At 37.1% G+C, this 69484-nt stretch overlaps 9 protein-coding genes across 11 annotated transcripts in view; 6 read left to right on the forward strand and 3 right to left on the reverse strand.

Annotated features, from left to right (window-relative positions):
- Positions 1-16153: 16153 nt before the first annotated feature.
- LOC110707668 (acidic mammalian chitinase-like) lies at positions 16154-17827 on the forward strand. The gene is made up of 2 exons (XM_021885689.1): positions 16154-17268; positions 17467-17827. The coding sequence occupies exons 1-2, from the start codon at positions 16248-16250 to the stop codon at positions 17487-17489; spliced, it is 1044 nt and encodes a 347-aa protein (XP_021741381.1). The 5' UTR covers positions 16154-16247; the 3' UTR covers positions 17490-17827.
- Positions 17828-21336: 3509 nt separating this feature from the next.
- LOC110708097 lies at positions 21337-22434 on the forward strand. Its single transcript, XM_021886207.1, has 2 exons — positions 21337-21663; positions 21754-22434. Exons 1-2 carry the CDS (start codon positions 21337-21339, stop codon positions 22432-22434), a joined length of 1008 nt encoding a protein of 335 aa, XP_021741899.1.
- A 4379-nt stretch (positions 22435-26813) lies between these two features.
- On the forward strand, positions 26814-28584 carry LOC110707669 (profilin-1-like). The gene is made up of 3 exons (XM_021885690.1): positions 26814-27145; positions 27651-27788; positions 28088-28584. The coding sequence occupies exons 1-3, from the start codon at positions 27017-27019 to the stop codon at positions 28220-28222; spliced, it is 402 nt and encodes a 133-aa protein (XP_021741382.1). The 5' UTR covers positions 26814-27016; the 3' UTR covers positions 28223-28584.
- A 7324-nt stretch (positions 28585-35908) lies between these two features.
- On the reverse strand, positions 35909-40598 carry LOC110707670 (delta-latroinsectotoxin-Lt1a-like). The gene is made up of 2 exons (XM_021885691.1): positions 39041-40598; positions 35909-37541 (listed from the first exon to the last, which is right to left on the reverse strand). Exons 1-2 carry the CDS (start codon positions 39755-39757, stop codon positions 36222-36224), a joined length of 2037 nt encoding a protein of 678 aa, XP_021741383.1. The 5' UTR covers positions 39758-40598; the 3' UTR covers positions 35909-36221.
- A 3483-nt stretch (positions 40599-44081) lies between these two features.
- On the forward strand, positions 44082-46409 carry LOC110707673 (profilin). Its single transcript, XM_021885695.1, has 4 exons — positions 44082-44356; positions 45421-45558; positions 45771-45913; positions 46117-46409. Exons 1-3 carry the CDS (start codon positions 44234-44236, stop codon positions 45903-45905), a joined length of 396 nt encoding a protein of 131 aa, XP_021741387.1. The 5' UTR covers positions 44082-44233; the 3' UTR covers positions 45906-45913; positions 46117-46409.
- Positions 46410-46601: 192 nt separating this feature from the next.
- On the reverse strand, positions 46602-49200 carry LOC110707671 (coronatine-insensitive protein 1-like). Of its 3 annotated transcripts, none has more exons than XM_021885694.1 (4): positions 48528-49200; positions 47715-48183; positions 47436-47550; positions 46602-47327 (listed from the first exon to the last, which is right to left on the reverse strand). In XM_021885694.1, exons 1-4 carry the CDS (start codon positions 48968-48970, stop codon positions 46774-46776), a joined length of 1581 nt encoding a protein of 526 aa, XP_021741386.1. In that variant the 5' UTR covers positions 48971-49200; the 3' UTR covers positions 46602-46773. The 3 variants fall into 3 exon arrangements, with proteins under 3 accessions (XP_021741386.1, XP_021741385.1, XP_021741384.1); XM_021885693.1 differs by having other exon boundaries at positions 46602-47351; XM_021885692.1 differs by having other exon boundaries at positions 46602-47550; positions 48528-49199.
- A 345-nt stretch (positions 49201-49545) lies between these two features.
- LOC110707674 (glucan endo-1,3-beta-glucosidase 13-like) lies at positions 49546-54239 on the reverse strand. Its single transcript, XM_021885696.1, has 4 exons — positions 53565-54239; positions 50607-51881; positions 50187-50217; positions 49546-50071 (listed from the first exon to the last, which is right to left on the reverse strand). Exons 1-4 carry the CDS (start codon positions 53617-53619, stop codon positions 49942-49944), a joined length of 1491 nt encoding a protein of 496 aa, XP_021741388.1. The 5' UTR covers positions 53620-54239; the 3' UTR covers positions 49546-49941.
- A 6201-nt stretch (positions 54240-60440) lies between these two features.
- Positions 60441-64696, forward strand: LOC110707675 (mitogen-activated protein kinase kinase 6-like). Its single transcript, XM_021885697.1, has 8 exons — positions 60441-61099; positions 61297-61381; positions 62213-62347; positions 62983-63207; positions 63298-63480; positions 63611-63834; positions 64325-64370; positions 64466-64696. The coding sequence occupies exons 1-8, from the start codon at positions 61026-61028 to the stop codon at positions 64556-64558; spliced, it is 1065 nt and encodes a 354-aa protein (XP_021741389.1). The 5' UTR covers positions 60441-61025; the 3' UTR covers positions 64559-64696.
- A 3581-nt stretch (positions 64697-68277) lies between these two features.
- Positions 68278-69484, forward strand: part of LOC110707677 (uncharacterized protein DDB_G0271670-like) — a 1217-nt gene continuing 10 nt past the window's right edge. The window contains exons 1-2 of the mRNA XM_021885701.1: positions 68278-68751; positions 69084-69484. The exon at positions 69084-69484 is cut by the window's right edge and continues 10 nt beyond it. Coding sequence (XP_021741393.1) covers positions 68447-68751; positions 69084-69345 — 567 coding nt within the window. The 5' untranslated portion in view covers positions 68278-68446 and the 3' untranslated portion in view covers positions 69346-69484. The remainder of the gene's footprint in view (positions 68752-69083) is intronic.

Raw genomic sequence — 69484 nt, forward strand, 5'->3', positions numbered from 1 at the left:
TCTACAAAGCTAATTGAATCCAATGAAAGTCTAATGCATTCAATAAATCTAATTGAACCAAATGAAAGTCAAACACATTCTAACAAAGCTAATTGAATCAAATGAAAGTCAAACACATTCAAACAAAGCTTTTTGGATCAAATTTAAGTTAAACACATTCAAACAAAGCTAATTAAATCAAATGAAAGTCAAACACATTCAAACAAGCTTTATGACTAAAATGCCAGCCAAATGCATTCAATTATGCTAATTGAATCAAATGAAAGTCAAACACATTCAAACAAAGCTTTTTAAATCAAATGAAAGTCAAATGCATTCAAACAAAGCTAATTGAATCAAATGAAAGTCAAACACAATAAAACAAAGCTCATTGAATAAAATGAAAGCCAAATGCATTCAACAATGCAAATTGAATCAAATGAAAGTAAAACACATTCAAACAAAGCTAATTGAATCAAATGAAAGTCAAACACATTCAAACAAGCTTTATGACTCAAATGCAAGCCAAATGCATTCAATTATTCTAATTGAATCAAATGAAAGTCAAACACATTCAAACAAAGCTAATTGAATCAAATGAAAGTCAAACACATTCAAACAAAGCTAATTGAATCAAATGAAAGTCAAATGCATTCTACAAAGCTAATTAAATCAAATGAAAATCAAACACATTCAAACAAAGCTAATTAAATCAAATGAAAGTCAAACACATTGAAACAAAGCTTTTTTAATAAAATGAAAGTCAAATGCATTCAACAAAGCTAAATAAGTCAAGTGAAATTCAAATGCATTCTACAAAGCTAATTGAATCAAATCAACGTTAAACACATTCAAACATAGCTAATTTAATCCAATGAAAGCCAAAAACAATCAAATAAATCTTTTTGAATCAAGTTAAAGTCTAATGCATTCAACAAAGCTAATTGAACCAAATCAAAGTCAAACCCATTTAAACAAAGCTTTTGGAATAATATGAATGTCAAATGCATTCTACAAAGCTAATTGAATCCAATGAAAGTCTAATGCATTCAATAAAGCTAATTGAACCAAATGAAAGTCAAACACATTCAAACAAAGTGATGCAAATCATGAAGAGTCCATTAGTCCAATCAAGCATGATCATCCTACAAGTCCAATTCACAAAGAAATCATTCTTGCTAAGTCATTTGAAGATCAAGTGTTAGATACTTTTTGTGCGCATGGACCGTTTCTTGCTAACCAAGGGTTTACTTGTTTACATTCTGGTTATGAATGTTAATGGGCATCCTAGGCACGTTTTGAAAAGCCTTAGGCATAGGAAAAGGCGTCCTTGAAGCAAGGAGAAACTTCATTGCAAGTCATTAACATTTAGCATGAAGAAAGGCATGAATCAAGGGGAGGTTACTCCACGTTTTTTGCTGGTTCTTTATGGCTGTTTTTAAGCTTCTTTTCAGCAGTTTTTAAGAGGTTAATTAAGGGTGATTAAAGCCTAAAATCAGTTAAGAAAATCTGCTTAGCATAGGCGTGATTCTAGGCTAGGTTTTAGCTTTCATGTTTAGTTACAATAAACACACGTTAAGCTTGTTTAATGCGTGTAGTTTAGTACTAGTTTGTTTTCTTTATTTAAGCTTATTAAATGTAAGTGTATGGCAGATTATGATATATGAATTAAGAAAGTTTTCTCCTTAAAACTATTTATTCTTGTTGTTAAGATAAATCGTTTTTTTCCAAGTTTAACTTGACGAATTTGAGTGGTTAAGTGAGTTTTCCTTCCATGCAAATTAAACAACTAGTGGGTTTTAAGTGAGTAATCCTTGCCTACATATCTTGTTTGTTTAAGTGAGTAATCCGTACAAACTAATCCTTCTTTCCTCTAAAAAACGTTCCTTAACCATTTCCAAAACAACCTACAAACCAAATGAAAGTCAAACACATTCAAACAAAGCTAATTGAATCAAATTAAAGTCAAACACATTCAAACAAATCTTTTTGGATCAAATTTAAGTTAAACACATTCAAACAAAGCTAATTAAATCAAATGAAAGTCAAACACATTCAAACAAGCTTTATGACTAAAATGCAAGCCAAATGCATTCAATTATGCTAATTGAATCAAATGAAAGTCAAACACATTCAAACAAAGCTTTTTAAATCAAATGAAAGTCAAATGCATTCAAACAAAGCTAATTGAATCAAATGAAAGTCAAACACAATAAAACAAAGCTAATTGAATAAAATGAATGCCAAATGCATTCAACAATGCAAATTGAATCAAATGAAAGTAAAACACATTCAAACAAAGCTAATTGAATCATATGAAAGTCAAACACATTCAAACAAGGTTTATGACCCAAATGCAAGCCAAATGCATTCAATTATGCTAATTGAATCAAATGAAAGTCAAACACATTCAAACAAAGCTAATTAAATTAAATGGAAGTCAAACTCATTCAAATAAAGCTTTTTGAGTTATATTGAAGTCTAATACATTCAACAAAGCTAATTGAATCAAATGAGGGTCAAATGCATTCTACAAAGCTAATTGAATCAAATGAAAATCAAACACATCAAAACAAAGCTAATTGAATCAAATGAAAGTCAAACACATTCAAACAAACCTAATTGAATCAAATGAAAGTCAAACACATTCAAACAAAGTTTCTTAGTCAAATTAAAGTCAAATGCATTCAACAAAGCTAATTGAATCAAACGAAAGTCAAATGCATTCTGATTAGGGATTTTGCTCCCACCAATCGGAATGCGCCACGTGGGCCAATCAGGTCTTGCCAAGTGTCCCCCAGTTGGAACTGTCAGGGCTTGCCACGTGGCACGCGCTTATTCGTCCACCTTGGACCTATTATGTCATGACACGTGGCATACTCCATGCCTAATGGAGAAACCGGCCACCCAGGCCCAACTTCCGAGGGAAGCCCAATCAGCCCTAGGTTAACCTAAACCTAGGATTAGCACGTTTCCCAAGGTTATAAATACCTCCCTTAATCCTCATTAAGGGAGATTACATTAATTACAGAGATAATAGGCTGATCACGCTAACAAAGCAGATTACGCTAAAAGCTCACATTAAACACTCTCACCTAGAGAGACCCAATCACTTTAATTTCCGCATTAATTACTCCTTAATCAAGTACTAACTTAACCGTTGGAGGCGGAGCTCCCACCACCAGGAGTCTCCATTGTTTTGCAGGTACAGGCGTCCGGTTCCAGTCTCGGAATTGTAACTCTCCCGCAGGACATCAGAAAACCCCGAAACATTTGGCACCGTCTGTGGGGAGAGTACTTTTGAGATTGCATCCAAGTCTGTACCGACTCCTGAAGAGAGGCGTCCCCTAGAAGACCCTCAAGTTCAGTCGGACCACGATACTGAGAGTGAATTTGAAGTTGAAGCTCACACAACTTCAGACAGGACCCTAAGGGCCCGACGTACCCGTCATACCGAAAGGAGGGAACGGGAACATCTTCAAACAGGATGCGAGCCAGCAGGCGCACCGCCTGTTCGGCAGCAGCCGACTGATGGATCTGCTCCCATTACAAGGAACGAACTCATGACCTTCATGAGGGACTTCAAGGGAGAAATTCAAGAGTTGATCAACAAGAAGCCGCCTGCTCTGGACAAGGAGCAGTCGGCTAAGAAACCTTCCACTTCACTGAAGAGGAAGCCAGTTCAAGGGCGAGAGGCGACTCCTCATCCTAAATCTAGGAAACGGGAGCCGACTGCCCTTGATTTCACAAAATACCGTTTTCCTACTCCAGGAAATAGGAAACCTGTTAGTCATATTCAGGCGGACGGGTCGAGGAAATCATACACAGACGCTCGGCTACTGCTAGAGCAGAAGAAGAGTGACCGATTGTCAGAGTCGGCCTCCACTTCAAACTTCCAAGACAGTCTGTGAAATACCTCAATGAGGCATACGCAGTCGTATCATGAGAGTCAGTCAGGAGGCACCTCTCGTCAGTCCGGCTTTCATAGCGACCAGGCGGTACCAAACTTACCGTTTGTGCCGCAACAACAGTGTTTCTTACAGCCACCTCCGTTTGGTGGACCTGTAGCAAAAAATGTCCAACCTATGGACTGGCAGCTACGGTTGCTTAGACTTGGTGAACAGCCGTCGACTTTCTCCAAGGAAATTACTGAAGCCGCTCAGCCGGCCAAAGTGAAAAATGTATTAGTAGGCGCCTATGACGGCACTACTAACCCAGAAGACCATCTTATGGCCTTCACCAACCTGATGTACCTTCAAGGGTTGGATGATCCCACTTGGTGCAAGTGTTTCCCAGCGACTCTCAAAGGAATCGCACAACAATGGTTCGGCAACCTGCCGACTGGTTGTGTAAATAGCTTCAGGACGCTTGCTTACTTATTCACCTCCAACTTCGCCATGAACATCCCTGCAAAGAAGACGACCCTTGATTTAGGAACAATTCAGCAGGGCGAGAAGGAGGGGCTTCGTTCTTACATAAGGCGTTTTAACCTGATGAGAATACAGATTCAAGGGTTACCGGATGAGGTAGCCTATACTGACTTTTTCAGAGGTCTCAAAGACGGGTCGACCTTCAAATTTGATTTGGTCCGAAAGAGGGTGGCGACTCTTCAAGAGGCCTTGATTGAAGCGGAAGCCTATATACAGGCGACTGATCTTTGTACGATAAAACAGTCGGACGGGAAAAGGTCCGACAAAAGAGAAGGACGACAGAAGCAGTCGTCCAACAAAGACGAGAAAAGAAAAGAGGTCTGGGCGGCTGATTCCTCTAAACAGCCGGCCCAGAAAAAGAAAAAAGAATTCAAACCATACTCTCCAAAGTATGCGTTTAACAAGGATAACCAGTTTATCCTAAAAGAAATCAAGGGACGGATCTCAATTGAGAAGCCGGTCCCCATGAAGGGTTATGCAAACAACCGGAACCAAGAAAAATTATGTGCTTATCATGAAGATGTTGGTCATCACACCAATGACTGCATCAGTCTCATGCGGTATCTAGACCGCCTGGCTGAGCAAGGTGATCTTGACACTTATGTCAAGAAATCTACGAGGAACACTTCCTCGAAAAAGCAGTCGGCCAAAAAGAATCAACAGGCCGACAACTCCGATACAGATGATGCAGTCGTCTACACCATTGCAGGCGGCTTCTCAGGAGGCGGCCCCACTATTAGGGGCAACAAAGACAATATCAGGCGGTTAGATGTAAATTCCGTTCACCAAGAACGACCGTCCAAATATTCATTTCCTAAGATTGCCATCACTGAAGAAGATCTAGGAGGGATAAGAGGGCCGCATGACGACCCTATCGTTATTGAATGTAAAGTTGCCAACCAGAGAGTTGGCCGAATCCTCATAGATACCGGAAGCTCCTCAGATCTCATCAGTAGCAAATGTCTGTCGAAACTAAAATATCAGACTGATTGCATACATCCGGCCTCCCACCCTTTAGTAGGGTTTGGAGGAGGAGTCGTCCACCCAGTGGGACGAGTGGATTTACCCATCCGTCTGGGCGAAAAAGGGAAGGACGACACATGGTAGTCCGGTTCCTGGTAGTAGAAGAACTCTCGGCCTACAACATGATTCTGGGACGACCAACCCTGAATAATTCCAAGGCTGTTATAATCCCATCTCTTATGTTGCTAAAGTTTGAGAGGGATAGTGGAACAGTCGGCTCCCTAAGGGGAGATCAGAGGATGGCCCGAGAGTGCTATCTCTCGGATGTCAAGCCCACTGTTATGGCCACTGGGTCGACTGGTGGAAAAACAGACCTTGACAAAGTCAAGGAGAGTGCGCCTGTTCAAAGAGCAGGCGGCAAGAAGAGAAAGGCATCCCAGACAGGGGCCGCAAGAAAAGACAAAAAATAGCAATCATTGGTAGAGGAGCGGTCGGATGAATTCCGCCCTCAGCCGGCTGGTGAGCATACGGACTTGATCTTAGACGACTCACGTCCTAAGCGAACAGTCAAAGTTGGGACGACTGCTCTGAGAGACCTTGGTGACGACTTTCACAAACTATTGAAAGAATACAAGGACATCTTTGCATTCGAAGTCCATGAAATGCCAGGCATTAGTCCTGATCTGGCGGTACATAAACTAGCCGTGGATCCGAAAAAGAAGCCGGTACGGCAGAAAAAGCGGAACCATGGCGAAGAAAGAAGTCAGGCGGCAGCCGCCGAAGTTAAAAAATTACTTGATGCAGGGTTCATTCGGCAATGTTACTTCCCAGACTGGGTTGCAAATGTGGTGCTTGTTAAAAAGCCGAATGGCACCTGACGAATGTGTGTAGACTACACAGACTTAAACAAGGCGTGCCCCAAAGACAGTTACCCTTTGCCTAAAATTGATAACCTGGTCGACTCAACAGCCGGCCATGCTTTGATGAGCTTTATGGACGCCTACTCTGGTTTCCATCAAATTCCTTTATGGAAGAAAGATCAGAAGAAGACGGCCTTCGTCACTGATCAGGGGTTATACTGTTACACGGTCATGCCGTTTGGTCTTAAGAATGCCCCGGCTACCTTCCAGCGAATGATAAACACTGTGTTCTTTGATCAGATTGGGAGAAACGTCGAGGCATACATTGATGATATGATTGTCAAGACTAAACTTCAGAAAGATCATCTGTCGGACCTCCGAGAAACTTTCGCCACACTCAGGCGGCACCATGTCATGCTCAATCCCAAGAAATGTGTCTTTGGAGTTGAGTCTGGGAAATTTCTCGGATTCCTTATCAATCAGAGAGGAATAGAGGCGAACCCTGAGAAGGTGCAGGCGGTCATTGACATGCAGTCGCCTCGTACCATCGAGAGGTTCAGAAGTTAACAGGTTGTCTGGCGGCCTTGGGAAGATTTCTAAGCCGATCAGGTGACAAATGCTTATACTTTTTCCAAGCAATTAAGAAGAAGGCAAGGTTTGAATGGGGGCCGGATGCTGAGGCCGCCTTCTAGAAATTGAAAGTTCACCTGCATTCCTTGCCGAGGCTGGTCAGCCCTTTGCCCAAAGAAGTACTCTACATGTACCTGGCCGTCTCTGATCATGCGTTAAGTGCTGTTCTCCTTGCTGAAAGAGACGGCTGTCAGCTCCCGGTCTACTTTGTCAGTCACGTACTGAAAAATGCCGAGTTGAGGTATCCCTTAGTGGAGAAATTTGGTCTTGCACTCTTCATGGCTGTTAAAAAATTGAAGCCCTACTTTTTGGCACATGTAGTCGTCGTGTATACAGACCAACCTATCAAGCGGCCACTGACCATCATGGAGTCGTCAGGCCGAATGATCAAATGGGCCATAGAAATTCAGAGCCTCGAAGTTACTTTCGAGCCTAGAAAAGCAGTGAAGGGGCAAGCCTTTGCTGACTTTATTGTTGAGATGACTCGTCCCCCTGACTCTCAAGTTCCAGACCAAGTCTGGAAGGTATATGTGGACGGAAGCTCTACTTCAAATGGTTGTGGAGCAGGCGTCATATGTCAGTCGCCGGAGGGCGACAGGTACGAGTATGCTCTACGCTTCAGTTTTCAGGCCTCAAACAATGAGGCAGAATATGAAGCTTTACTAGCCGGAATCCGCATGTGCAAGGCGGCAGGGGCAAGAAAAATAGACGCCTGTTCCGATTCACAATTGATAGTGAGTCAGTACAATGGCGAATACGAAGCAACCCATCCGCCATGATCAAGTATTTACAGGCGGTCTGACAAGCAGTCGGCTCCCTTGAGGATTTCCATCTGATCCAGGTGCCGAGATCAGAAAACAACCAGGCGGATGCACTGTCAAAATTAGCATCATCCGCCTCCTCTGATACTCCTCGAACTGTTTTTTGGGAAGTAATGGAGAAGAGAAGCATCAAGGAAGACCCTATTGGAATCCTAGACAGAAGCTCAACCTGGATGGATCCAATCAGGGCATATCTGACAAACGGTACCCTGCCGGATGATCATCAACAGGCGGCAGCACTGAAAAAACGAGCAACCTGTTTTGAAATAATAAAGGGAGAACTTCACAAAAGGGGGTACCTTCAACCCTTCTTAAAGTGTGTTACTCCAGAGAAGGGACGAGAGATACTAGACGATCTTCACTCTGGTTACTGTGCTTCTCATATAGGCGGTAGGACGCTTGCTCAACGGGCAAGGCGGCAGGGCTACTTTTGGCCTACTTTAGAAGCAGATGCAATGGAGATGGTGAAAAAATGTGACAAGTGCCAAAGGTTTGGCAAGCTAATTCACCGTCCGGCTACTGACCTCACTACCATTCATAGCCCACTACCGTTTGCTAAGTGGGGCATGGACATTCTGGGTCCATATACACCTGCTACAGGCGGAAGGAGGTACATACTTGTTGCCGTCGACTACTTCACTAAATGGGTAGAGGCGGAGGCTGTAAAGGGAATCAAGACGAAGGATGTAATTTCATTCATTTGGAAAAATGTCATCACTCGGTTCGGGGTTCCCATGTCTATGGTTTTTGATAATGGTCCCCAATTTGAGACGCCTGTTCTCAAAAGCTGGTTGGGTGACCAAGGAATTGCACACTACTTTACATCTATCGGCCGTCCACAAGCAAACGGCCAGGTAGAAGCTTTAATAAAATCATCTCAGACGGTCTCAAGAAAAAGATTGAACGAGCAGGCGGCCTATGGGCGGATGAATTACCACATGTTCTCTGGGCCATTAGGACGACTGAAAAAGGGGCGACTGGAGAAACTCCATTCCTCCTAACTTATGGTGCGGAAGCTGTTCTTCCAATAGAACACTACGAGCCGACTCTTCGAGTAATGCTATATGACGAAGAGGCAAACTGGGAAGCCATGCGCCTGGCATTAGACTCACTTCCTGAAAGGAGGGGCAATGCTGTCTTGCGCCATGAAATTTACCGCCTGAGAATGACTAGATCATACAACAAAAAAGTACACAGGCGCCCACTCAGAGTGGGGGACTTTGTACTTAGAAAAATGGAAGCAGTTGGTAGGGCTAATGAGTCTGGCAAACTAACTCCCAACTGGGAAGGACCCTACCGAATCTGTGAAGAGGTCAGGGACGGTACCTACCGGCTGGAAACACCAGACGGACGACCGTTGGCTCGAACTTGGAATGTAGATAATCTTAAGAAATATTTCTTTTGAATGATGTAAATAATCAAGAGCTACTTAATAAAAGTTTTCACTTAATATTCAATTTTGTACTAAGAGGGGCACGCCTACTAACAAACAGTCGGCTACTCTCCATAGTTTTTATTCTTACTTAAGAGGGGCATGCCGCCTGTACCTTTACAGTCGGTTACTCTCCATTGAGTATTTTACTCTATCTTCAGAGGGGCATGTCGTCTGTACCTTTACAGTCGCCTACACTCCATTGAGTATTTACTCTATCTTCAGAGGGGCATGCCGTTTGTACCTTTACAGTCGGCTACTCTCCATCGAGTATTTTACTCACCATAAGGGCATGCCGTCTGGACATATAGTCGACTACTCTCCATAGAAGAGGGCCGACGGGTTCCAAACACACAGCCACCCCCCTTATACTTAGCTAAAAAAGATTAGGGCCTGGCCGACCCTGTGCCTAACAGGCGGCTACCCTCCTTTTACTTAGCACCTACGTTCACCAAGAACTAACCAAGGCCACAGGCCGAATGATCAGACCAGGCGCCAAGCCAACTGATCAAATCTTCAAAACTAATACGACCTGTCCCAACATCGTAGCAGGCGTCCGGCGGCATCCCTCCGGATGAAATTCGTCGCAGAGAGCAGCTCCCTTTTGGGTGGAACATTGCTCTATAAACTAATTACACGGCACCTATACGACTGCCCCCAAGAGCAACCACGTAGCCGTTTTTGAGACAAGGATAACTTTATCACTAACCAAACCAGTGGTAGCAGTTGACATCTGAGTCAGATGACCGCCTGTATTACTTGGGATAAATGCAGGGGGTACCTCTTGAGTTAATAGCCAACAAACATTGGCGAATCAAGGGGTCTAGCCGGCCTCCGCCGCCTGGTACCTCTACTTCTCAAGCAAGAGTGACGGAGACTGAGTAACACCAACGTTAACTCATAGTCACTCCCTCAAACTTGGTATGGAACCTAAAAGGTTTGAGTAGACCGCCTGTTTTTTGGCACACAGGGGCACTCAAACCCCTATTCCTACTAGGTAACCACTCGGGTTAATAGCCAACAAACATTGGCGAATCAAGGGGATCAGCCGGCCTCCGCCGCCTGGTACCTCTACTACTCAATCTAGAGTGTGACGGAGACTAAGTAACTCCTATGTTAACTTATGGTCACCCCCTCAAACTTAGTATGGAGCCTAAAAGGTATGAGTCGTCCGCCTGTTTTTAGCAAACAGAGGCTCTCAACCACTACTCCTGCTAGGTTAACAACTTATGAGTTAAAAGCCAACAAACATTGGCGAATAAAGGGGAACAACCGGTACCCACCGCTTATTACCTCTACTACTCAGTTCCTTGGCAACTAGGTAACAATCATGTTTACTTGGTCAGACCACTTTCCTACTTGGTTAATTTTACAAATGACAGGACCGCCTTGGCAAATGGTCTTTAAAATGGTTCGAATACCGATTGGATAAAAGGCCGACTGATCGTCGTCCAGGGACGGGCGGCGTGACTAACTATCCGTACCTGTCTGCAACTATCGGCCATGTAAAACAGTCGGTATAGTGAACAATTGGATATCAGAATATTCAATACTTAGACAAATTCGAATCAAAACAAAAAATTCATTAAAAAGAAGCCGGTCATTGAAGACCGGCAAAATATTCAGAGCCCCGGCCCCCTGGCCGGGTAAATACAAAACCCCCGGCACGCAGGCCGTGGAAAGAATACATAAAGCTTAAGAAGGGGGCAGATCTTCAATATTAGTAGCTGCCGCCTGGTCAGCACTCTTCTTGCTGGACTCGGCTTCAGCTGCATCCTTTTTTGATGCATTACCCCCAAGCGGCACAAGCGCCACTACCGGCTCCTCCTCCTCCAACGCGTCCTCCAACGCCTCTTCCTCAGCAGCCGCCAGGATCTCCTGATTATATGTGTTAGAACACTGGCGGTACGTTTTTTCCCATGAGGCAAAGTCGGCATTGGGGAAGAGGCGGCCCCAAGTCATGCGCTGGATTTGAGCAGAGTCTTCCATCATCTCCCGGACCAGCTCTTTCTTCTCTTGCTCGGCCTTTTCCGAGAGCTCCTTAGTAAGACTCTTCTCCTAGGTCACCAGGCGTTCCTTTACGTTGGCCAAGGATTTCTCCAAGGCTTCGTATGAGTACATCTTTAGGCGAAGAGGTTTCAGCTCGGCCTTGAGATTGGTGATGGTCGCCTCCAACTCGCCATTCCTCTTCTGGGCCGCCTCTAACTCAGCCCAAATAGCGGCGGTAGCCTGCGCCTGATAATAAATAATATCAATGGTCAGAACTTCATTTTGGGCAATTTGAAACATTGCCTTATCACAGTTAGAGGCGGCCATGGCTTTTGCAGCCTTTACCTCTTTGTTCTTCCGGTCAAGCGGCTTGCAAAGGCCGTTCACTCGGAGCAGGGCCTAAGTAAAAAGGAACAGGCGTCAGTTTCCAAACAAAAAAGAAAACAGGCGTCCAGGAATTCAAATACTCAAAAATATGCTAAGTATACCTCAGCAAGGACCCCTGCAATCCTGTCTAGGTCAAGGGTGCCGACACCCCTGACCGCCTCCCTTTCAGCTGGAGGAACGGCCTTGATCATAGACTTGGCCACCTCGACCAAGTCAGGCTCCTGAGGGCCGGCTGCATCAAGCATAAACAAACGGATTAGACCTAGTAAAAAAGGGAGCAAGTCTAAAATTTACAAGGACAACTTCATAATCCTAGGCGGCCCAGCTGGAGTTTTAGAAGAAGTGGCCGGCTGTTTCTCAGCCGCCACATGTTTCCTGGCAGAACCAGGAGAGCTCGCAACAGTCGTCCTCCGGGCCTTGGGGTCCGGCTGTTGGGAAGAAGAAGCTCTTGGAGCGCCCGTCTAAAAAAGAAGAAAAAAGTCAGTATATGCATAAACACAACTCCAAAAAGAGGGTGAAAGGTTCGAAGCCAACCAAGGGTGCCCCCTTCTTGGGGGAGTCGGTTGAAGCTTGTTGCATGATGGAGGCCCACAACATGGCCGCCGCAGTCTTGGAGGCGGTAATTTTGCTCATGGCGTCCGCTGCAAAAACAAACAGCAAAGTTAATAAAAGTTATAACAAAAATGCACGGAACAGCAGAGTATTCGACAGGCCGACTACCTCTTGAGGACCGACTGCTGAGGCCACAGGCGGCCAAAAAGTACTCGTCATAGAGCCATTTGAAGCTCGGGACGCAGTGCAGGGGTACTTGCTCTCGTACCCCTGAAGTAGAGTCGACCCTCGACTCTACTTTAAAGAGTCCTTTATCTAGGATCTATTTCTTAGCCTTGGGGGGAACAGGCGGCATGTTGCGGCCACCTGCAAGAAGGGGCGGATTCCTGTTCCACCTGTTGAGGCGCTTGTTCAGCTCCGTGTCTGAACTCTCAATGATGAAGAAGGTGCACCGCCAGTCCTTCCATTTGTTTGTTTTACCTCTCGTCATGAGGTAGCCCCTGTGGCTCGTCAATTGATACCAGCCGGTACCGCCTGCCTTAGGGGTCCGGCTGAGATAGTTCATGTGGGCGAAAGCCTCGAAGCTCGGCTCCACCCCGTGCAGTTCGCACCCGGCCACATAGCCGAGTACGTTGACCCAGGAGTTTGGGGCTAACTGCCATAACCCCAACTCATACCCATCCAAGATCCGTTGAACATCCGGATGTAGTGGGAAGCGCAGCCCAGCCTTGATGGCCGCCTCGTAGCAGCCAAAGCATGCGCTATCATAACTGGTACCAGCCGGCCAGACGACTGTGTCTTCTGGATCCGGCACAAACACTAAAAAGTCGGGGCCCATTGTGTGGTTTGCGATAAAGCTCTCCACTTTCTCTTGCATGGCCGTGATCCGGCCCCGGGGTACCGTGCAGTAGTAGGGGGTATTTTGCTCTCGGTAAGAGGCGGATGGCTCCGCCCAATTGTCCCCCTTCTCAACTGCGTGAGAAAGCCTCGCCTCTTGCAGGCGACTGTTTTTCTCTTCTGTGTCCAGAGAAGCATGGCCAGAAGAGCTAGACTCGGAATCGTCCTCTGACGAGTCCGAAGAGGACGACTCCTCCCCTCTCCCGGAGGGGCCCGCCTCCTCTCCTTTAAAGGGAGCAGGAGAGAATGAAGAATTGTCAACTAAGAAATGGGAAGGGGTCACTTTGATTCCTCCCTCAGAGTAGCCGGCTTTCAAGCCGCTTTGTTTCACTTCCACATCTGGCGCCTGGTCAGATGTTTCACTAATCGGCACCCTGCGGGAGGAGCCGTCTGAATTTGAGATCCTGGCAGTCTTTTTTGTTCTGGCCATCATGCTCTGCATAGACACAGATACAGTCGGACTTTGTATAAAGGGCAAAGATGGGTCCGGAAAAGGGCAGGCGGCACTCCTATTCCTAGATTCAGCCGTCCCCGGTGACCGACTGATCACTAACCTGGGTCGTGTCGTGTGCTTCCGTGGTGCCATTTCAAAAAAAGAATAAAATAAAAAGAAAATTAAGAGTAAGAGAACCGACAGTTACCTGAACGAGTGACGATTGATGAAGTTCTGAAAATCCTTTGCAGTCGGCTTGTCAGAGCAGGCGGTAGGCAGAAAAGTCTAAAATATCAGAGCAAGTTCAGGGGTCCGAATGTTCTCTCACAAAGTTCTCAAGTGTGAAAATGACTGAAGTCAACACTCCTTTATATAGGCGAAGTGAGAAGGCGAAGGGTCACTTCCAGAATTCAAAATTTGGGCGGGAGAAACTCTCGGCCCTTCGTCGAGTGACACCTGTAGCAGGCCGTCGCCTGTTACAGTTCGACACCTGTCACAGGAAACACGTGACCAGCCACGTGCCACCTGTGAGGGGCAAATGATTAGGGGATTTTGCTCCCACCAATCGGAATGCGCCACGTGGGCCAATCAGGTCCTGCCAAGTGTCCCCCAGTTGGAACTGTCAGGGCTTGCCACGTGGCACGCGCTTATTCGTCCACCTTGGACCTATTATATCATGACACGTGGCATACTCCATGCCTAATGGAGAAACCGGCCACCCAGGCCCAACTTCCGAGGGAAGCCCAATCAGCCCTAGGTTAACCTAAACCTAGGATTGGCACGTTTCCCAAGGTTATAAATACCTCCCTTAATCCTCATTAAGGGGGGATTACGGAGATTACATTGATTACAGAGATTAATTACAGAGAGAATAGGTTGATCACGCTAACAAAGCAGATTACGCTAAAAGCTCACATTAAACACTCTCACCTAGAGAGACCCAATCACTTTAATTTCCGCATTAATTACTCCTTAATCAAGTACTAACTTGACCGTTGGAGGCGGAGCTCCCACCACCAGGAGTCTCCGTTGTTTTGCAGGTACAGGCGTCCGATTCCAGTCTCGGAATTGTAACTCTCCCGCAGGACATCAGAAAACCCCGAAACAATAAGTACAAACAATTTTTTTTTATCTTTTTAATGTTTAAGTTGCATGATTACTTTAATACTACAACCTATTAATAACCATATAAACCCATCCTAGCTTTATACTGAAAAAAGAAGAGTCCTTTTCTTGCTTTAATTTGTGGGTTTACCTCCTGCACCACGAAATCCGTATCAAATTGCTTCTATATTATTCCAAGAGTTTGTTGGATTGTCAATTGTTAATTTTCGTTCATTAATTCCCATATTGTTTTTAAATGCAAGGAGTATCATCAAACATCAAGTAGGCAAGCATGGATATATGTAATTTAATTAAAATTGTTATAAAGCTTTATTTCATGGTACATTGGTACATATAACAATGTACAACAGAGTACCTTTGTTTCTTAAAATTCTTTACACTTTTTACATATGTACATTCCTCCTCCTTTTGATTTCTACATTTTTGCTTTAGACCATTTTTTTGTTATGATATACACATTTACCCCCTTACCCTACACAAAAGGATCAATTTTTTCCAACATGTTACCCCCAATTTAATACATTTTGTTAATTTGTATGAAAAATAACCGTAACGAACATTTAAAAACTAAGGTAGTAGTATGTACTTACAGAAAAACATAAACTTACTCCATAGTATAACCTCCATAGGGAAAAAATAGAGTTATGTCAAAATTAAAAGATGTCAACTTGTTAATTACTAAGAAATAACATTTAATAGAACTACATTACAAATAGGAAATTAAGGTATGAATACAAAATACAAGGTTAAGAAAGTCTTCTCTCATGAATTTAAAAATTTGTAACAAGATTAAACCTTACTTGGCCTTTATGAAGAGAAATTAAAGAAAATAAGAAAGTTTACTACTTTGTCTTCAGTTTCTTTTGTTCTTTACATTTGGAATTTTGGAACCATTTATATAAGATGAGGGAATGATCTTCTACTAGTAAATATGTTAGCTTTTTTTTATTTGTCTCAATGTATAATTTAGTGTTCCGTAATATTTAAATATTACATAATTTTTTATACCATTAAAAATATTTATTATACGTGTCAAAATAATACATTAACAAACCTGCACACTAAAACTACTCCGTATTCCTCAAGGATTCACACTCTCTCCTCATTTCTTCATTAGTCATTAGCTTTGATACAGGAAGTGGTAAGATATTTAAGGAATGAAAAGAATGTAATTAATTGCGATCGATTGGTATACAAAATTTTAGCATACATTTGTACATCTCTCATGGGCTTAAAATTAAAATTGTTCTACAATAATTTGTTATGAGAGCTAAAATTTTCTATTTTTGGACTACTTTCGACATATTTCATTTTAGGTCTTGGGAATATATGAACTCCCCTAGGATTTAACTTAGCCACTATTCTGTGATTTAATTTGTACTTTAATTTCCTCAAGACCAATAAAAACTCTTCTATTGACTATTGCATATCTAAATAAATCTGTGTTGTTAGTTGATTTATTTAAATCTTTCTTGCATCTCTTTTCAATGGAATAGATGATGAAGTGGCTGATAGTTGAATTGGAACAATTTGGATAAATTTTATTACATCGCATATATATAATACAAAGTCAAGTAGATCAAATATGTAACACAGGAAGTCATTACTAGATGAATTCAACGCCAATTTTATCTATAAATACTCTACTCACTATTATCAATTCCATCACTCAAATTCCAGCTTTAACTTGTGCTTAATTTCTCAAAAAAAAAAAAAAAACTTGTGTTTGATTTATTTTCAAAAGCAATAATGGCTTCAAACCGTTTACCAAGTGAGGTTAAGGGTGGCTATTGGCTTGAAGACAGTGGTCTACAAGCCGAAGACATCAACTCAACTCTTTTCACCCATCTTTTTTGCGCCTTTGCCAACCTCGATAATACCGGAACTGACATACTCACAATTTCTCCAACATGCTCCACCTTCCCCGAAATCGTCCGAAAAAGGAACCCGTCGGTAAAAGTCCTCCTATCCATAGGTGGAGGGAACATTGGGTCCAAAAAATTCGACACCATGGCCAGCATGCCTAAACTCCGAGGTGACTTCATCGAGTCCTCGATAAGCCTTGCTACGACTCATGGCTTCGATGGCCTTGACTTGGACTGGGAGAATCAGACCACGATTAATGAGATGAACCATATGGCGACCCTCCTGTATGAATGGAAGGCCGCCATAAACCGTAGGGCTCCACATTTGCTCCTAACTGCGGCCCTTCGTTTTAAGCCAGTAGCATATACAGGAGTTCCTTTTCCTGTACAAGCTATAATCGACAACCTAGATTGGGTTAATGTCATGGCTTATGATTTTTACTCTCCGGCTTGGCCCCCGCAGCCAGTTGTGACTATGTTCCATGCTCCGCTCTATGATCCAACGCGCAGCACTGTAAGCGGAAGTGATGGGATTACTGCTTGGATTAACGCGGGTGTGCCTGCTAAAAAACTAGTCTTCGGCTTACCCTTTTACGGGTATCAATGGAAACTTCAAAATGCTAACAATCATGGTATTAGGGCACCAGCCATTGTGGTAGAAAACCAAGATCCTAATGCGAGAACGTTTAATCAGATCCATCATTTCATCGCTGGAAATGGTGCAATAACTGTGTATGATCCTGCTTACGTTGCTAATTATTGCTACGCCGGCACTGATTGGATTGATTTTGATGACCAAAAGACCATTGCTATTAAGGTTGCTTATGCCAAGAATAAGGCCTTGCTGCTCGGGTATTTTTCTTGGTGTCTCCACCAAGACCGTAATTGGGCTCTTTCTACCATAGGTATACGTACTTAAATATATACTACCTCCGTTTCTTATTATTTGCAACAAAGGGGTATTATTTGTGAGATATAAAATATTTCTTTGTTGCTCATATAAGTAACAGAGGCAGTATTATGTCCAAGCCTTTTAATTTACAACCAGCTTCATTATAGCATATTGGTGTACGTTATTAATGTTCATTTTTTTGACATTGCAGCTTCACAGACGTGGGATGCATAGCGAGCTAACTGTGACCTAGCAATGGGAAGCTGTATCGCATCAGATCGATCAATCAGTTTTCTTCTATCATCAGTATTGTTTAAGAAAACAAAACCTATCCTTGTTCGTTTGTGAAATAAGTTTGCACCAAATAAAATATTTGTATATATATGTGTGAAATAAGTTTGCACCAAATAAAATATCTGTATATATATGTGTGAAAAAAAGTGTGAGCATGATTGATACAAGTGAGAGAAATAAATATATTGTGCGTGTGAAATTATAAGAGTGATACAGTATATATCAACTGTTGTAATTCATGTATGGTTTGTTTTTAATAAAAATTGTGTTTTCGTGTACATCGGGTCCATTACTAACTATGACCTTGAGATTGGGGGTTCAATCCCTACTAGAGGCACTTTGAGACTGGGGATCTCTTACCTTTCCCCCTCGCTCTTAAAGTGTCAGACCCGCAAAGACCGGACCAAAAAAATGTAAAGGTTGAGGTTCGATCAGGGTCCTCCTTACCGAGACCAAAAAACAAACACATATTCATATGATTCATACGAAGTATCTATATATGTATGTTATAAAATGAATTGGTAAAATTATTATAATAAACACCGTGGACCGTGATAATTGATAAATATTGCTCGCTTTGTTTCAATTCAAAAATTTTAATCATTATTATTCATTAATCTATAAGGAATTATAAAGTCATGTGTAGTGAGTTTGTTGGATTTGTTTCAATCAACTAGGAAGGCTAACGCCATATCTAGACACATCAGATTAGCTTTTTTAGTTTGAACTTATGTCACAACTTTAGTTTTGTAAGCGAAAATACGTAAATAAATATTTTTACGGATTTTTCTCCATATACCCCTGATTAATTTTTTTATTCACCATATACTCACGAGTTTTATAAAAATTTCACCAAATACCCTTAATGACTAGCGGCGGTTAACTCCGTTAGTCATTAAGGTTAATATGCCACACGGCAGTATCTAATTGGTTGTTTTTGAAACTATTTGATTAATTATTAAAAAAAATAAAATTAATTATCTAAAAAACATTTTAAAAATATAAAAAAAAAAAAAAAAAACCACGACCCGGCCCACCGCCTCCTTACCAGCAGGCTACCGGCACCGACATGCCAGCCCCCTCCCCGTGCCGACACCTACGTCCCACCCACTCCCACGCCGACACGAACGCCTCCCCCATAAATCTTGACCCCCGACCTGCTTCCACCACCCTAAATCGACCCTATCCCCTTCCTTCACGCCTCAAACCCTAAACCCCTACCCCAAAACCACCGTTTACGGTTTTGTTTATGGTGGTTTCGAGGAAGGGTTCGGGTTTAGTGTTACTAGGAGGGAAGGGGTTTTGGGGTAGGGAAACTGTGGATTAGAGGAGACGGGCGACGACGTACTATATCAATCGCGGGGGAGGGAGCAAGGCAGGTCGGTGTCAACGCCGAAGCGGAGGAGAAAACAGGGTTTGGAGGTCTCAGGGATGGGTGGGGACGTACCGGACGTTAGGGTGGGGGAAGTCGACGGGGGAAACTTGCACCGGCTATGGGAGGGCGCTGGCCGGTCGTCAACGAGGGGCTGGCAGCCTGGCAATAGAAGGGGGGTGGTTGGGTGGTTGTTTTTAATTATTTTAAAGTTTTTTTAATTTTTTAATAATTGATTCACTAATTTATTAAACAACCAATCATGTGCCGCCATGTGGCATAATTAACCATAATGATTAACGGAGTTAACTGTTGTTAGTCACCAAGGGCATTTGGTGACATTTTTGTAAAACTCGTAAGTATATGGCGAAATTAAAAAAATTCACGAGTATATAGTGAATAACAAAATTACTCAGGGGCATATGGTGAAAAATCCGATATTTTTATTTTTCGTATAAATGTTTGTACACATTCTTAAAAGTTCAAAATAGAGACAATTAAAATTAATGAGGACAAATAAGTAAATAAATATGTAAAGGGACATAATTGTCTCAACACTATTCATAAAAATAAAGTAACAAGATAATATAAGGGTATATATAGTAAATAAACATTTTGAGGGGCATAATTTTATTTTATTTTATTTTTTAAAACAGTTAAGAAAAATAAACATTAGAAGGCTCTCCTCACGAGGGGAAAAAATTTTGAGTGACATAATTGACTTAATACTATTCACGAGTGTTTAGTCATACTTTTAAAAAGGTAGGGATAAGGCTACTAAGTTCAATTTACAACTAAAATAAGTTATAATAAAGAATAGTAAATAGGTTCATTTAACTGATTTAGCTCAAGTAATAAAGTTTACATTTAATGAAAGTTTATGGGAGTAAAAACGCACCTTGAACCCTGAAATTTGATAGCATATGATAATTGTAATTTTGTTAGAAGATAAGTCTAATAAGTGAATGCCAATTATTGATTTGATTACACAATGCTCATATAGGTCCAAACACTTGTGAACTCATACGGCTCTATGTGAGTAATTATTGTATTATTAGTGTAACTCATGGTTATAAATACAATGCCATAGAAGTAAGAATACAATGATAACACTACAACAATTTCACCCATCTTCTTTCACTCTTTTACTCCTTTTATTAATCAAAACTTTTCTATCGGTAAATTCTTTAACACGTTATCAGCACCAGTTTTCAGTCAGGTATATTTATACCTACTTCTAAAAATTTATAACAAATAATACTATCTACTTATAAATTTTTCGAGGAGTATGCTCTATAGTTGCCCATATTGGGAATCCTCTATAACAGAAACTCAAACATTTACTATATATACCTCAAAAACAACGGTGAAAGTTCTCTTACTTGTGAATTTACTACTATCATCTTTTGTTTATTCATGTTGATGTTTCTTTGTTTGATCCATGTTGATATTACATACTCATTTTACGTAAATTTTTATCTTAGTTATTATAATTGCTAAGTAGTAGCTTTGCATGCATATTATTATTAACTAGATTAACAAAAAGATGCAGCCTTTTATACTTATTATTTTTCTTACTTTTACATACTTTTTGTGTTTCTTTCCGTTTTCGAACCCATGATCTTTTATAGATATTAGGGCTCTCGGACCACTATGGCTTGCATTCCCAGTGTGATAACCTTTTACAATTATAAATATATATATATGGACCATAATTTTATGTCAGTATGTTAGACTATTATATGATATTTTTACAGTTGTACAGAACAGTAACGGATAAACCTACCTCTATAAAAGACGGATTTTTCCCCCAATTTCACCACAAATCCCTTATCCCTTCCCACTTTTTATCCAAAAATCACCTAAAAAAAAAAATTTCACCCCCTTCTTCTCCGACATGTTCCCCGACGACGGCAACCAAAACACCCAAAACACCCACAACTTCACTTTTGAGGAAGATTTAATGAAGATAAAACAATATTTCCTTCTAATTACGGCGCTTGTAATTTTATTAGTAGCAATATTAATTTTTGTCATTATGTATAAGTAAAACTCACTTATTTTGTCGTTTTAGTATATTAAAAGCTTGTTTTTGTTTTATTATGTATGTTTGTTGTTATTAATCATCATTGTATAATATTACCGTTATCATTATAATTATTGTTACTACTGTCATTGTTGTCGTTTTGCTGTTTTTTTTGCAACTAACATGATTAATTTTTGTCTAATCATATAATTACTCACAATAATAAACCAAGGGGGAGAAAATACTATATTATTTATGGTTTATTATTATTAAATTTAATTATCACGTGTCTTATTAACTTAATTATAAATATGGAAGAACTAAACATGTGAGTTGTACATATAATTTGTTATTATAAACTAATTATCACGAAATTTGTTGTAGCTAAAATGGGAGACCTTATGAAAAGACAGTTCAGCATCTTAGATTTATCTGCAAAGAAATTTCTGGAATGGAAAGTGGACGCAATGATGAATTTGAAAGCTCAAGGCTTGGAGCACGCTGTTAAAGAAAATAAAAGTCCCTCTGGTCAAACAACTGATACTACCACTTCTGCAATGACTGTTGCAAAACCCGTTACTGAACAAGATAAGGCAAAAGCCTTAGTGTTGTTAAGGCATCATTTAAATGAAGGCCTTAAAACTGAGTACATGATGGTTGAAGATCCCAAAGAATTATGGGATTGCCTTAATGAAAGATTTGGACACCACAAAAGGGTGCTCCTTCCTAAGGCATTATTTGACTGGACAAATTTACGGTTCCAGGATTTCAAATCTATAAATGATTATAATTCAACCATACATTAGATAGTGTCTATATTGAGATACTGTGATCATCCAGTTTCGGATGAACAGATGATTGAAAAAGCACTCACTACCTTTCATGCAAGTAACATACTGTTGCAAGAACAGTATCGTGAAAGAGGTTTTAAAAAGTTCAATGAATTAATGAGTGTATTGCTTGTTGCGGAACAAAATAGTGAACTTTTGTTGAAAAATCATAACTTGAGACCAACTGGGTCTTTGGCCACTCATCATGAGGCAAATGCAACAAATTCCTATCCACCCGAGTCAAATGCTACAAGAAGAGGTGGACGTGGAAATTACAATGGCCGTGGAAAAGGTCGTGGAAATTATCGCGGACGAGGCCGAGGACGTAGTAGAAACAATTTTCAAAGAAACAGTAATTTCAAAAATTTTGAAAAACAGAAGGGACAGTCATCTGGAAGCCACAAACAAACTCTTTCAAAAGGAAAAGACACATGTTACAGATGTGGCATGACAGGACATTGGGGACATACTTGTCGTACGGCCAAACATTTGGTAGACCTTTACCAGGCTTCTGTAAAAGGCAAAGAGAAAAATGCAGAAGCAAATTATGTTAATGAAGAAAATGCTCCATGTCCTACCCTTGATGTGTCCGATTTCTTCATGGACAATGCTGAAACTGGGAATGATTTCATTCTTGGAGAAAACAACAATGCTTAGGTTCCCCATCTACTAATGTAACATATGCTATGTTTTAATGTATTTTCTTAGTTCCCTGTATTTTAAATTTCTAGTCATGTACTTTAAATCTTTATCATCAATAAAAGTTTGTATGATATTATTCTAAACTAATCTTAAATTTATTTTATGAAGATATGGATCTACCTGAAGTTAGTTCTGAATATCAATGCCTTTTGGACAGTGGAACAACACATACTATCTTAAAAGATAGAAAATATTTTTCACAACTAAAGTTGTTTCAAGCAAATGTAAACACCATTTCTGGGTCAGCTAAATTAATTGAAGGATCTGGAAAGGCTTGTATAATGCTTCCAAATGGAACAAAATTAATAATCAATAATGCTTTATATTCGAGTAAATCTCGAAGAAATCTCATAAGCTTTAAAGATGTACGCCAAAATGGCTATCATCTAGAAACAATGACGACAGATCAAAAAGAGTATATATGCCTCACGGCAGAAAAACATGGCAAGAAACATATATATGAGAAATTGCCAGCATACTCTTCGGGGTTATACCGTATAAACATACGACCCGTGGAAATCAATATGATATCTAACCAAAAGTTAGATGACAAACATTTGATTATTTTATGGCATGATCGTTTGGGACATCCAGCAACTGGGATGATGCAAAGAATAATAGCACATTCAGTTGGACATTCAATAAGAAATGTCAAAATTCCCCGATCAGATGAATTAACATGCTCTGCATGTTCACTTGGCAAATTAATAATAAGGTCATCTATGAACAAAATTGCTACTGAATCTCCAAAATTCTTGGAAAGAATTCAGGGAGATATATGTGGGCCAATTAATCCAGCATGTGGACCATTTCGATATTTCATGGTTTTAATTGATGCCTCTACACGATGGTCACATGTTAGTCTACTTTCAAGTAGAAATGTTTCCTTAGCAAAATTACTTGCCCAAATCATCAAATTAAGAGCACAATTCCCAGATCATACAATAAAGAAAATAAGACTTGACAATGCTGGGGAATTTACATCCCAAACATTTAATGATTATTGTATGTCAATTGGAATTGATGTTGAACACCCAGTAGCTCATGTTCATACACAAAATGGTCTAGCTGAATCACTAATTAAGAGATTACAATTGATTGCAAGACCATTATTAATGAGGTCAAGATTTCCATCATCTGCTTGGGGACATGCTATAATACATGCAGCAGCGCTAATTAGATTGAGACCTACAGCTTATCATAAATTCTCACCACTACAACTTGTTTGTGGTCAAGAACCAAGTATCTCACATCTAAAAATCTTTGGTTGTGTTGTATATGTTCCCATTGCTCCACCCCAACGAACAAAAATGGGTCCACAAAGAAGGCTGGGAATTTATGTCGGGTTTGAATCCCCCTCTATAATTAAATACCTTGAACCATTGGCTGGTGACTTATTTACGGCTAGATTTGCGGACTGTCACTTTAATGAAACAGTATTCCTAGCCTTAGGGGGAGAGAAAGTGGACCCACATAAGAAAGAAATTGAACTCATTTGGAATGCAACACAACTATTGATGTTAGACCCACGAACAAATATGTGTGAACAAGAAGTTAAGAAAATTGTTCATTTACAAAGTGTTGCAAATCAATTGCCCGATGCATTTGTAGACACAAAGAAGGTGACAAAATCACATATACCAGCAGAAAATGCCCCTGCACGTATTGAAATCCCAACTGGTAATAAGGCCATAGAAAATGAATCTCAAGCACGCAGAAAGCGTGGAAGACCACTTGGTTCAAAAGATTCTAAGCCAAGGAAACTAAAAAGATTGGATGGAATAGAAAATGAGACTAATAATGTTCCCCCGTCAGAAGGTCAAGAAAGACCAAATGTGGATGAAAGTAAAGAAAATGATGATAATCCAAAAGGGGACGAACAAGAAGACAACCCTACGGGGAATGAACAAGATGTTCAAAACATCGATAACAATGAAATTTCAATGAATTACGTCTCTACAAAGACTCAGTGGAATAGGAAAGATGTTATCGTTAATGAAACATTTGCAAATTCCATCGCAATCGACATCGTGTCTGATGAAAATGATGTTGAACCAAGAACTGTAGAAGAATGTCGACGTAGGAGTGATTGGCCAAAGTGGAAGGAGGCAATGCTGGCTGAGTTAAAGTCACTTGAAAAACGAGAAGTTTTTGGGAAAATAACCCTTACACCAGCAGGTGTAAAACCCGTTGGATACAAATGGGTATTTGTAAGAAAACGTAATGAGAAAAATGAAATAGTTAGATACAAGGCAAGACTTGTAGCCCAAGGATTTTCTCAAATTCCAGGGATTGATTATGAAGAAAACATATTCTCCAGTGGTTGATGCAACTACATTAAGACTTCTGGTAAGTTTAACAGTCACAAAAGGACTGCAAATGCGATTAATGGATGTAGTGACTGCGTATTTGTATGGGTCACTCGATACGGACATTTACATGAAAGTCCCCGAAGGACTAAAACTACCAGAAAACCACAAGCCTAGACAACTGCTTTCCATAAAACTAAAAAGGTCACTTTATGGATTGAAACAATCTGGAAGGATGTGGTACAACCGTCTGAGTGAATACCTTATGAGAGAAGGATTCAAAAACAACCAAGTTAGTCCATGTGTTTTCATAAAGCGATCATAATCAGGATTCGCTATCATTGCAGTTTATGTTGATGATTTAAATATCATCGGAACCCCAAATGAACTCGAGAAAACTGCAAAATACTTGATGAAAGAATTTGAGATGAAAGACCTTGGGAAAACTAAATTTTGCCTTGGACTACAAATTGAGCACTTGAGTCATGGCATTTTTGTCCATCAATCAAACTATACAGAAAGAGTTTTGAAACGTTTCTTCATGGACAAAGCAACCCCAACCAACTTCCCAATGGTTGTTCGTTCTTTGAATATGAAAAATGATCCATTCATACCCCGAGAAGAAAATGAAGAGATTCTGGGTCCAGAAGTACCATACTTAAGTGCAATTGGAGCCTTAATGTACTTAGCTAACAATACTAGACCCGACATAGCTTTCTCTGTGAATTTGTTAGCCAGGCACAGCAATGCACCAACATATAAGCATTGGAAGGGAGTTCGACACTTACTCCGGTACCTACGAGGGACACAAGACCTTGGTTTATATTACCAACCAAAACAAGATGCTGCTCTCATTGGGTATGCAGACACTGGATACTTATCAGATCCTCACAAAATGGATATGTATTTACTTATGGCGGCACTGCAATATCATGGAAATCAACAAAGCAGACATTGACCGCGACATCATCAAATCATGCAGAGTTGATAGCCCTCTATGAAGCAGGACGGGAATGTGTGTGGCTGAGGTCGATGATCAGTAATATCCAAAAGGAGTGTGGAATGAACGCAATAACAGAAGACCCAACCATCATCTTTGAAGACAATACAGCATGTATCGCTCAAGTAACTGAAGGATATATTAAAGGAGATAAAACGAAACATATTGCCCCAAAACTGTTCTTCACACATGATCTGCAAAAGGACGAGGAAATAAATATCCAGCAAATTCAGTCTTGTGAAAATCTTGCCGACCTTTTCACCAAATCACTTCCTTCGAAGAAATTTGAACAGTTAGTTCACAAAATCGGAATGCGACATCTTCGTGAACTATGCTGAGATCAGGGGGAGTATTATATGTAGTGCACTCTTTTTCCCTTCGATCAGGTTTTTATCTCACCGGGTTTTTCCTGACAAGGTTTTTAACGAGGCAGTATACCAAAGCATATAATACAATAATATTGGTGTACTCTTTTGGCTATGGGTCTTATCCCATAAAGTTTTACCTAACAAGATTTTTAGTGGCATTCAAGGGGGAGTGTTAGAAGATAAGTCTAATAAGTGAATGTCAATTATTGATTTGATTACACAATGCTCATATAGGTCCAAACACTTGTGAACTCATATGGCTCTATGTGAGTAATTATTGTATTATTAGTGTAACTCATGGCTATAAATACAATGCCATAGAAGTAAGAATACAATGATAACACTACAATAATTTCACCCATCTTCTTTCACTCTTTTACTCCTTTTATTAATCAAAACTTTTCTATCGGTAAATTTTTTAACAAATTTGAATTTATTTATAATAAAAAATATGTTCAATATATATACTCTGTCCGTTTCCAAAAACTCAATTCACTTTATATTTTGAGCATGAAAAAAATTTAAAATATAAATGTAAGTAGATAAAGAGAAGAGAGGTGGAAGGTAAGAGGGAAAGAAGGCCTAAAAAAGAGGAGGACGTGAATGGCACTAATTCAATTATAAGGGTGGTTTAATTTAATGGGGCAAATGATGATGCACCAATATTATTGATTGATGACTTTTCAAAATAATTTTAGCATTATTTTCTCTCTCCTCCTATTTATGACCTGTGATCACATTGCCATTTCTTCCCTCTCTTCTTTACACCATCATCTATCCCATTTCAACAAATTCAATTAAACTACCAACCTTTTTTTTCTTTCAAAGAGAAATAAATCTATCAATTTGACAACATAACAATGTCGTGGCAAACTTACGTCGATGATCACTTGATGTGTCCCATCGAAGAAACCCAATACCACCTCGCCGCCGCCGCTATCGTCGGCTTGGACGGTAGCGTTTGGGCTCAAAGCTCCACCTTCCCCCAGGTATATATGTAATCCTTAGATGGTGTTATTTTTGCGATGTACATATTTTTCAACGTGATCATACATGTGCTTTTTCATGGTCAAACTTTGTAGATGTTGACCGTGTTTTGTTAGATGGTTTCGAAGTAAGGTTTTTTCTTATTTTTTAACAATTGTATGTTTAATGAAAAGTAGAAGGAATATGATTAATTGATAATACTTCGTAGTTATAGTATCATTTTGCTGTTATATTCTACGCAATTTTCATTAGTTTATTATTACATCTTATGATCAAATATTTTACGAGTATGTTAATATTTGTGACTTTGAGATCACAAGTTTAAACCGCACCAACTAAAATTGCTTCGGACTAGGGAGATTTTCTTACCTCTCCCCTGTCGGACTTTTGTAGCAAAGGTTACAAAAAAGTCAAACGAGACAAATAAGAGAAGGGGATGTATGTAAATGGTATGTGGTACAAAAAAAATTGCTTGATTAATTTTTTTGCATTGGCAATTGATTGCAGTTGAAGCAAGAAGAAGTGAAGGCAATTGTCAATGAATTCGACGTACCAAATACGTTGGCACCCACAGGTCTTTTCCTTGGAGGAGAAAAGTACATGGTTATTCAGGGAGAGCCTGGAGCTGTTATTCGTGGGAAGAAGGTAAATCGTATAATCGATTGCTCCCTTTAATCTCCTAAACACATTCTTATATAAGACTTAACATATATAGATTACGGATTTTTAGTTATGGTGACCATTTGTCCAGCAACATCGCGTTGCTATTTCAAAGAATTGTTGATCAAAGAAACAAAAAATTGAGAACATTTATAAAAGAATTTCCTCAAATTGTGGTACATAAGGTCATGTTGCATTTTTTTTAGGTACAATATAATATACAGAGTATTTCGTCTGCATCTCTTACATGTTAACACTTATACCACATTCGTTTGTGTTATCAGGGACCGGGTGGTGTGTGTGTTAAGAAGACTAACCAAGCTCTAGTCTTCGGAATCTACAACGAGCCAGTGACTCCAGGACAATGTAACATAGTTGTGGAGAGGTTGGGCGACTACCTTATCGATCAGGACATCTAGGCTCAACACACTATACATTATATACAAGTACATCATAAGGAATTAAAGTACTATGGAGTTAGTATTGTATTGTTCTTTTGGGATACATTTTGTCTTGTTTTATTTTGTTGTCATGGGATTTAAGTGTGCATACATACCTTCCTCTGATGTACTAAGAGTGGAGTATTATTGATGCAGAAAATAACAGTGTGAAATACATAGAGTGTGAAGTTATAGGCCTTTGCTTATCATATTTATTTGTTATCCTTTACTATTCCATTGTGTATACCATTGCCTATGTGCATGGTTTTTTTAATTTATTTGTTTGTGACATAGGATTCTTTTTGTTGAATGTCATGAAAGTTATTTTTGGTGAGTGAAAATCAAGCACGCTTTTTTTTTTTTTTTTTTTTTTTATTTGCATGATTCTTAAGTAATTTTTTTCCTCGGTATAAAAGTTGTCATTGAATTTATTTCTTGAGAACTAAACTATGTGAAAGAAGTGAAGATGAAGCTTTATGTACAATATCTAACAAATGAGAAAGACTTAATGTACGCCTAAGTCATAAATTAAAGTATTAAACAACAATAGAATTGTTTACCACCTCAAATTTTAAGGAAACATATCTAATCATATACAAAGTGTAAAGTACGGAGTAATATTGTGTAACCAATGTTCCCATTATGCTCTACATACAAGCTAGACTACAATGATCTTTCCTTCCATTGTTGCTTCAACAACAAAAGAACACAAGGTAAATTAACTTTATTAGGGTGAACTCGGAATAACAATTGTGCCAAAACGAATAAGGCAAAAGAAGGAAAAGATTTTTGATTGAACATGTAAATTAAATGATTATGTGGAACATAGAGAGTACATTCTATAGGTGGTGCAATTAAGGCTATCGGGTCGGAACCCCTCACAAGTCAACCCGGCACGAGTTTTATCCTCCTTAATATGTATAACTATTTTTCAATCTAGTTAAAGATCTACCAAGGCCAGGAAGGCTGGAATCAATAGCCAATGAGGTAAGGAATTGCTTATATAGTTTCTCAATAATACCTAATAGACCTTTTTTTCTTTTGTCGGTATAGCTAATTATCCAACTTTTTTTTTTTTAGGTTAAACCGTCCAATAATCTGATGACTACCAAGGCCTGGAAGGCTGGAATCAATAGCCAATGAGGTAAGGAATTGCTTATATAGTTTCCCAATAATACCTAATAGACCTTTTTTTCTTTTGTCAATATAAATAATTATCCAACCTTTTTTTTTTTTAGGTTAAACCGTCTAATAATCTGATTACTACACTATGAAAACTAATTTAACTTTAGTTTATGTCAATTTCAGAACGAAATAAACTTTTCATGAGCAAATATTAATACGTTCTTAAGCTATGATTTAAATTATCAGATTAATAATAAAAAGAATTCTTTTATCAATTAGTTGATCCAAACACTTGTTGATCGACTCTTTATTTAAGGTTTACTAACAAAAAATTAATGGTTAGGGTCGGTTGGTCCACAAGACAGGCAAATCTGCATAGAAAAAATGCTTACACTTTAAAGTGATGTTTCCATTAACAGGTGGACCTTAAAGGCATCATCAATCATCATTTTTATTAAACTTTATTGTATTAGGCATATAATCATATACTTTATTGTGAGATTAGTATCCAGAATTCCAGATAATATCCAGTCAATTTTTGTCGGCTGTTGGAAAAGGATCTTAAACCGCCCATCGATCTTAAGATTACATGCATGTCACAACTTTGTCATTACAAAATTTGCTTGTTTGATGTATTAAATTTACGTGGGAATGTACTCTTTTTCTAAATTTAATCAATAAAAAGTCTAATTATTTTTGGTCTACTATGAAATAAGGGGAAAGGAAGAATATTAGAGAGAGATGTAGAAGGTAATTGTGTTATATTCTTCTCATTTCAATAAACCATGTTATATATACATAATGAGCATAAGGTAACCCTCATGGACAATTAAGGTTACATTTAAGTGGGGATTACAAAGGTGGTAATAGCAAATGCGGGGTTACAAGGAGGTTACAATGGGTGGCATTATACTAAGGGTGTTACAAGCCATAATGACCATCCACAATAAATATATTTTATAACACTCCCCCTTGGATGGGCATTATTTAAAATAGATTTAATGCGCACATATGCTGCCTCATTAAAAACCTTTTTAGGAAAAACCCTGTGGGAAAAATCCATGGATAAGGGAAAAAGAGTGCAGCGTGCAATTACTCCCCCTCATTATTATATCACTGAAGATCTTTGAGACTACACAATCCAATACGATAAACTAACTTTTTAAATGTTGCGGTTGGAAGAGCCTTAGAGAATAAGTCTGCTAAATTCTCACTTCAACGAATCTGCAAAACATTTATATCTCCATTCTTCTGAAAATCATGAGTGAAGAAAAATTTGGGTGAGATGTGCTTTGTTCTGTCACCTTTAGTGTATCCTTCCTTAAGTTGAGCAATACAAGCTGCATTGTCCTCATATAGAATTGTCGGTGCCTCTTTCCCGGATGATAAACCATAAACTTCTTTTATATGTTGAATTACCGACCTTAACCAAACACATTCACGACTAGCCTCGTGAATTGCTAAAATTTCATAATGATTGGAAGAAATAGTTGCAATGGTTTGTTTCATGGAACGCCAAGAAATGGCAGTATCACCATATGTGAACACATATCCAGTTTGTGATCGAGCACTATGAGGATCAAATAAATAACCTGCATCTGCAAAACCAATCAAATTTTCTTTGGACAACTTAGGGAAAAATAAACCCATATTCTTCGTACCTTGAAGGTAACGAAGTATATGTTTAATCCCATTGCAATGCCTTCAGGTTGGACATGAACTAAACCTTGCTAATAAATTAACTGAAAATGATATGTTGGGTCGTGTATAACTTTCAAGCTACATTAGTGCTCCAATTGCACTTAGGTATGGCACTTTAGGACCAAGAATTTATTCATCATTTTCTCGAGGTCGGAAAGGGTCCTTCTAAGTGATCTTACAACCATATGGCTTCTCAATGGATGTGTTGTATCCATAGAAAATCTTCTAAGAACTATTATCATGTATGTTGATTGATGCACAAGGATTCCATTCTCTAGGTGCTCTATTTGTAACCCCAAGAAAAAATTTTGTCTTTCCAAGATCTTTCATTTCAAACTCTTTCTTTAAACAGTCGACAGTCACCAAAATCTCTTCAGGAGTTCCAATGATATTCAAATCATCAACATACACTGCAATCATAAAAATCCTGATCCAAATTTCTTTATAAAAATACATGGGCTGATATGATCATTCTTATAACCTTCTTTTAACAAATATTCACTTAGACGATTATACCACATACGCCTAGACTGCTTCAATCCATAAAGAGATTTGTTCAATTTAATACAGAAATGTTCTCGAGAATTAGATTTTGCTGCTTTTGGCAGCTTGAATCCTTATAGAGATTCATGTAAATGTCATTATCCAGTGAGCCATATAAATAAGTTGTGACTACATCCATCAAACGTAAGTCAAGTCCTTCTCTTATTGCCAAACTAATCAAAAATCTAAAAGTAGTTGCATCCACCACAGGAGAGTATGTCTCCTCATAATCATTATCGGGTCTTTGTGAGAATCCTTGGGCAACTAATCGTGCCTTATATCTTACAACTTCACCCTTTTCATTTCTCTTTCGCACAAAGACCCATTTATATCCCACTGGTTTTACACCTTCAGGTGAACGAACTACAGGTCCGAATACTTCTCTTTTTCCAAGAGATTTTAATTCTGCTTCAATTGCTTCTTTCCATTTTGGCCAATCATTTATTTGTCTACATTCTTCAATAGATTTTGGTTCATGATACTCATTATTATCCACTACATCTAATGCTACATTGCATGCAAAAACATCATCAACGTCGATTTGATATCGGTTCCATGTAATTCCAGACATGATATAATTTGTTGAAATTTTTTCCTTATCAGGTACCTGAATTTCTTCTTGTATCATGTCTAAGGTCTCTTCAGGAGATCCTTCTGAAATTGTTTCTTCAATTTGACCATCATCAATCATTGCTCCTTTTCTTTTCCGAGGATTCTTATCTTTGGAACCTGTTGGTCTTCCACGTTTCTGACGTGGTTTAGACTCATTAGCAAATTTATTTTGTCCTTCCGGGACATCTATTTTAAATGGAGCATTTACAACTGGAATATGTGACTTAGTCGTCGCTCTTTTTGGGTCAGCAAACTAGTCTGGCAATTGATTTGCTAAACTTTGTAAATGAATTATCTTTTGAACTTGCAGTTCACATTGTTTAGTTCGAGGATTAAGATAGGATATTGATAATTCATTCCATTTAATTTCTTTTTCCAACTCTCTTTTTTTTCCCCCTAATGTTAGGAAAAGTGACTCGTTAAAATAACAATCTGCAAAATGAGCCGTAAATAAATCCCCTGTTGTAGGCTCAAGATATTTAATTATTGACGGGGATTCAAATCCAACATATATTCCCAACCTCCTTTGAGGACCCATTTTAGAGCGTTGTGGTGGAGCTATTGGAACATAAACCGCACATCCAAAAATTCTTAGATGGGAAATATTTGGTTCCTGACCATAAACCAATTGTAATAAGGAAAACTTGCGATAACTTGTTAGCCTGATGCGAATTAATGTTGTTGCATGTAATATAGCATGTCCCCATGCAAAAATTGGGAGATTGGATTTCATAAGCAATGGTCTAGCAATTACCTGAAGACGTTTAATTAATGACTCTGCCATACCGTTTTGTGTATGAACATGTGCTATAGGATGTTTAACATTTATCCCAATGGACATGCAATAATCATTGAAAGATTGAGAAGTAAATTCACCAACAGTATCAAGACGAATAGTCTTAATAGGAGTATCTGGAAAATGTGCCCGTAATTTAATCAATTGGGCAAGTAATCTCGCAAACGCCAGGTTACGAGTTGATAACAAGGACACATGTGACCATCTAGTCGATGCATCGATTAAAACCATAAAATATCTAAATGGTCCACATGGAGGATGTATGGGCCCACAAATATCTCCTTGTATACGTTCTAGAAAACTAATTGATTCAAAATTAATTTTAGCTGGTGATGGGCGAATTATCAACTTGCCTTCTGAGCAAGCAGCACATAAAAATTATTATGAAGAATCTGCTGGCTCTTCAAAGAATGTCCACATGAATTTGTAATTATTTTTCGCATTATTATTGAACCGGGATGGCCTAACCGATCATGCTAAACAACAAAGTTATCAGTAAACTTCTGGTTTACTATAGCATGAGTTTCAATAGCATTGATTTTTGTGTAGTACAAACCAGTGGAGAATGTAGGGAGTTTCTCCAAAACATGTTTTGTGCCTTGAGTTATATTCGTGATTTGAAGGTATTCATTATTTTCTTCATTGATTGTCTCAATATGATAACCATTGTTGCGAATATCCTTAAAACTTAATAAATTTCTTTGAGATAGTGGGGATTATAATGCATCATTTATTTTAATTTCAGTTTCCCAAGGCAATTTTATGTTTGCTCTTCCGGAGCCTTCAATGATATTTGTACTATCGGATATGATACTCACATTAATTCTTTTCATCATCAAATGAGAGAACTATTTTTTATTTTTAAGTATTGTATGAGTAGTTGCACTGTGAGCAAGACATAATTCTTCACCATTCATAGCAAACTGAACTTGATGAGTAGTATCCATATTCTTCATAAATAAAATACATGTCAAAATATCAAGCATAAAAATAATGATGATAAAATAAATAAATCAATTAAAACACCCAAATAGTTTATAAATTCATAAAGCAAAAGTCCTTATTACAACCATAGAAATTAACATAAGTAAATCACTAGATGAAGTCTAATACTTAAAACTGACACAAAATAATGTAAATTTAATTATTCCCTTCTGGGGCAGTGAAGAAATCAGCAACTTCTAAATGAGTTGTATTGCCAAAATCAAAATTATTCCCTTCTAGGGAAGTAAGGTTATCAGCAACTTCTAAATGATTTGTATTGCCAGAATCAAAATCACCTTCACCATCTTCAAGAACAAGGTTTGTCTCAACTTTCTTTCCTTTCTTCAATGATTCTTGGTAAAGTTCAACAAGATGCTTTGGAATTCTACAAACCCGAGACCAATGGCCTTTTACTCCACAACGGTAACATATATTGGTCTCACTTTTCTCTTTATCAACTTTATCATCTCTACGTTCCCACTTCTGGTGGAAATGTGAGTTTGTGAAATGACCTCCACGACCTCTACCATATCCACTAAATCCACGACCACGACTGCGCCATTGGCCACAACCGCGACCGCGACCTCTACCTCGACCATTACTGCTGGAACGGTCTCTGTTTTTAGTTTCTTTCCCGTTATGGGTTGTCACATTCGCCTCAGGGAATGGAGTAGAGCCAGTAGGACGTAATTCATGATTTTTCATTAATAGCTCGTTATTTTGCTCAGCCACAAGGAGACAAGATATTAATTCAGAATATTTTTGAAAACCTTTTTCTCTATATTGTGTCTGCAGGACAATATTATTTGCATGGAAAGTGGAGTATGTCTATTCAAGCATTTCTGCATCATGGCTTTAGCCTTATATTGAGGTGTTGCCTTATTAGCCTTTTTGATTGTTTCACCAAACCCTTTAACATCTAGGTGTATTTCAGCATCTAACACCCATGATAAATAATTCTTTCCGGTGATATCAAGGGCCACGAAATCAAGTTTGGCAAGGTTCGACATTTTCACTCAACGGGACAAAAACTATTGTGTACGAATTGTATATTTCGTCAACTCGATTAATTGAGGTTGGTGCAACAAGCCAGCTAGCAATAATGTTTCCTCCGATTCCTGATAATTAAGGAGATGGTGCTAATAACGTATTATGAAATAAGGGGAAAGGGAGAATATTAGAGAGAGATGTAGAAGGTAATTGTATTGTATTCTTCTCATTTCAATAGACCATGTTATATATACATGATGAGCATAAGGTAACCTTCATGGACAATTAAGGTTCCATTTAAGGGGGGGTTACAAAGGAGGTAATAGCAAATGGGGGGTTACAAGGAGGTTACAATGGGTGGCATTATAGTAAGGGTGTTACAAGTCATAATGACCATCCACAATAAATATGTTTTATAACATGATCGACTTTTTATTATAAGAATTTCATCATTCAAAAAATTTATTTTTTCTCAATTCGCTTTATTTCAAGCCCACCAAACAACATGATGAAAAGGTATACAAAGACACAAAAGTATAATGCTTGAATGATCATTTTTTTTTTCTTTGTTTACTAACAAGTTGCAACCAAACGAGGAAGTGAACAATTGAATGCTAGCCTCTTCATTAAAGAGGGGAAGCTGAAAATGTCCTAGCATCTTCTTACATAGTTACATACATTGGCTAATCAATACGAACCGAGCTTAACCTTCAAAGGATTGAACTCAATTGCATTGATGCTTATGAAGGTCATATACAGAGTAGCTCCCTCTGTTCGGAAATAATACACATAAAAGGCAAAGTGATCCATGCAAGTTATGTCATGTATGTGTAGTATAAGGTTTAAGTCTACTAAAGTATAAATATATATAGTTATCAGATTGTGTTCATAGAAGAATTGAAGTCGAGCACGAGTAAGTCAAAATCGATAAAATTTTATTACGAAAGTTATACAGGGAAAACCATTACTAATGGGAGGTTATACATGATTAAGATATTAGCATCACAAAGCTAGGATCTCAAATATATTACAGGAGATAGTTTAGAGGCAAACACATCTCATAAGTGATCTTACAGACTACAGTCATCTACAAGAGAGCTATCACATAAAACTCAGGGATGACAGTCAGAGGTCACACAATCACAAGTAGTGATTAAACACAAAGTTACAAGACTTACAGCTATGTAAGGCGATCTATTACTGATCCATTTCTATGGTGAGTCAACCTTAAGCAACCGAAAGTACGGGTTGCTTAGTACAGTGCTTACCTACTGAGTTTTTAACTGATAAGTGGGATCCGCCAAAGCACAAAATTGGGTTCACAAATCTCTTGTTCATGGATCCTTGCTTCCTCGTCACATTTGGGGCAACATCAGCACTGGTTTGCTTTAAGCGAGAGGGTCTAGCATTCTCATCTTCCACATGAATTTCTTTTCCCTTTTCTAGAGAACTATTAGAAGAAAGTGATGACTTGGAAAAGGAAGGTTGAGATGAAAGGTTCACAATAAGCTGGTCCTGCAAGGCATCATGAACAACCCCTGAAGCCAATCTCTTTCGGTTGGTAGGACTGGATATGTTACTCCTCACTGCAAGTGTTCTCTTATTACTAGAAAGGGAAGAAGCATTGGAATATCTCTCTCTAAGCGAGATTGGTGTTTCCTCTGAGGTGCTCCTCCTTTTATCAGAAACACTCTCATCTTTCTCCCTTGTTCTCTTGGATCTCTCAGTTTCTTTCCTTTTCACCAATGGCCAGTGGAACATAGTTTTAAGGCGCTTAGCTGCATTGTGTAGAGGGCCTGATTTCTTAATGTCCGGAGTTCTATGGTCCTCCTCACTAAGTGACCCACAATGACTTGCCTCACTTGAGGAGTTAAAATGAAAACGTTCTCTACTTAAATGGCCTAGGCTAGGATGCACTACATGATCAATTCCTGTGCCTAGGAATATTTCATTATCAGAAACTCTGAAGGATGTTCCAGGACTGCTGCAAATGCCTTGCATCTTCAAATGAGAAGCAAATGCTTTTCTCACGGCATAATCTTTGCAACTGGATATACCACCAGCAGATATCAGCTGTCTGATCAAGATTTCTGATGATGCAGATTTTGGTTGTCGCTTAAGATAATCAAGTGGGGTCATCCCATGATCATCACGGATGTTCACATTGATGTAGCGGGCACTCATTAACAATTGTACTAAATCGGAGTGAATGTTCCCGATAATGGCTAAATGAAGGGCAGTCCTCCCTTCATTATTCTTGGAATTGATAACATCTTCTATGATGAAAAGTTTGCTACTTACTAACTGCTTCATAAGTTCAATCTGTTGATCCAATCTGCGAAAACCAGGAGTTTGAAAACCAGCAACAGCCACATGAAGAAACGTTTCTCCAGCCTTGTTGACTACAAAGGCAGATTTAGGCAATGCTTGAATCAGAGCTTCGAGAACAGACAGCTGACCTCTGTATGCAGCAACATGCAAAGAAGTATTGCCTTTATCATCAGTGGCAGAGATCATGTCATAGGATGCTATCAAGTGCTTAACTACCTGCAAGAACAGAAAACTTCTCTAAGTGATAGCAAATAAATACTCCGTAAAATAAAGAGTTGTAAACCATATGAAAATGAACTACTGCAAATTATAATGTTTTGAACTGAGGCAATAAATCATCCTTAACTTCGAAAGGATCTTTTCCATTTGGTGTTTCACCTATTGTCTTTTTTCAAGAAAGGTGCAGTAAGGAGTCTAAGGTTGAGTCCCTTTTTCCCTTCTATTTTTTAATTGTATCATGGATTATACAAAGGAAGCTTGAATACCAAGGGTTCATACTGTATCACAATAAATCTGAGGTCATTGTCTATCTCCCTCTATCAAGATAACATGACGATTACCTACTTACTAGTATGCTCCAACACTGCGAGAAGGCAATGAGGGACACAGATGGCTGCAAGTACATGATGGTTAAGTGTATAGATATTAATTTAAACATGGTGCTAACTGCTAACCATCACAGTCCTCAAGTTAATAAAAGCCCACCATGGACCACTCCACAAGCGCGAATTCCAATACAAATTATCTTTCAATACTTGAATTGTCACTGCCTCTATTACTCCTATGAGTTACATATTATTACTCAACTATTACCACTTTACAGGCTTGGTTTGCTGCCTGACACTGACTTAATAGAATTACCTGTCGTATAGCAACACTTTTCAGTGTCCCTACTGTGAGTTGGATTCAAGCCACTTGTGTAAAACATATACCTCTCTCTCTCTCTCTCTCTCTCTCTCTCTCTCTTCCCTTCACAATGAAGAGAAGTATTAATCTACCTCGGTTTCTCAGATATTCTTCACTATGCAACCAAGTTTGTTCCACAAAAGCATAATATACTACATCAAATAGGTCTTGTATAAAACGGATGTATTGTACACAATTATACATGTACACACCAGGCCAATGCGCCCCTAAATCACATAAAAGTCGCCACTTTACAAAGTTCACTTCAATGTTATTCGGGATAGCTAACCATGTTGCAAACAATACATAAGTTGCAAACAAGTCTTCCTCATATCAATAGTCTTAACACATAGCACATTTACTAGACAACCAGTTGCTACATCAAAGAGCATCAAGTCATGAATCCAGCCAAAACACTTTCATTCATGAATAGAAGAATGAACACAAACAAGAAATCTAACACCAAAACTTGACAGTTGGGATCTTGAAACTTTGTGATAAAAAAAAATAAAAAAATAAAAATCCATCCAAAAACAGAACAACATAAAAACACAAGTCAACTAGTTTTTAATTTTTTCTTCAAGTAAGAAGAAAGACCCTAACCAGACCTTAACTCTTGTGGATTTATTTCCATTACAGTATTTGCGAGCTAGACACTTAGAAGTGAGAGGGAACTGTAAGGGATCCTCACCCTCAAGCACCCGCATTTGAGAGGAGGATTCGACCTTTTTGAACACAAGTCAACTAGCTAGCATATTAAAAACAAAAAATAAATAACATTGCTAAAAACAAAAAAGCAAGAACCTCACCTCAACTTGACCTTTACCAGCAGCAGAATGCAAAATAGTTGAGCAATTAACATCTCTAAACCCCAAAACATCAGTACAATCAGCAAGAAGCTCCATCAAAACAACCAAATTCCCACCTCTAGCAGCAGCATGAACAGCTCTGTTCTTCACCTCAGTCTTAAATTCCATAGGAACATCTTCAATCCTTTGCTCCTCCACCACCCCTTCACCATCCAAAAACCGCGGCGAAACCGCAAAACTATAAACAGCCCTAAAAACCTCAGGATTCTTACTCTTAGCAGCAGCATACAGTATATCAGTCAACCCATATTCACCTTCTCCAAAAGCAAGCAAAGGGTATTTTCCTAACAAGTATTGTACAAAACCCAAATTCCCAGCTGATGCAGCAGTGTATAGAAGCCAACCACCATAACCTGCAACAATCAAAGAATTCTTTTCTTTCCCTTCTTTTTGTGTCTGACATTCATCAAACAGTTGGTGTGCAACTTCATACCTGCACTTTGCAACATCATCGAACAATTCTTCATCATCCCACACCGCTTCAAGGCGGCGGATGCGGCGGAGGGAGGTCAGGTTGATGAGATGGTTGCCGTCAAGGCGGAGGAGTTCCCTGACTAAGTCGTAATGACCATTTGCAGCAGCCCAATCAATAGGAGATGCATACCACCATTTATCCCCTGTACTTTCCCATCTTAGAGGAAAATTTGAAGGAGGCATCTTTTGCTTAAAAAGGAAAGATTTTGAGGATTACCCAGAAAGTTTTGGATGAAGGAATCAAATACCCAGATGATAGATTACAGATACATTACAGAAAGATTCAACTTTTTTACAAGAAAGATGAAATTTAGCTAAAAACTTCAAAGGGAATTAGTGGGGTTTTTTGGGTTTTTTCTCTTTTGACAGACAGAAATGGAATCTATTGCTGTTGGGTTTTTGATAAAATAAAATAAAATTGTACCAAATTAAAGGAATTTAGAGAGAGAAAAAGGAAGAAAAAGGTGATGTTAACAAAAGGGTGCTTAGATAAAGCGAGAAACAAGCAATGGAATTGGGAATTTGGGATGACTCTTGGAATGTTATTGAAAGAGTTTATATAACTACCACCATAAAATATAAGTTTGGCATGAGGAGAATAGAATGGAAATCTAATAAATTAATGTGACTTGATTTGGTCATCTAACACCAACAAGTGATTATCAATAGTTAATGAACGAGTTAGTTCTAACTTAATCAGATGTTTCAAATTGGAGCTACGGCTCTTTAAATGCAACAACATTTATCGGGAAGAGTTTCTTAATATGGGTTTACGACGTTAATCTTGGTCTAATCGGCTTGGGGTAGAGTATCTTTTAATCTTTAAAAAAGAATTGGTAATACTTAACAGAAAAAGAGACAGGAGGAATAGGACGGCAATAAAAATGAATAATTGCTCTAACTTTGATAAAATGAAGCATGGCTTTTGAGGAAAAAAATTAGAGAAGGATGGAGGAGACAACTTTCTTTATAAGCCACATGCAAAAGGCTTTCCCACTCAAAAATATATATTGTCATTGATTTTATTCAGAAAATGTCTGGCAAATTATAAATTTGGGTGGGGAAAATTTAATGAGGATTGGATTAGGAAGATAATGAACAATTGGTAGGAAGATTAGTTTCAATTTGCACCATAAAATTTTTGGAAGTGATTGTTTCTAGCTATTTTATCTGCTACAAGTTTTGTTGTTAAGTAGGACAAAATGATCATATGACATATGTGCAATGTCTTTACATAGTTTTTTTTTTTTTTTTTTTTTTTTGAAGACATCTTTACATAGTTATGGTTTGTCTTCCTATGGGAAAAAACAAGGGGAGACTGGTCATGTAATTGCCTAATGCCGCGTATGGCTACGATAATTCTTAGAAACACACGAATGATTTCTTAGTGTTTATTATGGTGTGATTGCCTGTCCAAAAAATGGTGTGGCTACTTCTTACTTTCCTAGTAGGCTAGTAGCTCATAGTGGGTCATGGGTTGAGCCAATGCCGTTAAAGATGAATCAAACCTTTGATTGATGTGGCGAGCTAGATAATCAAGAGTCCAAGAGGAAGCTAAAAGGGCTATGTTTTCATTAAGAAAAAACCATAAACTTTCTCCATGTTTCAGATATCACTCATTAAAGTTTGAATAAACGTGATTTGATAAAGCTATCCACCTTTAATAGATGGGCATTTCTTTACTATTTATTTAGATGAAACACTTTAAAGTTACATTATTCACACAATATACAATCTCTAGGGTATGTAGTTTTGTTCGTAAGGAAAAAATAGTTTGTTAGATTCGTCTTAATTTATAACATTCCAAATATCTATTATAATTTTTATTGATTGATTGCTAAAGATACTAATGATTGAAGACATGCATTTGTAAAATGTAAAAGTGAAACAATTTAATCCGAAAAAAATGAAGAAATTACTTTTTTAAGGTAAGAAGAATACTTCTAGTGGGATGAAATTCATCACATGTCTATTCGCCAAGGGTTAGCAAACTAGACCCTCTAAATAATGAGGGGAATTAATAAAGAATACAGTCCATTAAAGTGTCTCTATTGAAAATTGAACTCTTAAGCTAGTAATTCAGTTCACATAATCTGATGTGATCAGAATTTTTCTATTTGATCTAATTTCTAAACTAGACCAAATTTTGACCATATTTGTACAAGACCAAGCAATGGAAATATAACCTCCGTTACATATTATGTGTAGAGTTATCAATTCAGGTAAATGGGTCGGGTTTGGGTCATGTTAGTGTGGGTCAGGTCAACTCGGGTCGGGTCAATTCGGGTTAATGTCGTAACCTATGCGGTCAGGTTTGGGTTGGGTCATGCTTGAGTCGGGTCACGTCGGGTCATACATCTTATCGGGTTTGGGTCAGGTTTAGGTCGGGTCAATAACAAGTTGGGTTACATTCAGGTTGGCTGAATAATACGTCGGGTTTAATTCAGGTTTTAACAGATTAAAACGAGTTAGGGTCATTCTCGGGTTCGGTTCAAGTCAATAATTTGCGGGTTATAATCGGGTCGGGTCATTTCCAACTCGGGTCATGTTCGGATTTGGGTCTCAAGTATTGGGTTAATCTGGGTCTCGGGTTGATTTCAGGTTGGGTCATATCGGGTTCGGGTATATAGAGTAGTTTTAGCCTTACAAAGTTACGACTTTACGAGTAGCTTAGAATATATTTAGCATATATTCTCTAATTATTGTATATATCTTTATTTAGCTAGTCAATATCTACAATAATAAAGATATATATAATAATCAGAGAATATATGCTAAATATATTCTAACACTTAGAAATGAGTAAATAGCTATAATTAGTTTATGTAAGGAGTCGTATGTATTGAACTATTGACTATTGAACTTTTGATAATAACTCGTTTGCACAAGCGCACAACTACACAAATGACACATACAAGATGTCATTAATTTTATATAATATAATCTTATATTCTTATTTGCGTGGCGAACATCATATTATTAGTAGATTTAATTTAGAAATGAATACGTAACTATATAACTATATATTGATAAGGTGGTCTAAATTGAATTTAAGGTGATTTAAAATTGGGTCAGGTCAATAATAGGTTAGGTTGAGTTCGAAATGGGTTAGGAACAATTTGGGTTGAATTTGGGTCGGGTCAATAACAAGTCGTGTTGATTTCGGGTTGGGTTAGTAACATATCGGGTTGAATTTCGGGTCGGGTTAGTAACAAGTAGGGTTGAATTCGGGTCGGGTTAGTAACCAGTCGGGTTAAATTCGGGTTTGACAGGTTATAACGGGTTTGGGTCAATTTTGGTTCAGGTCGGGTTCGGTTCAGGTCAATAATTTACGGGTTATATTCAGGTCGGGTCATCTCCAAGTCGGGTCATATTCGGGTTCGAGTCTCAAATACTCGAATTAACTCGGGCCTAGGGTAGTTTTCATGTCGGGTGATATTGGGTTCGGGTCACCATTTTTCTGAGTTCAAACAGGTCGATTAATAATCGGGTTTGGGTAATTTTCAGGTCGGGTCAGCTTTTAACAGCTCTAATTATATGCAGTTTTTGAGTATAATTTATGATATATAAAAAGTTCAAAAGTTGCACATAATATGTAATAGAGGTAATAAAATCTTGTTATAAAACATTTGAAAATAGGCCATTTGAGTTAGGCACAGCATATAAAAGGCCCAATGCATGGCCCAACCATTCTTTATTGTTTAATTTTAAATCATTGCCCTGAAATCAAGGTGGTTAAGTGGGTCATAATGGTTCAAGTTCTAGCGTATCATAACTCAAAAAGTCATAAGCTCATGTATTAGCCAATTGTATACACTTGTCTACGGCTATCTTACTCTATAGACTTCAGAAAATTATGTAGAAAGTATCCAACAGTGAAGAGACGTTTTTATGGTATCGTGAAGCTAAGATCGACCATCATATAAGAGATCAAAGTTGAAATTAATGTACATGTATTAGAAGAGGTTGCTTGAGGTCCATGCTAGTTATTTTTCATTTATTTAGAGTTATCGTAAATGATATTAGACTAACATATTCACATGAAACCTTTCATAGAACGACAAAAACTAAGCATATCAACCTTACACATATAATGATTGATAATAACAGGTTTCGACCTTACACAACACAATCGCTTTTATCTCTCAAAACTTATTGCAATAAAATTACCAATTCGCCATCAATCAAACCCTCTACATAATTAACAACTTTCTCCACTAATATAATAATCAACAATTACCCTCCGTTATCTCCACACCATATTTTAGTGTTTGTCAATAAAATAACATAATTTCATATTCGGGAGGGAAGCACTAACCACTTGAGTTATATATCCCGTCACTCTCAACAAACTCCGTATATAACAAAACAAATACTCATACTAACAATATAATATTATAATAGGAGTAATAAAAAAATAATCTAAAAAAGAAAAAAAAAAAAAAAAAAAAAAAAAAAAAGGTCGAGTATTGAATTAGAGCAATAAATACTCCAAAATCCTTTTCAAACTACAAGAAATGAAACTTCTCGATTATCCAAAAGAAACCTATAACGCCATACTACTTTGGTAGTACAAGTATTTCATTTCATTAACTCTCCTTTAAAAGTCAAAGTTAATAAGAGTAATTCAATCAAAAAGAGGCATCAATTCATCGAATCATGTCGTGGCAAACTTACGTAGATGATCATCTTATGTGCGACATCGAAGGCAACCACCTCTCCTCCGCTGCTATCGTCGGCCACGACGGCATCGTTTGGGCTCAAAGCCCCTCTTTTCCTCAGGTCTCCTCGATCTACTCCTATCTAGTCTTATTTCGTAATCATGTTTTTTCGATACAATAGTGATGTAGACGAGATTTGATCCCGGATATTGACTAAGCTCGTTTGCATCCTGTGTGTCATACTATCATAGTAATATAACATGCTACTATTATAGTTTTGCATTTTGCGTTTCAGTTGTTTAATACAGTACGAAGAAAAATTTTTACTGCCTCTGAATTTTATTTTATTTAAAATAATCACTAGAATATGTTGCACATGTTTGGAATATTCTTAATTACAATTATATGCTTTCTAGGATGATCCGGGACAATTTTCGTCTGCTTAGTATTTTAATGTTATCAGATTGAGGATTTTACATTTTTGTATCATATATTATGATTTGATTAAGCAAAGTCATCAATTGGGAAGAATTGCCCTTTCAGTGATAAAGTCATGAAATGGTCAAATTGTAAACATTTTGAGTTTGTGTGATAGTATGTAGAGATGTTTAATGATGGGATTGATGGGCTGGCCAATCTTGGTTGGGCTTATGCAGCTGCTATGGCCCCGGGCCAGCCCGACAAAGCCTGGTCCATCCGACCTGGTGTATATGGCACTAATGGCCTGCCTTTTCGGACACGGCGTGACCCATGCTCACCTTTACCTAGCATCTTGTAATTAGGCCTTTATGATATGAAACAATAATGAGACATATATACAAAGGTTTTTGTTTACCAAATTTGGTTGCAAGAGTTCTGTTATACATATTGATCAGTATAATCAATTGTAGAACTACTGAAGTACTGAACTAGTTTGTATGATTAAGCCAAGTTTCGCTGCTGCCAAACTAATTTATCTGATCTGCTGTTTTTATGAATCAGGCATTTTGGTTTGTTTACTCATTTATTGATCAGTATATTGCAAGAATTTTTGCTAAGTATTCATAACTAATTTGTTGGCCAAACTCTTTTCTGCATTACAAGAATGGTTTTATTGTAATATATACTGATCTTAGGGATGATTGTACTTTTCTGCATGAATAATTTTCTATCTGCTGTTCTGACTCTTAATTAATGCTGCTGTAGCTTAAGCCTGAAGAGGTAAGTGCCATCATGAAGGACTTTAACGAACCTGGATCTCTCGCTCCTACTGGCTTACATCTTGGTGGCACAAAATATATGGTGATCCAAGGCGAGCCTGGAGACGTGATCAGAGGAAAGAAGGTATTTTCTTAATTTCCTGCTCCTTCACCTTTTCTAGTTTTCGAAAGTTATAACATATAATCCATACTTCTTGGCTGTCAAATTGTGCCAATTCAAGTGTGTGTCAACAGCATATCAATGAACTTACAGGTTAAGCAGGTAAAGCAGAACATTAGTATGGTTCAGTTTTCGAATTGTGAACTGGTTGATCTTATTTGATGATGTCCTAACAGGGCCCTGGAGGTGTAACCATCAAAAAGACCAACCAGGCTTTGATAATAGGAATTTATGATGAGCCTATGACTCCTGGTCAATGCAATATGGTTGTAGAAAGGATTGGTGACTACCTTGTTGAGCAGGGCATGTAAATAAGAAGGTACTTGTTTTGTGTTAACTGACAGCGTGCTTTTAGATCATGTCGTGTCTTTATTCCTCTGGAACGGGATCCTCTTCAGTACCTAGACGGTCTGGTTTCTTGAGGAATTGGGGTTTTGGGGCATACAACGTCCCATTTATGTTAATTTTTTATCACATTCATTATTGACGATGTGCAGTAAATTTTGTACACCAATTGTGTAGGTTGTGGAGTTCTGTGTGGACAAGTCCGGGGTTTGAGTATCTTCAACATAGCTTCCTTTGTCTTCCGTTTTATGGTCTCTCAAAGAGTAGATACTTTCAGGTGTAATTATCTAGATGCTGAAAGACTTACAATTGCTAATGTGTATCAAATTAGCTGATTGACGATATTGGCAGTATTTTTACATTATTATGTGCCTGTATGATTTTCCGCCCTAAAGAATGATGGTTGCTAATCTTGCTATGTATATCTTTGTCACTCTTTTGGGGATGTATGTTGCAAAAATTCACAGTCATTTCCCGCTCTTGCCTCCCTTAAACTTTGTCAACTATCCGATTGGCATCTACTTGTATGCTTATAACGAGGTTATGAACATTTTACCTAGTTGATATCCCAAACAGTAAACTAATCACTTGTCAAAAGTTTTAAAAATTCAGTACACCTTATTTATCACGTTTAGCAAAATTTATATCGAGTACTCTGTATATAAGATCAACAAAATAACATAAACATACGACAATACAGAGCTTGGAAACAATCTGATTGCCTGACAAGTCTAACAAAATTGGTCTCAGCAGCCAAAATTTTCATCCAAAGAAAGAAGATGCAAAATAAGTATGAAAAATAAGTATTTAACAGCGGAGGATCCCTGACAGATCCTACAGATTCGGCAGAGCTAAGGGGATAATGGATTCTGGATGATCTGTTCTTTGTCCAGCAAGCGAGTAATAAGCAACAAAGTTTCCATTTATATTGTAGTTGTCCCCATGAACCAGCTCAATGTTCCAATAGGGACGAGCCATTTCTAGCAAGTCAATAGTACCTGTTTCAGAACTGCGGTATCCTTGAACCCAAATGTACCTCAGAGAACTAAGCTGTTTAGCAGCAATTGCTAATGCACGTTCTGTAAAGCAGCAAGCCCTCATTTCAAGTGCCCGAAGCCTAGGGCAGCCTTTAGAGAACTCAAGAAGCCCTGCATCTGTTTCTCCAACACTGCCTAAAAGCATTCTCTTCACATTTTGACTGTACTGACCAATGTAACTGAGGCCGATATCACTCAAGCCTCCCTGTCGAAGGTATAAGGATAATCTCCGGAGGTTCTGACAACCCTGCAGAAGAGCTCGTACTCCATTATCAAGGGGGAGGTCAGTGATTGTTTCTTCCTTCTCAAGCAGTACAAGCCGGAAAACATTCAGATTATTCAAGTTTGCACCTACACATTCCAAAGCTTCATTTCCTATATCAGCCACATTGATAGATAAGTATTCCAGGTCATGACAACCCTGTGCTACAGAAATTAGACCTCTATGTGTAACTGCACCTGCTTGAACTCCAAGTGTCGGCACATCTTCCCCTCGTTCTACCCGAAGTTTCTTTAGTCTCTTACATGTTAACGATACCACTTCCAAACCTTGATCCCCAATCACATCAGTTGTCTGTTTTCAAACAACAAGCAAGAATAGTAAGAGCCAGAAATTCTGGTGGCAAAAATAGGGATGCCAGCATGAAGTCTTAACGTTTTCAATTCATCTTAGACAGCAATCCTTAAAAAAAATTGTTCATACAGAAAAACAGCAAAGATTCAAATGAAGTTTTATACCTCCAAAACTCGTAAATTATGACATCTTTGTAGTAAGTCACATTGAGCGCCACAGGTAAGTGTTGCATAAACAATATCCAACTTCCAGAGCGAGTTTGCAACAGGAAAACATATATGCAAATACTTGTCCAACATGTACATAGGACCGAAAGAGCTTAGTTGAGTAGGAAACACAATATCAGAATACAGGCCTAATTCTGCATCAAAACAACTCCCACAAAACTCTTGCAATCTTGCAGCTATACGAAAAAAGTTTCTAAGACAAAAAAGATCAGTATCGCTAATTTTGACAGAGATTAAAGGACAGTTTCTGGCTAGAAGTTCAAGATCTTCGACTTTGATCTTCTCCAGAAAAGTCATGTAATAATTCAAATATTCAAGAACTGTATTGTTTAATGCTAGCTCATGTAACCATTCACCATTCATCTCATCTATACTGCTTTCCTCTAGAAACAACGTCCTCAAATTCCTGCATCAATAGCAAGTTCATACAGCTGATCAGTCACCAAATATTAACCATATTTAGGCAAAAATACATTCTTAGGTACATACATAGATAACTCTCTACATATGAGTGATAAAAGATCACGAAAGTGGTAATCATCGCGCTATTTAGCTCCTCTGACTTGTGGAGATATGCTAATAAATAAAACTTGTCACAAAATGGCATCTCAGAAAGACTAATCATAATATTGATAGATTATAGACTATAAATTATAGATTACGCGACAACTATATATATACATGACTATTGATTCCGAAATGAAACAGAACATGACATGAAAATGGACTTAAAAGGGTGGGTAAATATACGAGCAATAGCGAGTAATATGCAAAAGACCATCAGTAGAGAAGCCAGAGCACTTATCCAACTTCAACAATTGCAAGAAACAGCCTTTAACCGAACCAATCGTGTAAAGATCAGCATCTGCAACAATCATACGCCTAAGATGAAGCGAGCTTAGACAATGAAAACTCCCCAATACATCGATCCAAGGCTTAGCAAAACCTCCCCAATCATCCGGTATCAAATTATACATAGCCGGCCTCGGCTTCCCCTTAAGCCTCAATGACTCAATGTTTGGAAAACGATCATAGAGTCGTTGAGGCGTCGTGGTGTAACAAAGATAAATTGTTATACTACGTCTTGTTAGCCTATCTAACTCGTACCATCGCTTTGATACCATTGAAATTGATGATCTATCACTAGGATCTTGAATGTATGGTATGCAACATTCCAGAATTTCATCTGACATGGTGATTTTTCAAGCTATAATGGTTTAAAATTAAACATTTATGGATGAATAATATTGAAGAAAAAAAAAATTAAGTAGATTTTATCTTGAGCAAATGTATGTGTATTAGATTTATCAGCTTTAGTTGCCAAGAAAAGGCCTATTGAGTGAAATGAAAGGTACATGCAACTGAAAGACTGAAGTACATGCTCCTGCTTATGTGGGAGGTTGTTATGATATGTAAACCACAAGTGTGTGCCATCCTTCTTAATGTTATCATCATGTTTGAGTGTGTGGCTTTGCTTTTTATATGGACGGATGTCAATTCATATGGGGTCATTTTCAAGCAACGCTCTTCCGAGCTGATTTTGGGTTAGGGTGACGATCAAGTTGGATCATTTTCGGTTTTATTGTAAAATAATCATTATTTAGAAACATTGATTATCAGGTCAGTTTGGATTGGATCGAGTTAATTCAATTCTGGTCCAATTATTTCGGGTAGAGTTTGAATTTTGTTTGCTTTTTCAGATCTAGAATTCTAGATACTGTCGAGTGAGAATAAACTTGACAACACCCTATCAATCATAGATATGGAATGCCAAAATAAAAAAGTGGACTCTATTTGAAGAGTGCAAACACTAGTCCAAAATCCAAGGCCTGCCAAGATGATCGAAAAAATTGTACTCTAGACAAGAATGTGAGACGAACTTCTTCCTTCTAAGCAGACTAAATCATGTTATCATGCACTACTCCGTAGTCCGTACTACAATATGTGCAGTTAGAAACCCTAGCCTTAAACCACATTCACAGTGGTAACATGTATGCCGGTTTACTGTTTTAGACCATCCAATTTACATGGTCATGTTACAAAACTTAGGCAGGGCAGTATGTTTGACATCACATCTACAATCCCAACCTTAGGAAATAACGCGTCCGATCCATTCTGATCATCCTCGTCCACTGAATGCCACCGAAACTTTAAAGCCGTTATTTCACACAAGTGATAGCAGAAGTGAAAGCAGGCCAGCAGTAATCCATGGAACAAATGCAATGTGCCTCTGAATTGATATGGCTTTTGCAGGTGTAGCACTCATATTATTTGAAGCAGAAGTTTTCTTGTTCCTGATGAAATTAGACATTGCAATACAATGTTAGGAAGTTAACATGACTAATGAAATTAAATCAGGTCAGCCATTTATAAAGATTGCATTGAAGTAATGGAATCAGTAGAACATACCCTGCAGTCATATACAGGCACTTGTCGTAGCCTGCAATAGTAAACATGACAATGTTTAGTGCACTATACTGATAGGAGTACAATAATAAGCCAATTGAACAAGTTCTCACAATCTCCTCATAAATAAACCTAGGATTAAAAGAGAACGCTATATTATGTTGCAGCGTGTATAAGCTGCTATCCTCCCTCCTCTCATTCTCTGAATATCAACATATTTACCATAAACAACCTGTTATATAATTGTGCAGTATATACATCAAATTTGAGGCTTCACCGATATAGAAATGAATATTCATACAACTTTTCAAGATACCTGCTTCAAGTTTAGTAACATACACATGCAAGGATGTCGTGTAGCTTAATCAAGTTTAATGTGCAGATTGAGGAGCTAAAATTTGTTCAGAACCAAGGAAAACTTACTTGGATCCTTGGTAACTTTAAGTCCTGCCCCTCCGAAACTACAAGCAACATCAGTGGCTCCATTTTGCTGGTAATAACTGTTGAATGCAAAGGATGCATGAGAAACTAGAGTATTAGGCTCATAACAAGGCTGGCTAGGCTGTATGGGTGTACAATCTACATCTCCAGGTCCACAAGCCCAATTCAAGGCATTTTTCAAATCTGCCTCAGTAGCATTTGATGAAGCAATACACCAAGTTGGTTTGGTACTGTTAGTAGAATTTCCCCCGCTAGCCATCTCAGTGACACCTTTTCCAGTAAAATCCAGATTATAGACACTCGTCCCACCCGGGTAAAATAAACCCCAATTCCTCTCAGACTCCATTCCTGGCTTCCTGTTTTCGTTGAATAACGAGAAGATATAGACATCGAGCTCCTCTCCCGGCTTAGCTGGCGTTCCTGTGTCATTGATGACATGGCGAATGAGATTGGTGTTATATGTCTGTGCATTATCAGGAGTAGCAGCTGTCTCCTTTGGAGATCCTTTAGAAGGCCACCCCGTTTCTGTCACCATAACTTTGATGGTTCTGAAATTTAGAGCCATCAGTGCGAAGTACAGAGCATCGATTTGTGCATCAAACATATTTGTGTATAGCATGCCAGTGTTCGGATCAATGACCTCAGATGATGATTGGAAAAGAGCATAGTCTAAAGAAACATTGGTAGGGGAATCTCGGTATGCATAGTAGGGGTAAATGTCAACCATAAAAGGTGACTGGTTTTCCGCAAGAAACTCCAACATGGGTTTCAGATAGTATGCATAATGGCTACTAAAAGCTCCAGCTGAAGGTGGGAATGATCGAGACAAGACCCCTAGGGAGTGAGTGCTTGAGACCTTAATTTTCTTATGCAAACCGACTTTCTTTAAGGCTGTGAAGACATTTCTCATGGCAGGAACAACAATCGCAGAGACATTCTTCGGGGTCTCAGTCACCTCAGCACCAACTGTTATGTATGTGATCTTCGTGGTTGGATAGTATGGAAGGATACTGTTTTTGAGCCAGGTGTCAACATTGGATTGAAATTGAGAGAATGCAAGCAAATCATCGTTTGGGACCCCAATCATAAGCTCCACTCCACTATTGGCAAACGCTTTGAGAACCTGAACATTGGAGTCATAAATCCTGACATATTTGATGTTGTGCTGCTTAACCAGGTCTGCTGCTTTATCAGGAGTTGGAAGATCGTCACCATTCCGTCCGTAGCAAACTCCAATTGTGCTGCCACTACATATATCTGTAATATACATTTGCAGACCAAGTCAATACATTTCTCCAATAAACCATAGCTAGTATACCAATGATTGCAAGACAGAAAAACAGCTTCTTTTTTTTCATGTGCCCTTTTTGAAACAAGATATTGATGTTATGGCCATATGGGGTCAATAGCTTTAATTCACTCTTTAAAATGTCAAAAGAAGATATGAAGCATCAAATTGTTAAGGTCCCTCTTAAGGAACCGTAAACAAATGTTGCTAAAAAAAGCCACATGAAAATCTTGCCTCACTTGTAAAATTCTATAGAGCAACAAGATGCACACCAAATGACCATGACCATGACCATGACCATAATTCATAGCAGTAAATGACAGTCAATTGCCTTATATCAAAATATTGAATTTGGCCTTATCATTTATACATGACATAAGCCACAATGATTGAGAGTAGTACTAGGATGGGTGACCTCCTGGGAAGTCCTCGTGTTGGTTCATGTAGCCGACCCCACTTTATGGGAGTAAGGCGTTCAAGCAAGCAAGGGTGAATTGATCAAATTCTTTGATCAAAAGGGAGCGGTCACCTCGCACCCAAATCATACTAATCATGCTAACCATCAAAACACTTTCACATGATTGATGAGAACTTCATACTCATGATGTGTTTACTGAAATCAACTTGTCTAAACTTATAATACTACATACTTTAAATTAGTTTATATTTTCATCTAAGTTAGCCCCTATTTTTTCTAGAACATATCTTATCTAGCCTCATTTGAACTTATTTCCCTTAACTTATCTTTTTTAAACTTATTAACTCTTATCAAGATTAATCTAAACATATTTTGTCTAAGCTAATGTCATTTTTGTCTCTCACTTCAAATGACCTTTAGTTGTCACTAAAAGCACAAGAGTGACAAAAACTACAAACAAAATGTCATCAACCAAACAAGAAATTACCACTAAATTCCTCTGGCACCACAGCAGAACATGTGAGGAACCCTCCAACTTCAATAAGGCAATTTGATAAATCTTGTTTTGGCAATTTACACTAAATTCAAAAACTTAACTTAAATAACTATAATTTGCCAAATTTAGAGAGCTGAAATTACATAAATTCACACATTAATTTAGCATCTTTTATTAGTCAAATTTCCAGAAAATCAGTAACCCTTTTTCATGCATACTTCCAACTGGAAAAAAATACATAATGACATTTTATTCAAAGCATCATTAAATACCCACCAACCAACATAAATACTCATATCAGCCACAATGAAGTTCATAATATCATAAATACAGTCACTTTTTTTAAGTTATACACAAAACATATATAGTCAGCATTTCAGCTAAATGAAATTCTGATTAAATTAATATAATATATACTCGGTACTCCGTATATTATTGGTCTCAACGACACCAACTATAGTCTTAACCCGGAGTACACGACAGCACAAACTATAATGTTGAGTACGCTCAAATGCTCAATAACACGTTACCCGTAAACTCCGCCGGATTCCGGTTAATCTTTTTATTTATTCTCCTATCAAATTTAGAAATTATACAGCAGAATGTTGGTCTTCCACAAATACCCAAACTCACAATAATAGTAATAATCAAAAAAATAAAAACAAAAAAATCCCAGAAATTTAAGGTACTGTAATCTACTCAAGGAATTAATGAACAAAACAAGAAATGGAAGCTTACCCAGAAAACCAAAGAGGAAAGAAGCAGCAAAAATGAGTCGAAATCTCCAAGCCATTGTTACTCAGACAAAAAAGCAATGAACAATTTCTTCACTGATTTTCACTTTAATTTCGTATAAATAAATAAAAAAATAAAGAAGCTTAAATTAAAATGTAACGTTATAAATTTATCCGTTAAATTGCTTCTTTTTAGTATTCTGAACTCTTTTTAGTATTCTGAACTCTAGAGAGTTCCGAGGCTCGAGAGAAAAAATGGAGGAGAGAGAAACATAGGAAGAAGCAGAAAAAATAATGAAATTTAAGTGGGTTTTTGTCAGAGATTGATGGTGAATGAACAGAGGTTTTAACGGATTTCAGGTTTTTATTTTATTTTTTGTAAAAAAAGATGGAATCGAGTTCTGAGAATTACTCTTAATTCCGGATTTTCTAGGATGTCTGTTTCACTGTTTTCCCACTCTGTTAATAGTGTATAGAATTGAAGTATTGGTGTATTATGTGGAGGTTAACTGTTTTTTTACTCTCTCCGTCTAAAGTTGGTGGAAATACATCTGGGGTTGGAAAAATAGAGAGGAAAAAAATTGCTTGGGAATAAATAAAGAGAGGGAGAGAGAAAGTGGTGAAAATTAATGTAAAAAGTCATTATTAGTACAAAAAAATAATGACAACCCATCAAAAAATGAAGAATATTCTCAAATAGTACAACCTTAAAATAGAAATAAGTCCTTAATTTTGATTTGCCAAAAAAGGAATACAGGTAATAAAAGAACGGGGGAGTATCACTTAAAGATTGCTATACTCGTAATTCTTTTATATGGACTAGGTTGTCTCTAAGAATGAGGATGAGTTGGGTTGGGTTGGGCCGATCAAACATGGCACGAAAGTTTCCAAACTTGATCCATACCCACCACGGCATAAGAGGCATGTCAGTGGGCTATGAGTTATGTATGAACATTATTTTCAAAGGTTAGCATGAACAAATTGAGCACGATGAGACGTCTAGTCAGCCTGCTTTTATGTACACTATTTACTACATATTTTGTATAAAAAAATTACAAAGGGGATCGCTAGCATAACACAATAAGGCCCTATTCTTTGAAGCTTTTGGGCAAGCAGAGCAGATTTTAGCAGAGCAAAGTAGATTTCAGCAGAGCAGAGCAAATTGAGTCAGCAGAGCACAGTAGATTTATTTCAGCTAAACCTGGGCACGGGCCGAGTTGGCCTGCGTGCCGCCCGGCACGACCCGAATTCAAGCACGGCACGGCACGAAGTTCAACTCCCGTGCCACGGGCCGTGCCACGGACAGGGTTGAGAATTCCCAGGCACGGCCCGGCACGAGCACGACCATGGCCCGCCGTGCTGGCCCGTCGTGCCGGCCCGCGGGCCAACGATAATGTTACCGTTTATTCTAGCTCCTTAATAAGCCAAAAAAACGGCTAGTTTTTTGCCAATTTGCTCCCCAAAAATTCTATAAATACTCACCTCCATTTCATTCCCAAATCACAAAATCACAATCTCTTCTTCTTATCTCTTATATTCTCTAAATCTCTAATAATCCTTATTTTCTTAAATTCTCTAATTATTCTCTTAAATTCTCTAATTATTTTCCTAATATCGGAAAAAAGTAAAAAGTTCGTAATCGTAATTAGTGGAGCGTTGAAGCACGGTTGTAAGATCTAAACTAATCTTAAATTTATTATTGTTTTATTGTTATTATTAGAATAATCTTGTTTAATTATTATTGTTGTTAATTGTTATTGTTGTTGTTATAATTGTTGTTATTAATTATTATTATTGTTACAATTGTTGTTATTATTTATTTTTGTTGTTATTGTTATAGTTGTTGTTATTAATTATTATTATTGATATTTTTATTGTTAAAATTGTTGTTATTAATTATTATTATTATAGTTAACCACTTTTTATTAAAAAATTAATTGTTAATTATGGCATCGAACAACCCATCATCTAGGTCTAGGGGGAAAGGCCGACTTATCCGTAGTAGTAGTTCTAGGGAACCACCAAATACAACGAGCCCCCAAATTACGAGTCAAACCAATGACCCCATTTACTTCCCCCCGGGCTATGAGCCATATAATACGTCGGGATTTCCAGCACCACCACTAAACCAATTTCCACTACCACCATACCAATTTCCACCTAATTATATCGGTGATCAACAAAACTATTGTTCTAGCCAAGGTAGCCAAGAAAGTACCCGAATTCCCTCCGGTTCTACCCCTTCTACTGCCACTCCCACTAGTCCCACTACTAACCATCACACACATCATGAATGGTTAACCGAAACTGAGATGCTACTTTTGAAAAACCGAAGGAGTGAGGTATGGCGTTATTTTGTCCTAAGTAAAGATGGTGAACAATGGGCAAAATGTAAAACATGTAATAGTGTATTCACGGCAGTTACCAAAAACGGGACGGGACACTTATCTAGGCACATGAAATTTTGTGCAAAACCAGCTAGTGATCCAACCCAGCCCAAAATTTCCCAATTCCATCCATACGGCTTTACATACAACTATGAGAGGGATAGGGATGAACTAGGAAAAATGATAGTACACGCCGAACAACCTTTTCTTTTCTCGGAAAGTGACGCATTCAACACCTACATTAACAAAGCACTACAACCCCAACATAAAAGAATCTCTAGGAAAACCGTTCGTTCCGCCGCAATGAAAAATTTCCTAGAGTACATAGTCCGGTTACAAGCCGAATTGAGTAACCTTAACTGTAGAGTATCTTTAACAGCCGATTCTTGGGATAGTGGTTATAAATATCACTATTTATGTGTGACTTGTCATTGGGTAGATGATCAATGGATGTTACAAAAAAGAATAATACATTTCAAAATGTTGGAATACCCACACACCGGCATTAACATTGCTCACCATTTAATGCAAGCAATAGACGAATACAACCTTCGAGATAAAATGATGTCTATGACTTTTGATAATGCAACCTCTATGACATACGCAGCTAATCTTATCAAACAAAACTTAACCGATGTACTATTAGACGGTGAAGCTCTTCATACTAGATGTGTTTGCCATGTACTTAACTTATGTGTATAGGATGGAGTTCGGGCAATTGGCCCATACTACAGCAAAATCAGAGATGCTATTATGTCTATTAATAGCTCTAACATGAGATACCAAGAATGGAAGAGTTTTCTAAAACAACAAAAGATAAGGGTAATAAAAGTTAGAACCGATTGCCCAACTAGGTGGAATTCCACCTATGACATGTTAACAAAGGCAATTGAGTACAAGGGCCCGTTAACATTATTTTACAACCAAAAATTTCCACAAAATGCTTTGTATGATGATGATTGGAATAACTGTGAAAGATATATGCAATTTTTACAGTTATTATATAACATGACGTATTTTTTTTCTACTGTTTACAATCCTTGTGCTCAAAACTTTCTTTCTAATGCATGCTTACTCGCCCAACTTTTCGCTGATCATCGCCATCAAAGTGATTATGATCAGTATCTTCCAGCAATGGAAAAAAGTGGCGTAAATATTATAGTGAGATTCCTTTGATTTATATTTTTGCTTCCATATTAGATCCTAGGCAAAAGTATGAAAACACATTTATGTTAGTTGACATTTACTTTCAATGCATGTTTCTTGACGATGATGTAGAAAACTATAAGACTAATGTGAAGGATCAGTTTTTTGCTTTATATAGAGTCTATGAAGCCAAATATGGCACCGTTCCTCGCTCAGGGCCTTCCCAACCATCCAAAAACGTAAGTAAGAAGGCCAAACATTTATTTTCACAAGCTACTAACTTGATTTCAAGGTTTTCAGGTGATTCATCAATCAGGAGAACGCAAAGCGACGTCTCGGAGTTGCAGATGTACCTGAGTTACGACTTCACCAAAGGCATGGACGACGATGAGATAAACAACCTCGACCTCCTTGCATGGTGGAAACAACAAAGCTCGAAGCATCCAACTTTGGCGGCAATGGCACGAGACATTCTTGCTATCCAAGTTTCCTCCGTCGCCTCCGAACGAGCTTTCAGCGCATCCGGAAGGGTTTTAGACGATAGAAGAACAAGTCTAAAACCCGAAACACTAGAAATGTGCGTGTGTTTCAAAGATTGGTTGGATGCGAAAAATCGCTCACAAGACCGTTCTTACGACCACAACGACAACGAAGAAGGAACCTCCGCTTCCGGTTCGGGTTCGGCTAGTTCCCAATCTATGCAACTAGCCGATGACCTTGAAGGCGAAGGCGAAGGCGAAGACGAAGACGAAGACGAAGACGAAGACGAGCAAGAAGAATAGACAATTATTGTATATTGTACGATTTTAAAAATATCAATTTTATCATTTTTCAATTTTTGTTTAATACCATCATTGTATGATTTTTATCATTGTTATCATTGTACAATTTTCTCAACTCAATTAATAATAATATAAAGTACGCATTATTCACATCCGAAGTCCAATTTGCCTTTTTTTCCCCGTTTTGTTACAATTTGTAAATTCATATTAAAAAAAAATAAAATTATACCAATTACTAATAAATCATAAACATTAAATTTTAAAGTAATAGTATAAAGTAAATATATAAATATAAATATTGAATATACAAATTATAAAACATAAATATTCAACTTATAATTATAAAATTCATAACTTAATAACTTATAACTTATAAGTTATAAACTTATAAGTTATAACCTTATAAAACTTATAATTATAATTTTATAACTTATATAAATTATAAACTTATTAATTTATAATGTTGTCATATATTAAAAAAAAAAATAAAAAAAAATTATTTGAAAACTGCACCAGCCCGCAGGCCAGCCCGCAGGCCGGCACGTGGCCGGCACGGCACAAGCCCGCCAGGCACGAGGGTCGTGCCGTGTCGTGGGCTGGCCTGTGAAAATGGCCGGCACGGCACGACACGAAATCCTGGGCCCGCCGGCACGACCGGCACGGTGCCCAGGATTAATTTCAGCAAAGCAGAGTAGAATAGAGCAGAGCAGCTCAAAAGAATAAGTATGATAAGTCGTGCATGGCCTACGTGATTGAATGAATGGTCAACACGAGCTCAATACGGAGTATGGAATGATTTTTTCTTGGTCTATTCTAAGCACGACCTACTTCAACACAAGGCATGCTAACAAGGCACATGGCTCTACACGCCCTAGATTGTGCCCATCTTTAGCTTGTTCCTAAACATTATTCTTGTCATCATTTTTTACTTTAAACATTATATTACACGTACTCTACATGCTAAAACAAATCTAGTTACCCATTAAAAGTAACTCAATAATGCGGATGGAGCAAGCTTTAGAGATTAGGAAGTGCTCCTAAGTTCCTTTTTTATTTATCCCTTTAAGGACTTTAAAATCTTAAATCCTATATTGTCTATATTATTTTTCATAAATGGCTCACACACGTATGAGCGCGTACACACACACATAATAGCGCGCACACACACACAATGCATACTTTTGTATAATAGTGAAACACTCGTTCTTTTCACCTAACTTTCATAAGTTTAAATTATTATAAGTTGATTGAAGCTTATTTTTCTTAATTAAATAATTTTTAATGATTTAAAACATTTTTTATTTTTTTTATTTTTTTATTTACTTGTACTTGTATATTTGCTATGTGAAGTTAGTAAGATGGTTTTCACTTGATAAAACTTTTACTTAAAGTGGATGAACATGACCTAAATTGTGCAATATCACAATAGTATGTGTAGACGTCATAGCTTCTTATATCCCTGGTTAAAAATTGGAGGATGATATTGAATTTTCATCTATGGGGATAACATCATCAATAATAATATCCATGCATGCAAGCAGCTTTTCTACATTAAAAAAAAATTACTTTGTATATAGTAAGATACTCATATAACATATACTCCCTCCGTCTCTACATGTTTGCACCATATAAACAAATAAAAATGGATGCCCCTATAAGATACTCCACCCTTAACTATCTTTGATTACGGGGACTACACATTTACCTTACACAAAATACTTTTGTCCTACCACTTTTGTCTCTTTTGAGCTTTATGAACTTCATTCAACCAAAAGTTAACAAAATCAACCATGCATAAGAGATAAAATATAGGGACGTAGGGAGCAAAATTTCTTACTACTATTTAATTGAAAAAAATTTACTCGTATAATTTTGGTATATTGCTGTACATTATGATACACTGATAAAGCTGAAAGCTCTTCTCTTCTAATAATTCTGTTCTACTATGGAGTAATGCTCAGTGGCTGTATTTTTTTAATAAGTAGAAAAGGTTATTGATGATAGTATGTGCGGTTCTTTGCTTGCAATATGTGGTTTTGTTCGTTGTATCTTTACATGCTGCGAGTACATGCAATTTGCAACGGTCAAGATACTAATTTACTACTCCCTCCGTTTCATAATACTTGATACAGTTTTTCATTTTCGTCCATTCCACAATACTTGACACATTATTAAATATGGAATGAGATCACTAATAAAATAATATTTTCTTATATTTTCTATCTCCTCACTACCCCCACCCCACCCCCACTTATTGTTTTCTTGCAATATGAAAATACAAAAGAGAATATTTTATATACGGACTAATAAACAAATGTTTTAAATGAACTCATTTGAATTTTTCTTAAACTACGCGTCCACCTCAACGTCCCAAATATTATGGGACGGAGGGAGTACTCCGTAAGACCGTAACAACTTCAATAAAATAATTCTAAAATTAAATTCACACCAACTTTAATTTCAAATAAGTAAAAATTAGATCATAACTTTTGAATGTAAGATCATCTTTAATATGGACTGAAAAGTAGATAAGAGTGTTGCTAAGTACTCCATAATGTACATAACAACTCTTTTTTGGATGAATTATTAAAGATTATAGCTGTTTAAATGGTTTACAATAAGCCATTGTCTAAGGTTTTGAGAATCTAAGAAGATAAAACTATAATCAAATACCAATACTTACCTATATACAACTACGAAGTATTATTCATTACAATATATATTTGTGAAATGTGAATGCTTAGACAGATTTCCACAAATAATCATTTTAAAACAATTCTTATGTGACATTGCATATTAATCACAAACAAATTAAATGATCTTGAGTAAAAAAAAAAAAAAAAAAAAAAAAAAAAAACAATAAATTAAATAATCTAATCTGACCCGATTACATGTTGATCCGAAATGATTCAATTTGTACCCAATCCGAATGACCAGATTACAAGGTCTAACCATCTAGACTGTGTACTCGCAGTAAATAAAATAAGCAATTTATTTAGCAGAAAGTCTAAAAATGAGTCCACATTATGATACTCCAAAGTCCATACTCCACGTTTTGGCGGTCATCCTCATTCAAAATCCTCACTCCACTCTCTCTCCTTCTCTATTAAACCCTAATTTTTCGACTAACTCAGAATTCCGACCGATCAAATGAAGACGAAGACGCCATTGAAGCAGCTCAAGCTCTCTCTTCCTGCTCAAAAGACTCCCATCACTAGCTTCTTGTAAGCTCATTTTGATGTTATCTTTCTCTCTCCTTCCCCAATTTCGTGACCCTTGTTTCAATTTGATTAATTGCAATTACTTCGTTTTTAAGGGGTTTTTTTTCCGAATTAATTGATTGATTTTACAAGTTTATTTTGATTACTTTGTAATTTTGATTTTTCTGGGAAATGAGAGTGAATTGAAATTGATGTTTCAGGAGTGCGAGTGGGACATTTCAAGATGGTGATTTGATGCTGAACCAGAAAGGGTTGCGGCTTAAATCTGATAATAAAGAACCTCGTGTAAATTTCTGCTATTCTTTTTAATTTTTTTTATTCAGTTTTGTTGATTCTGCTAGTTTCTAATTGATGTTTAATTTATGGGTGCTATTAATGCCTTATCAGTGTTATCACTGAAATTAGTGGGAGTTTTTGGCTTATCGATTTCGGATTTAAATGGTACTAGCTTTGATACTTTGTTGAGCATTGGTTGAGGTCTGTATGATTGTATCAAATTTGATGCCCATTAGTCCTGTATAATCTTAGAACTGAACACTAACTTTTGAATGGCATATAGTACTAATAGTCTTAGCATAAGTTGCTTCATGCTAGTGTTTTCAGTTGATGGAGAAGATGATTGAAAATCCTAGAGTCATCATAGTCCTATATAATACAGAGTAGTAATTGATTGAAAACTGAAAAATGAATGCCACATTGTAGTGTAAGTTGCTTCAGGCTAGCATTTTCAGTTGGTAGAGTAGATAATTTATAATCCTGGAGTTCACGATTGCAATCTGATTCTTGGTACATACATGGTTTGTTTTTATTTTTCATAAATTCTAATAATTGAACAGTTTGGTTTTATTTACATATTAATGAATGGTATGGTCATGACATTTACAGACTAACACAAGTCATATAATTCATAGATGGGTTATCAATCTGGTATTCTGCCTTACATGACTAAGCAGAAGCAAGTGAACATCTCATGTGGTCCATGTGATCTATGTAACTCATCAGCAGCCTCGACAATTTAAAGTTTCTGTTGTTCTGCATTGAGTGCATAATCATGACGGAGTATCTAGGTTTTCTTTTCTTCAAAAATTTCTGAACTAGTGTTATTTGTTTGAACAGCAATCAGATGCTAAAGAGCTTGACTTTCAAGTTACCTTGGAAGATCTTGAGACTGTAAAGGTCATTGGCAAGGGAAGTGGTGGAGTTGTTCAGCTTGTTCGGCATAAATGGGTTGGGAAACTATTTGCTTTGAAGGTAATTGTATATATGGCTGTTTCATATTTGGTGATCAACTACTCTGTACCTATTTTTTATTCTTATGAGGAGAGTAAATTGAGAAGTATATCAAAAATTCAAATTTATAGTACCACGAGGAAACGCCGACCTTTCTTTTACTTTTTGAGCGGGGGGAAGAGGGGGGGGGGGGGGGAGGAGGAGTTATGGAGTAAAAGCCAAAAAATCAGCATCTTCATATTCTTAGACAACAATTATATCAGATTCAAGTTCATATTGCCCTGGAGTGTACAACGTGCTGCATTCCTTTTCCTAAACCAAGATGCCTTACAATATAACAATCACTTTGTAGCTTTTCATATTGATGTTGGCATTGTTGTTTGATTTGCTGCTTCTTTGTAATTTTTGAGCAACAAGGTCAGTTGCTATCCCCTTCTACCTATGTTTAATTTGGCATCTGCCATGTTAACAGGAGCCATCCAAATCGATTGTCTTAAGTTACAAAGTGTTTAATATGCGCGTGTGTTAACATGAACATTCCTGAAATTACAAATTTTATTCAATAATGTATATGTGACTAATATATACATATGCTATTGCAATTTAATAAGATCATTCACATTGAATCTATAAGGAATTATTTGTACTTGTAACAGGTCATCCAGATGAACATACAAGAGGAGATTCGTAAACAAATTGTACAGGAGTTAAAGATTAACCAGTCATCTCAGTGTCCTCATATAGTTGTATGCTATCATTCCTTTTATCACAATGGAGCATTCTCTCTAGTTCTAGAGTATATGGATCGTGGCTCTTTGGCGGATGTCATTAAACAAGTCAAGACGATCCTTGAACCTTATCTTGCAGTTGTTTGCAAGCAGGTATCTTTTTCTGGTATTTCATATCAATGCTATTGCATATAGGCCCTTTTATTATTTGTTCTGGGTGAGTAGCTTTGTTCTTTTTTGCAGGTGTTACAAGGTCTTGTATACTTGCATAATGAAAGGCATGTCATACATAGGGACATGAAGCCTTCCAATCTATTGGTAAATCACAAAGGAGAAGTAAAGATTACCGACTTTGGTGTCAGTGCAGTGCTAGCTAGCTCAATGGGTCAACGTGACACATTTGTTGGGACCTACAACTACATGTCGGTAAGTTGAAATCACCTTTCTCATTCTAAGCTACAGTCCAGGAATGGTAATTCATTAACCTGCTACAAACATATTTGTGCATTTTTCTAAGCTGAGTACATAAATTGTGTGCCTAACATGTCATGTCCAGCCGGAGAGAATAAGTGGAAGCTCTTATGACTATAGCTGCGACATTTGGAGTTTGGGTTTGGTTATGTTGGAGTGTGCCATTGGGCGTTTTCCCTACATACAATCTGAAGATCAGCAATGTGCACCGAGCTATTTTGAGCTTTTGGCAGCTATTGTAGGAAGCCCAGCCCCTTCTGCCCCATCCGATCAGTTCTCCCCAGAGTTTTGCTCCTTTATATCTGCTTGGTAAGAACTTAAATACATCAACTCTTTGAGAGAAATATCTGGTTCATATGATGCATCTTTGTTCAAGATCTTTTAGTCTCATTTACTTAACTCCATTCTGAACATGTACTTTCGTAACTTACCCTTATTCAACTGTGATTTTCTACCTGCTACTGGAACATATTACATGATCTGTGTTATTTTGGGGAGAGTAGCTACTATCTCGCTTGCCCTTTTTTTACTTAAATATTAGGCTGGTGGTGGTATCTCGGTAAGCTGGTGTGTCTGCAGCATAATAAAGGCTCATAGAAAAAAGTTCTTGTAGCTTGGAAACCTAGACCTTTGAGATTCATAATGGAGGAAATCTTCATGCTTTATTCCAGTTAAGAGTTCCCTTTGATGTATAGCATGTCAATTGATCGAGCTAATTCATATATGGAGTGTAACCTAAGTCATTTTGGCTGAGCCTTTCTTTCTAATTAATCTAACATGCTGCGAGTTCCCTTTGCAGCATACAAAAGGACCCAAAAGACAGATGGACATCTTCAGACCTTCTGGTTTGTACTCATTCTTTATCTCATATCAAGATGATTTACTCTTAATTCTTATTCTATACTGAACTGTCTACTAAACCCTTTTCTGTTGGCTGCAGAATCACTCATTCATCAAAAAATTCGAAGACAAAGATATCGATCTGGGGATTCTGGTTGGCAGTTTAGAATCCCCTGTAAATTTTTCAAGATAAGTTTATTTACAATCGTTGTATTATTGTAGTTAATGTAACAGAATATACTATTATACATTTATACTATGTGAAAGTAAACTGGTTGAGACTTATAAATCAAGCAAGCAAATCTATTAATTACATTCATTTAGTGCGAAGAATAACGGCTTAAGATCAAAGATAGTTAACTTCATAAAATATTACACATGTTATCTGTGGAGTACAAGTTTACCATATTGGATCTTGTACAAAATTTTATCGTCTCGCTTACTGTCATACGTTATTGAGATTGTACAATAAAGCTGTTACTTACGTCAAACGAAATGAGTATGCTTGACGATTGAAATTGTTACCATATTAGATAATTTTGCAATGTCTCCTACAAGTGGATGCTTCGGATATCACACAAGCGTTATCACTTATCAAATACGCAGTATACAATCTTTGTTCTATCCAATCCAAATTCTAAATCAATTTGATTATACTACATTGTAAACATAGAAGGCAATTATCATTGCTCTTTTATCTACTTTTGAGAAAATACTCTCCTAATAGAGATATCACTATCACTATCACTAACTTCACTCTCCTTGGAAACAAAAGGCAATTATTAAGGATTTTGTTTTCCTTAATCGAGTGGGTTTTAGCTACTGTATGCTTAAATTCTCTTACAATATACCCTTCTTTGGTATGATCAATTAGTTATTTACAGTACAATTTAATCTTTTAATGTTCCTTTCGTCTTGAGTTAAAAATCACATTGATAGGAGCATAATTTAAACATTTAAGACTTTATATACTTTGTATGTGACGTATGACAATTGAGTGTTTTAATTGATACGGAGTACACAACTATTATAAATTTAATCCCTAATTACTAGCTTACCACTTCGTAAAAAGTATCATTGGATACTCCTATGTGGTATGAGATAATTCATACATTAAACTTTATAATAATCTCTACTTCGAATCTCGTTATAAGCATATATCTCCAACTTTACTTCAACACGTATTATAAATTTGAACTTTGTAAATCGAATTTCATTATCATAGGTTTGAATATTGATGGATCTTAAATGTCCCAAACACGTTCTTAACCAAGTCAGCATCTTAAATGGTCCACTTGGCCAGAATTTTTTTTTAAAAAAAAGATTGAAAAAGTAAAAAATTAAAAAACAAAAAAATGGTAAGAGAGAAATTGACGTAAGAGGTCAATAGCGTAGGATTAGTTAGGTAGGGGACAGGTTTCATATTTCTTAGACATCCATAAATCACACCATATTTATCAACAGCAAAAGTGCATATCACTAGATAAGATCGACCAGTGTATGGCTTGTAATTTTTTGAATTTGTCAATCTTAATATCATCATATAAAAGTATATGCGAATCTTTAAAAAATAAAATTTAAAGAGTAATATTTTAACAATTACTGTATGGAAAATGTTATATATAATCCTAATGGTTATATATAAGAAGCTAAAAATGAAAAGAAAAAAAAAAAAAAACAAACAAACAAACAAAAAAAAAAAAACATTAATTACACTTATTTACACATGATTTTGTCATACATTTCTAAATTAATATCAAACTAGGAAAAATATTTAATGCTTATTTGTATCCTTTAGAACATAGCATTACCCTTGTATACGTCATGTTCTGCAAAACATATTTAGATAAAAATATTTAATGCTTATTTGTATCTCTAAGAATATAACACTATCCTTAATATATACTTGTATACGTCATGTTCTGCAAAACATATTTAGATGGACTCTTATTAAGTTAACTGGTTCTTATGAATTTAATTTTTCAATAATTTTTACAATTTATTGTAATAAGTTGGTTGGTGAATTTTTATGATAATATATTGAAAATTATACTACGTGTACAAGATTTCTTACGTGATAGATAAAAAAGAGCTGATGAAATATTTTTATGGAATAATTTATATAGTTTGCCCCCAACTTAAATGAAAACTTTTCCTGAATTTACGGCTACCCTTGCCTAGCACATTCATCATGTTGATTACCTATCTAAACATTGGATAATGGCTATTCTTAGCCACAAATTCTCTTTTTATGGATATACCATTTGCAATCAATACCTCATTACTTGAGTACTCATGTAAATAAATAATAATCATATTAATCACGTTTGTGAGCTAAGACAAGAAGTTGCCATAATTCAATTGAATTGTTTGAGTTGAACACTTACACGATTACTCCGTATCAGTGTATAAAGTATGTGACTAATATCTTCTTAAATTTAGTAAATGTACTAATGTTGTTTAAGAGAAATAGAATAAAAAGTACTCAAATATCATCTAAAAGAATCCTTTGGGGCAACTTTATATATTGCTGGATAGCTTTGTTTTTCATATATTAGAAACTTGATTTATTATGGTAAAACAAAATAAAAAAAATAAAAAAGTCTATGAAATACGTAGTATACTAGATGTAATTAGACTTGTCAAATGAGTCTAACTGATCATCAAGTTTAAGCTCGCTAATATTTGGTTTAAGTCCTTTTTTCAAATTGATGATTTTGTGCATTGGTTGAAGAGTATTTGTTTAAGGCCTAACACATTCAAATAGGATTAAATTTACCCTTAACATCATACTTGTATTAAAGAATAAAAGATACGAATTTACGACGTATATATGTAAGCTCGTTGTAACAAAATTTTTAGTTCAACTTATGAATCCCAAGTTAGACCAAATAAAATTATTAATAGTTGAATCCAACTATACATATGATTCTTCAAATTAAAATACGAGTAGAAAAGAAACGTTTATAGGTTCCGTGATTTTAATAAATTTAGATATTTAATTTTTCATAGTACATTTTATTAAGAGATAGAGACTATAGGGTTTGGTTTAGACGAATAAAAATGTTGGGAAGTTCGATTTCAAATTCAATCATATTTTGAGTCAATCAACCTTGTTCAATTAGTTCAAATTTGGTATTAAGTCAAGTTAATTACCCCTGTTAATAAAGTCTAATGAGTAAATATCATAAGTTACAAATTATGAAATGTATTGTTGAAAATTCTTTGATACTTCGTACTTCATATTATCTTATTCGTTTCCTTAATTTGACTATCTTTTCTAAGCAAAAACACAACTCTCCTCAAATGGAAAAGTAATCTTGATTTTCTATCCTAGGATTAGTTTTAAGATTAGTTTCAATGCATATTTGTTTCTATCCTAGGATTTATTAATTTTTGAAAAAAAAAAACATGTCTAATAAAAGGGTATTTGGAAGATTGCTTTACAAATATTCCTCTTTAAGCAAGTAGGCAACAATTTCAAATTGTAAGTTTCGAGCAAAAAGTGCAAAATTTCAACAGTAAAATGTTTGCACAATGTTATCACTTTGAGAGGCAAAAACATGCCCAATATCGGGCAAAATAACCAAAATAATCTCATCCACTAAAGAAATAAAAGGAAGAAATAATTATTTAATTGGGTGACTCAGCTAAGAGTGTCTTCAAATTTGACCTTATCCATTTTCTTGTTAATTGGGAAATCCTAGACAACTTCAAACCTTATGGAATTGATAATGACAAGGCTCAAGATAAAAGCAAAAGTGTATTACTTAATCATTTTTTTAAAAATTAAATAAATATTAATTAAAATAAAATTAAAAGATTTAAGAAGATAAAAATAAAAGCACACCTCAGCATTATTTACATACCTTATCAAAATTGTACGTGTATTTCCTCCCCAATCCATGACTTGATACCTATCCATAAAATATTCTTTTATTTTTTTGGAATTATTTGAATTATTATTATAATAATTATCCAAAACTATCACCTATATATAAATAGTATGCAGCATGGGTGTGTAATAACCAGAGGAAAATTTTGCTATTACTTGAAGCCAAGAAATTCTTAACAAAAAAACATGGGAAAACAAGAAGAATCAAAGATTAATTTTCAATTAATTCCAACACCTGAGGAAATGATTGCAGCAAACAATTTTGAGCAAAAAAAAAGTTGTAATTTTTACAACAAATCGCAGAAATTATCATTAGGTGGTACTAGTAGTAGTAGTAGTAGTAGTATTAGTAGCTGTGATTCAACCACAACTTTTGAATCAAATTCATCATCTTCATCAGATTTAATGGAGGATGCTACTTCTACATCATCATCTTCTACAGATGGACCTTTATTTCATTTGTCAGATCTCATGGATAAACTTCCTATCAAGTAAGTAACACTTTCATGGCTCTTTGTATATTTTTTAAAGAAAGTGTTGCGCATCATGTTCTCGAGTGGAAAATTATTGTTTATGGCTTTCTGTTTTTTTATTGAAAAAAACATGTAACCGGGAGCATGTAGCGCAATAACATGTTCTCCAGTGTAGGACTTAAAGTCTATTTTGGGGGTTAGAATTTTGTATTTGTGATGGGATTTGGCAAATTTGCACATAAGAGAAAATGGGTATTTTGATTTGTGCCATATTTTATGGTTTTTTTTTTTGTAAAATTGAGTGTATGAAATGGAATTTTGTGCTAAACAAAGTTTTTATCTTTCTACAGAAAAGGGCTATCAAAGTATTATTCAGGGAAATCAGAGTCATTTACATCACTAGCAAGTGTGGAGAATTTGGAAGATCTTGTGAAGAGAGAAAATCCGTACAGAAAAAAGATGAAATTATGCAGGAGTTATTACAGTCCAAAACCAACAATTTCAAAGAAAGTTTCATATTCAAGAAATTCTTTTTCAAGAAATTGTAGCAGTAATCTCATGTCTTCAGCTTGCAGATCGCCTTCTATACCTCCTATGTTTAAGGAATTTTAATTTCATCCATTTTTTTTTGGTTATTTCCTTTTTTAGAAGAATGTTAATTTTAAGGTAAATCAGAAAATTTTGTACGGTTAGCAATCTGCCTGTACCAGTGTTCACTGCTGCAAGTGCAAGAGAAAAAAAATTTGATGAT

Source organism: Chenopodium quinoa, unplaced genomic scaffold (genome assembly GCF_001683475.1).
Source record: "Chenopodium quinoa cultivar QQ74 unplaced genomic scaffold, ASM168347v1, whole genome shotgun sequence".
NCBI lineage: Eukaryota > Viridiplantae > Streptophyta > Magnoliopsida > Caryophyllales > Amaranthaceae > Chenopodium > Chenopodium quinoa.

What these genes read in the sequence shown, in the direction of transcription:
- LOC110708097 (XM_021886207.1), top strand. Translation starts at nt 21,337, where the DNA reads ATGGGAGACCTTATGAAAAGACAGTTCAGCATCTTAGATTTATCTGCA. An exon ending in GATTTGGACACCACAAAAGG is followed by an intron (nt 21,664 to 21,753) that starts GTGCTCCTTCCT and finishes ACCATACATTAG; the next exon opens with ATAGTGTCTATATTGAGATA.
- LOC110707673 (XM_021885695.1), top strand. Translation starts at nt 44,234, where the DNA reads ATGTCGTGGCAAACTTACGTAGATGATCATCTTATGTGCGACATCGAA. An exon ending in AAAGCCCCTCTTTTCCTCAG is followed by an intron (nt 44,357 to 45,420) that starts GTCTCCTCGATC and finishes ATGCTGCTGTAG; the next exon opens with CTTAAGCCTGAAGAGGTAAG. An exon ending in ACGTGATCAGAGGAAAGAAG is followed by an intron (nt 45,559 to 45,770) that starts GTATTTTCTTAA and finishes ATGTCCTAACAG; the next exon opens with GGCCCTGGAGGTGTAACCAT.
- LOC110707674 (XM_021885696.1), bottom strand. Translation starts at nt 53,619, where the DNA reads ATGGCTTGGAGATTTCGACTCATTTTTGCTGCTTCTTTCCTCTTTGGT. An exon ending in TTTCCTCTTTGGTTTTCTGG is followed by an intron (nt 51,882 to 53,564) that starts GTAAGCTTCCAT and finishes TGTATATTACAG; the next exon opens with ATATATGTAGTGGCAGCACA. An exon ending in TAAAGTTACCAAGGATCCAA is followed by an intron (nt 50,218 to 50,606) that starts GTAAGTTTTCCT and finishes TTACTATTGCAG; the next exon opens with GCTACGACAAGTGCCTGTAT.
- LOC110707670 (XM_021885691.1), bottom strand. Translation starts at nt 39,757, where the DNA reads ATGCCTCCTTCAAATTTTCCTCTAAGATGGGAAAGTACAGGGGATAAA. An exon ending in CTGGTAAAGGTCAAGTTGAG is followed by an intron (nt 37,542 to 39,040) that starts GTGAGGTTCTTG and finishes CTGTTCTTGCAG; the next exon opens with GTAGTTAAGCACTTGATAGC.
- LOC110707671 (XM_021885692.1), bottom strand. Translation starts at nt 48,970, where the DNA reads ATGTCAGATGAAATTCTGGAATGTTGCATACCATACATTCAAGATCCT. An exon ending in CATATTACTCGCTATTGCTC is followed by an intron (nt 48,184 to 48,527) that starts GTATATTTACCC and finishes CTATTGATGCAG; the next exon opens with GAATTTGAGGACGTTGTTTC. An exon ending in ATAATTTACGAGTTTTGGAG is followed by an intron (nt 47,551 to 47,714) that starts GTATAAAACTTC and finishes GTTTGAAAACAG; the next exon opens with ACAACTGATGTGATTGGGGA.
- LOC110707668 (XM_021885689.1), top strand. Translation starts at nt 16,248, where the DNA reads ATGGCTTCAAACCGTTTACCAAGTGAGGTTAAGGGTGGCTATTGGCTT. An exon ending in TTGGGCTCTTTCTACCATAG is followed by an intron (nt 17,269 to 17,466) that starts GTATACGTACTT and finishes TTGACATTGCAG; the next exon opens with CTTCACAGACGTGGGATGCA.
- LOC110707675 (XM_021885697.1), top strand. Translation starts at nt 61,026, where the DNA reads ATGAAGACGAAGACGCCATTGAAGCAGCTCAAGCTCTCTCTTCCTGCT. An exon ending in CTGATAATAAAGAACCTCGT is followed by an intron (nt 61,382 to 62,212) that starts GTAAATTTCTGC and finishes TTGTTTGAACAG; the next exon opens with CAATCAGATGCTAAAGAGCT. An exon ending in GGAAACTATTTGCTTTGAAG is followed by an intron (nt 62,348 to 62,982) that starts GTAATTGTATAT and finishes TACTTGTAACAG; the next exon opens with GTCATCCAGATGAACATACA.
- LOC110707669 (XM_021885690.1), top strand. Translation starts at nt 27,017, where the DNA reads ATGTCGTGGCAAACTTACGTCGATGATCACTTGATGTGTCCCATCGAA. An exon ending in AAAGCTCCACCTTCCCCCAG is followed by an intron (nt 27,146 to 27,650) that starts GTATATATGTAA and finishes AATTGATTGCAG; the next exon opens with TTGAAGCAAGAAGAAGTGAA. An exon ending in CTGTTATTCGTGGGAAGAAG is followed by an intron (nt 27,789 to 28,087) that starts GTAAATCGTATA and finishes TTGTGTTATCAG; the next exon opens with GGACCGGGTGGTGTGTGTGT.